This window comes from Crassostrea angulata, chromosome 10, assembly GCF_025612915.1.
Source record: "Crassostrea angulata isolate pt1a10 chromosome 10, ASM2561291v2, whole genome shotgun sequence".
In the NCBI taxonomy this organism is placed as follows: domain Eukaryota; kingdom Metazoa; phylum Mollusca; class Bivalvia; order Ostreida; family Ostreidae; genus Magallana; species Magallana angulata.
The window spans coordinates 54,039,660-54,096,544 of NC_069120.1; the positions used below are offsets into that span (position 1 = coordinate 54,039,660).

General features: G+C 36.5%; 6 protein-coding genes across 6 annotated transcripts; 3 read left to right on the forward strand and 3 right to left on the reverse strand.

Moving 5' to 3' along the window:
- Nucleotides 1-9,639: 9,639 nt before the first annotated feature.
- LOC128166758 (transitional endoplasmic reticulum ATPase) lies at nucleotides 9,640-17,732 on the reverse strand. Its single transcript, XM_052832116.1, has 17 exons — nucleotides 17,602-17,732; nucleotides 16,796-16,898; nucleotides 16,400-16,572; nucleotides 16,132-16,212; nucleotides 15,741-15,933; nucleotides 15,444-15,575; nucleotides 15,227-15,329; nucleotides 14,797-14,930; nucleotides 14,504-14,639; nucleotides 14,041-14,318; nucleotides 13,739-13,861; nucleotides 13,293-13,590; nucleotides 12,882-12,975; nucleotides 11,503-11,632; nucleotides 10,589-10,747; nucleotides 10,132-10,289; nucleotides 9,640-9,978 (listed from the first exon to the last, which is right to left on the reverse strand). Exons 1-17 carry the CDS (start codon nucleotides 17,616-17,618, stop codon nucleotides 9,891-9,893), a joined length of 2,400 nt encoding a protein of 799 aa, XP_052688076.1. The 5' UTR covers nucleotides 17,619-17,732; the 3' UTR covers nucleotides 9,640-9,890.
- Nucleotides 17,733-22,832: 5,100 nt separating this feature from the next.
- LOC128167144 (leptin receptor gene-related protein-like) lies at nucleotides 22,833-25,025 on the forward strand. Its single transcript, XM_052832692.1, is given in 4 exon segments — nucleotides 22,833-22,876; nucleotides 23,430-23,498; nucleotides 23,870-24,056; nucleotides 24,754-25,025. Coding segments are annotated over 4 exon segments (414 nt in total). The 3' UTR covers nucleotides 24,868-25,025.
- Nucleotides 25,026-27,298: 2,273 nt separating this feature from the next.
- On the reverse strand, nucleotides 27,299-31,997 carry LOC128166540 (BRISC and BRCA1-A complex member 1-like). Its single transcript, XM_052831778.1, has 7 exons — nucleotides 31,779-31,997; nucleotides 30,955-31,013; nucleotides 30,002-30,122; nucleotides 28,857-28,963; nucleotides 28,434-28,557; nucleotides 28,183-28,269; nucleotides 27,299-27,990 (listed from the first exon to the last, which is right to left on the reverse strand). Exons 1-7 carry the CDS (start codon nucleotides 31,980-31,982, stop codon nucleotides 27,808-27,810), a joined length of 885 nt encoding a protein of 294 aa, XP_052687738.1. The 5' UTR covers nucleotides 31,983-31,997; the 3' UTR covers nucleotides 27,299-27,807.
- A 96-nt stretch (nucleotides 31,998-32,093) lies between these two features.
- On the forward strand, nucleotides 32,094-39,627 carry LOC128166539 (uncharacterized). Its single transcript, XM_052831777.1, has 11 exons — nucleotides 32,094-32,205; nucleotides 34,128-34,314; nucleotides 34,851-35,466; nucleotides 35,847-35,957; nucleotides 36,122-36,244; nucleotides 36,589-36,689; nucleotides 37,158-37,215; nucleotides 37,526-37,609; nucleotides 37,806-37,938; nucleotides 38,183-38,282; nucleotides 38,413-39,627. Exons 2-11 carry the CDS (start codon nucleotides 34,138-34,140, stop codon nucleotides 39,316-39,318), a joined length of 2,409 nt encoding a protein of 802 aa, XP_052687737.1. The 5' UTR covers nucleotides 32,094-32,205; nucleotides 34,128-34,137; the 3' UTR covers nucleotides 39,319-39,627.
- Nucleotides 39,628-41,527: 1,900 nt separating this feature from the next.
- Nucleotides 41,528-50,920, reverse strand: LOC128166397 (hillarin-like). Its single transcript, XM_052831529.1, has 8 exons — nucleotides 50,090-50,920; nucleotides 46,429-46,656; nucleotides 46,000-46,221; nucleotides 45,547-45,723; nucleotides 45,261-45,343; nucleotides 44,490-44,633; nucleotides 44,128-44,283; nucleotides 41,528-43,966 (listed from the first exon to the last, which is right to left on the reverse strand). Exons 1-8 carry the CDS (start codon nucleotides 50,702-50,704, stop codon nucleotides 42,415-42,417), a joined length of 3,177 nt encoding a protein of 1,058 aa, XP_052687489.1. The 5' UTR covers nucleotides 50,705-50,920; the 3' UTR covers nucleotides 41,528-42,414.
- A 3,248-nt stretch (nucleotides 50,921-54,168) lies between these two features.
- Nucleotides 54,169-56,569, forward strand: LOC128166050 (uncharacterized). Its single transcript, XM_052830955.1, has 4 exons — nucleotides 54,169-54,225; nucleotides 55,674-55,784; nucleotides 55,884-56,183; nucleotides 56,279-56,569. The coding sequence occupies exons 1-4, from the start codon at nucleotides 54,169-54,171 to the stop codon at nucleotides 56,567-56,569; spliced, it is 759 nt and encodes a 252-aa protein (XP_052686915.1).
- The last annotated feature ends 316 nt before the right edge of the window (nucleotides 56,570-56,885 follow it).

The following is a 56,885-nucleotide window of genomic DNA, read 5'->3' on the forward strand; positions in this document are numbered from 1 at the left end:
AGGAGTCCAACATTTATTGCTAAACACACAAAATCTCGAAATAATTTGTCTTTTTTCATAGCTTTAGTTTATTTCGGTAAGGATATAAAATAAACGTTATATGAAGACTTTTGTATGACACACAGCTATGAGTAACTTCCAGGAGACTAACATCTTTAATTTTTTTTTTCCCCTCTTCATTTTAGGTTGAAATTATTTGGGGAATAAAAATTTATTTTCATTTGAATATTTATGAACGAAACACATAAACCGATTTATGAATGAAGTTAGCTTTAGTGTGACAGGTCCAGGGGACTCGGTCAACAAGCACCTGTTTCATCTGTTTCCTAATTTGATGTAAAATGGACATGAATTGTGACTCTCAAAGCTGGTTCAATTTCAATGAACTTAAATGAAGTTGTAAATTAGTTTTGATATTGATTATATTTATCGTGAAATAAGATTAAATTGATTTGACTCCTACTTTTGCAAGATTTTTCTCGAATACTATTAATAGCAGATATATTAATCTCTTCATCTCCAACTAGATTCGGACAAGGAAGGTCAATGTATCCCACTTTGCACTGTAAATATTTGACAACCTTGAACACACAAGAAGAATGGTAACTTATTATTTTCAAGAACAATAAGGGACCTACAAGTACATACAATCAATTAGTAATAAAAATCTTAGAGGAGAGCGAGTTCTGATTGATATGGCGACATCACTGTCACTATGGCGACTGTATGAAAGCTGTCACGGTGTGAGAGAGGACCAACACTGACATCTATAGAGCCTCAGTGTCGAGGAACCCTCTGTCTGTGTGTCTGTCTGTCAGAGGAGTGAGAGAGGACCAACACTGACATCTATAGAGCCTCAGTGTCGAGGAACCCTCTGTCTGTGTGTCTGTCTGTCAGAGGAGGGTGTCACACACAACAAGTGGAATTACCTTAGAATTATTTGTCTATGTGTGTGGGAGTTTCAGTGGTGAAAGTTGGAATGCAGGGGAGTTGAGGTTAATTCAATAAAGTTTGTATGCCATGGAACTAAGGTTTTGGACAAGGTATTTCTTCAATTAAAGCACAAAAGCTAAAAATCGGGAAGAGGTATAGAAAGCTAACATAGAATAGGAAGGGAAGCAACTCGCAAAGTAACTGATCATGTATTACTATTGAGGAATGGATTTGTTGTACAGAAACAGTAAATCCGTTTTTACCTGGTTTCCCGAAGGAAATATCTGATTATTGAAAAAGTTAAAATGGCAGGCGGCTGCCAAAAGGGTTCTCCTATTGTACGGACAGCTCCTCCTACAGTTTTCAAGATAGGAAGTTGTTGTTTTGTAGATCAATTGTACTTGGATTTGATATTTGATTAATTATGCCAAATATACCAGCTGTCGAACATTTTGCGAAATATTGCATATTTGGTATCCCTATTGTACTGATAACTCCTCACATATTTGGTATCCCTATTGTACTGATAACTCCTCACATATTTGGTATCCCTATTGTACTGATAACTCCTCACATATTTGGTATCCCTATTGTACTGATAACTCCTCACATATTTGGTATCCCTATTGTACTGATAACTCCTCACACATTTGGTATCCCTATTGTACTGATAACTCCTCACACATTTGGTATCCCTATTGTACTGATAACTCCTCACACATTTGGTATCCCTATTGTACTGATAACTCCTCACACATTTGGTATCCCTATTGTACTGATAACTCCTCACACATTTGGTATCCCTATTGTACTGATAACTCCTCACACATTTGGTATCCCTATTGTACTGATAACTCCTCACACATTTGGTATCCCTATTGTACTGATAACTCCTCACATATTTGGTATCCCTATTGTACTGATAACTCCCCTATATTTGGTATCCCTATTGTACTGATAACTCCTCACATATTTGGTATCCCTATTGTACTGATAACTCCTCACACATTTGGTATCCCTATTGTACTGATAACTCCTCACACATTTGGTATCCCTATTGTACTGATAACTCCTCACACATTTGGTATCCCTATTGTACTGATAACTCCTCACACATTTGGTATCCCTATTGTACTGATAACTCCTCACATATTTGGTATCCCTATTGTACTGATAACTCCTCACATATTTGGTATCCCTATTGTACTGATAACTCCTCACATATTTGGTATCCCTATTGTACTGATAACTCCTCACACATTTTTCAAGATAGAAAAATTTGGTTTTATTTTTTTGCAAGCAGTTTTACATGATATCAGAGATGTGCATATTACATGGTGTTTACCAGCTTTTTAACTTCGTCATTTTTTTCATAATATTGCCTGGCCCCCCACTTTTGTGCGCAGCAAAGATTTTTCTTATATTTACATACAAAAAATTGAATTAACATGGAGTCCCCCCCCCCTCCCACTTTTATGGGACCATGTTAAAAATTGAATTGAAAGTAAGGAAATAAATAGTGAAATTGAATGTAAAAGGTATACTACCCATCCCCCCCCCCCACCCCCACGGATTTGGATTTTCAGGATTTTTGAAACCTTCTCCCCTTTTTTTTTTTAATTGCTTGTCAAGATTTTTTGGAAGGCTCTCCCCCCCCCCCCCCCCCCCCCCCCCCACACACTTTTAAAAACGAGGCTACGTGCCTGTATAACATTCCACTTGTACGAAAAACTCCTTCTGCAGTGTTCGTGATAGGAAACAATTGTTTTGCAGATCAGTTTTACATATATCAGAGGCATATTTCTTGGGTTTTGATTTTTGCTAATTTTTGCGAAAAATACCAGCTTTTGAATTAAGTCGTTTTTCTGCAATATATTGCATAGCGAGTATCCAATTTCTCTGGATAGGTATAATGTTCATCAATTCAGGGTTGACAAAAGGATATACTTTTTACACCTTAGATTTTCTCTTGTTTACGAATGTTATAAATGTACAGTTTATTAGTCTTGGTATTCAGCTTTCAGTGGTCAAGACTAATCGAACAATGCTGGGGAACGCGAGGACACCGAAATATTTTTTAGGGTAAAATGTCCATGATTAGCTTTATAATACACATGTACTTTTATCACTTTATTTAACTTATTCAGTCAAGATGTCATATATAACTGACGCCTATAAAGTCAATCGCATTACAAGGTTATCGGGTCCCTGATTTAATTATTTCCGACACGGGGAAAAATACAAACTCTATTCTATTTTTGGGTTATTAACAACAATGGAAATATTCAGAACGATCAACTACAACTCAAGGATACAATTATAGAATCATATCAAGGATATACTAAGCGTTAGTGGGCCAGAAATAATACGACATGTATAAACAACCAAATTTAAAATAAAAAAAATTTCTGTGCTCATGACCGTTGGTGGTGAAAACGTCATATCTCACCCAGACAGTAAATGAGAAACCTCAAAATGCACTAGTATATGTGGGTTAATATAGTAGGCGATTCTAGGCCTATGTGAGAATAAACTAGGTGAAACGTTAAATTTGATAAACACAATACGCATATGCATGGACATTTATATTAAAAGTTTTAATTTTTGAGATCAATACTGATTTTGTAATTTTGTAACAAGTCAGCTGAGGCCGCCGGGTGGTAAGTAATTGGTCCCTACAGTTATCTTCAAACTGGTTGTTGATTTTACCTAAAGTTTTCAAGCTTTTGAATTTTTACATTGAAATGTAAAAAGAGAAAAGTCTTTAAAAAGCCTCTACTCAAAAACCATTTGGCTAGAAAATCTGCATATTCTGTGGAAGCATCCTCGGGTATAGTGTAGATTCAAGTAGTTTAAATCATGATTTTTGGGGGTAGGGTGGGGCCACAATTGGGGTCAACATTTTAGAGAGAGAGAGAGAGAGAGAGAGAGAGAGCAAACGAGAGAGAGAGAATAATGTTTAAAATTATTCTTCTCAAAAATTAATTGACCAGAATATGTGTAACTTGTGTGGAAAGGTCCTCAGGTAGTGTAGTAAAATTGTATGTACCTCCACCCGGTAAATTCAAAATTTACAACTTGACAATAAACCATTATCATTAACTTCCCAAACCTACAAATACTCATTCAGCTATAGTATGTGATTTTAACATTCCAGCCATCTCTACCAGTATTCCATGCTGCATAACTGCACTGTTCTGTTACAATAAAAACCAAATTCAGATGAGTGCAACATTAGATTCATTCCAAATTTGTTACCATCAAATCTTTTTTGAGTTGACGCCTACATCAGGTGGTGAGTTCTTGTGTACAATGACAAAAACATAAATGTGGATTGTCTAAATTATCTCTGTACCTTTTTTACTTCAATGAACACAAATCAGTAAAGTGAAAATGATAAGTAAAATGATGAGGACAATAATGCCAATGGCAACAGATGCTTGAATCAATCCAAATTCAGAAAAATCTTTTTGTGTTGCTGTATCAGTCCCAATTTTCTTATGAAGGTTCTCATATATGAACGATGGCAATTCTGTATCAAGTACCGGTAATTGTTTTTTTGTAAATCAATGACTGATAAAAGTAGGGTACCCTATTTTGAGGCATAGTTACTACATTAATATGTAAAATTCAACTTTTTTTCTCAAGAGAAATTGTTGTAGAGGGGACTTATGAGCTCCCCTCTTATTTTTTCAGATTTTTAAGTCTTCAAAATAAGTTTCCAGCTGCGCATTACTACAGCTGTTCAAAACGATTAAAAATGCATTGTTCTTCTCTTGTATGCGTAATTTGCATACAAATCAACATCTAATGCGTCATATTTATTGCTTCGTTATCTTTTGACAACAGTTTTAGTCAGTTTTGGTCAAAAACAAGCCAGTTCAAGAAATGTTTACATTTTATTCTTATACGTAAAAGATGGCTGCACACCCCCCTTAAATTGATGCAGGAATTCTTCACCGATAAGAATTGGTCTTTGGCGACACCCTTTTCCAAAACCATATTGAGTCTAGTACTTCAAACCATTCATTTTCCCAAGTCTTGGTTGAAGATACTAGTAGAACTTTCATTTAGGTTTACAGAAAATTGCAAAGGCGTGCAAAACAATATTAATTCAAACCATTGGAGAACCACTGCCGGATGGTCAAATTTTCTTAGATTCAGACTTTTTTTGATACCGAATCAGTTATGTTATATATCACGATAGATGGTGCAGTTGTATGCATTATCATGTGAGTTGCGGGCAAATGGCCAAACTCTCACCAGAGGGCGCGTTCCGCAAGCTTCGTAATACGTCCTCTAGTGAGAGATCGGCAAATGGCTGCTGCATTTATTGTTTTGCCCCCCCCCCCACCCCCCCCCCAAAAAAAAATGTTGCCATAGGCATTATTATCCTCGTCATTTTACTTATCATTACCACTTCAATGATTTGTGTTCGATGAAGTCAAAAAAGGTACAGCTTGACTTTGGGAACATCATCTGGAGGTGTCTGCGTCACAACCCCTACTGTCAGTATGCTTTTGTGTCACACTGAGTGGAGTGTACCTTGAGTTTATGTACAAATTGCAAACGTTCCATCATTTCTATCATGTAAAAATGTTTGTTAAACAGGGCAATGTTCAAATTGCTAGCAAACTCTATGCACAAAAGAAGATGGGGGAATAAGATGGCGCAAATGCACATTCGGTTTAGTAGTGAAATACAATTTTGAATTTATTTTCCCCCAATTAAATCTATTCAAATATATTATAATACAACTTTGCAAAAGCAAAATTTCTAACTATAGTCAGTTTTTAATATATTTAACAAAAAATAAGAAAAAAAATATTTTCGGGTTGTCTCCCAATAGACCTTAAATAGATTATGAGAAAAATATGGAGTACAGACCCCCTCTATAAAAGAAAATACCTTGAAGTTCTAAAAAATGACAGTATTTGCGGGTTTTGATACGTATACGCCTGTTTGAGTAAACATATTCCAAGTATTGAACATACCTACAGGTTAAAAATCAATGATTCGTTAAATATATATTGTTTTAAATGATTTTTAAAAAAACCCATCAGATTTATTGATACTTTAATTTTTAAGTAGCCTGTCCGACCGCGTATGGGCATTTTACACGCCTTATCCACCCATCATCTTTAGGGTAAAAGATTCGTAAATCATTTCATACTTACAGTATTACGCTCTCAAGCGCATTATTAATTAAACATCCATTTTGTGGTTACATATTAATGCACATCTTCATGTACGTATGTTCACACCCATAACGTCTCAAAAGGACTATATATGATATGGGCCAAAAATGGCCCCCTAAAATGAACATCATTTTACTGTAATTCTTTGTTTTCTTTGTACAGATATATATGTGATGTTTTTACATAATGTTCATTTTGATTCAACTGCCCACAATTTAGAAATATGACATCGAAAAGACAACCTTTTCCCTCCATGTTTGCATTTTTAGCATAAAACAGCTTGTTTTCAAGCAGTTTTTCTTTCAGAAAACATAGAACACATGCTTGAACAAACAAAATACATGTATTTTAATCAAAGATGTATCTAGCCAGGGTTAATAATTGACCAAAAAATTTTCCTTGTTCAAGCATGCGCTCTATATTTCCCATAAAAAGATAAGAAAAATGTCAACTTTTGACTGATTATGATTGAATTATAGAAATAGCGTCACTTTTGACGTCATACACTGCCAGTGAGTGCAAATAAATCAAAATTAATGAAAATTATATTTTACATCAACTCTTCTAAAATACAACATAACATTTTATTGTACCAGAAACACTTTAAAAAATGGCGAATTATGGGGGCCAAATATAAGTTCTTTGACCCGTAATGTTATAAGTTCCAGTCAAATCCTCCCTCAATTGCACACTGATTTGAATTGCTTTGTGTGTGTATGTCATACTCAATGATCTTCTTTTAATATTTTTAATTTTTGAATTTTCATTCTTGTTTTTCATGGTGTCTGCAGCCTTTATTTGTAGGGATTGCAATCGGTTGCAGGGTTGCTAGTCGGTAAATCGCATGTTTTTGTTCCGAGCGATTAACCCATTACTCGTATCAAAATACACAATTTTTTTAATGTTCTGTCATTAATATGACAGAGAACACGATATGAATATTATGTAGATATTCAAGCTTTAATATTTTGTATGAAAATTATTCACAATACCATTTTTTTAAGAATAAATCTAAAACAACGAGTAAAAAGTCTTGAAATAGTTCCCTGTCCGCAATTTCGCACTCGGTAAAGGTAATCGGTTTGTCTCTGACAAGTTCTGTAGAACATCCGTTTAAAACAATCACCCTTTATGATCGGAGAATATGTCCAATATAGACAAGAGCACTATCAAAAATGATAAATTATATATACAATAAAATATGTTTATGTTCAAACCATTCCCAATGACCGATTTTCATTCTCAATCTCAGTCCCGGGGCCACAGCTGTCTCCAAAACTTGATCAGATATAAATGTCTGGATTCCAGACTCTGGAAAGATTTAAAATCAAATATTTAAGAATCTTGCTGTAATAAAATCTTTAAAATGTATATTTTATAGGACTAACCGATTACTGATTTCGTAACTGGTTACCATCGTTTCGACCAAGTATCTAGTAAAATATTGCCATCATTAAAACAATATCTGGTTCAGTGGTTCTTGAGAAGAAGATTTTTTAAGACACCCACTAAATTTTCACAGTTTCGCAATTATCTCACTTTTAAAAAGGGTTTTGTCATTTATTTTAACAATTTGGAATCCCCTTTCCATAAAGATGCTTTGTAACAAGTTAAGTTAAATTTGGTCCAGTGGTTCTAGAGAAGAAGTCAAAAATGTGAAAAGTTTACAGACGGACGGACGACGGACAATGGGTGATCAGAAAACTATCATCATCCGCCATATTTATAATCAACTCCCATGAACTACAACATTTAAGTGAATATAAGTTATAGCCTACAATACAAAATGTTTACACCGGTGTACACCCAGTTAGGCTAAATCAAGCGCACCTATGATGTGCATGGGAAAAGATAGATAACTCTTGCTGTTCACAAAGCTATTGTGCAACAGTCCTAATAAGGAACGGTGACCCATGTATGAAACAATGGTATTAATGTTATGCCGTATTTTTTCCTAATAAGAATTTAAAAAAGAAATATTTTTGTATTACTAATTAATAATCGACTCCTCAGTTTCCTGTGGGACCAATGCCGTTCTAGGAATGTTGATATGATGTTTTAGACTTTTCCTTGGCAAGCTGATGTAACAGTTCAAAGCGTAGTTCTCCTTTAGTTCTCCTTTAACGTAAGGACACAGACACTTGACATTAAACATATTCTCATAGTTGATATAATAGTTTGATGTTTTAACAAATTATTAACAAATTATTAGTGCGGGAAACTACCCCCAGATATGAAGATAACGTATAAGGTTTAATTGCAGCACCAAAACCGACTGTGTTGAGCCAGAGTTTGTTATCCTCCGCTGATTTTTCTTCCAATGACCTGGCGGTAACAAGATGGTCCACAAACAAGGTCATTATGGACGCTGGAGTCTCCACCAAACGATGCAGCGCACATTTTCTTCACAAATGACGACTGAATTATTAATTTCATGCATCCTAATTCGATACAAAAGAACTAGATGATTTTACACCTTAATGGGCTTCGTATATTTTGAACAACTTTATATATACTGTCCAAATTCTTTTCTGAATTATTTTTCTGAACCTTTTGAAATCATAAGGCAGGGTGGCTGGATATTTAAAGAAGCGGGCAGGAATGAAAATCTGAAACTGATTATATATGGACTAAATTTTTGTTGCAGCTGACTGAAAAAAAAAGATTTTTTCGGCTTTTGACTGTTTGCTCCGTATGCAGTTTATTGTTGCAAAGGAAAATTTTTTTTTTGGCATTATCTATTATTTATAAATGTCAACCGCCAATCCCTTATATACATGTCCAAGGATTTTGATGATTACAATTTGATTTTTCATCTCCCATTTTCTGTCGGTTACTTATTGTGCACCATCTTAATCAGCCCCTGCTACTACCTCATAAAACGAAATAAAAATTACAACGGTACACACAACGTAAACTCTGCTCACTGCAATTTTATAATAGAACTATTTATGACACTTTGTAAAAAAAATTATTGGCTTTGAATTTGTTTATTTTTTTAGATTTTGCACACAAGACAAACATCAGGGGACAAAATCAAGTCTATAAGAGTTTTCTACTTTACTTTGACCTCGAGTAATTCAGGCTTTCATAGTTACCGGTATACCCCAGGTATCTTTAAAATTTGGACCAAAAGAGCAATTGGCCATTACCTTCCTCTTCATATTACATATTGTTTAATCATATACATGTACCGGTACTGTGGCCAGAGGATTTAAAACAATTGTCTATATCTTTGAAACATGACGTCACACTACGTTTGTATATTGTAATCTGACTAGGCAGCCTCCGACAGCAGAAATATATGCTGGACCACGGATTAACAGTGTAGGACAATACACATACATTACAAATACCGGTAGTACCGCAATAAGAGAACATAGCCCTGCATTAACATTCAGAATTTTACTCTGGACATTTGCTCCAATGTCATTATAAGATAAAAACAAAACAGAGTCAATTTGAACAACACAATTCTCTTTCTTTAAGAGAAGGAAAAAGCAAACAGTACATGTTATTGGTTTATTACAAAATTGTACACATATCTTCTTTATCCAACTTATTTATGTTGTACTTCCACGGGTGCACACGAACTTACAATGATGATGACCGATAGAAAAAGCTGTCCCTCAGATTAATCGTCAGACAATAAAATGTTCTATGTTTGCGCATTTCCAAAATGAGAAATGAATCAAATATGAAAACACAGGTTTATAAATATTCCTATCACTGACCAGCGCCCTGTAGGGGTGACCCAGATTAACTGTACAGGTCATCGTCCCCATCATCAAAGTTCCCTCCCTGGCCTTGACTGGGCGGGTTACTGCCACTTTGTTGTCCTGGGAACCTGTAAACGAACCAATGACATGTGTCAACACATATATCAATAACAATACACAATTATCACCTCATTTTCTAAATCAATCGTAAAATCATTGCTAAAATCCCTTCCTAAAAAGGAAAACTTACTCATGTAAAGCATAAAGGCCTTGAAACTAACCTGAAATTTCCACCGAATCCTCGACTCTGCTGTAGTGTTTGAGCGAACATTTCGTATTTTCTGATGTCATTGTCGCTGACTGAGCGGCGAGCAAACTTCATGGACTCCTCAAAATGTGCTCTAGATATCTCTGGAACTGGGTCAAAGTCTTCCACCTCCTGAAAATAAGACAACAAGTGTGATTACAGAGCTCCAGTCAATGCCTCCACCTTCTAGGTTCTACCACATTGTTGATAAAGACAATCAAAGAAAATACACATTTGAAATCATCTCCCTTTGTTTGTTATGATTGTTTATTAATATAATACTAGTCATTAAGATTACTGTGAAATAATAGTTTGTGGCAACTAACTTTTTGTTGATTTCATTAATTCCGATCACTTCTGAACTAAACGTAGGAAATGACAATTCTTGAAAACTTTCCACAACAAAATTCTAATGTTTCTACACTACTCACCATGTCGGCGTTGGGGTCTTTGTCCCTCTCACGCTCCATCCTGATCTCGGCCTCGATGGACTGACGGATGGCCAGCTTACAGGCCCGCTGACAGATCTCTGTCAGATCGGCTCCACTGAAGCCGTGTGTCACCTTGGCCAGGTAGTTCACGTCTACATCCTGTAACACACCACAAACAGGTCAACTCAGATATTCTCTTGGATCTACCCATACAGTAATAAAGCATTAAACATGTTTAAGTCACATTCAATATCTTGCATTTTGTATAAAAAGTTGCATTTAAAAATTTTTTCATAGTTCATCAAAGTAAAAACATTTTTGCCGTCCATCTCCCTCCATCAGGACACCATTGGTTACCCTCAGCTTACCTCCCTCCATCAGGACACCATTGGTTACCCTCAGCTTACCTCCCTCCATCAGGACACCACTGGTTACCCTCAGCTTACCTCCCTCCATCAGGACACCACTGGTTACCCTCAGCTTACCTCCCTCCATCAGGACACCACTGGCTACCCTCAGCTTACCTCCCTCCATCAGGACACCACTGGCTACCCTCAGCTTACCTCCCTCCATCAGGACACCACTGGTTACCCTCAGCTTACCTCCCTCCATCAGGACACCACTGGCTACCCTCAGCTTACCTCCCTCCATCAGGACACCATTGGCTACCCTCAGCTTACCTCCCTCCATCAGGACACCATTGGCTACCCTCAGCTTACCTCCCTCCATCAGGACACCACTGGCTACCCTCAGCTTACCTCCCTCCATCAGGACACCATTGGCTACCCTCAGCTTACCTCCCTCCATCAGGACACCATTGGCTACCCTCAGCTTACCTCCCTCCATCAGGACACCACTGGCTACCCTCAGCTTACCTCCCTCCATCAGGACACCATTGGTTACCCTCAGCTTACCTTGGCCACAGGAGACTTTCTGAGGTTGGCCTTCAGGATGGCGATTCTGGACTTGTCATCAGGCAGGGGAATGTAGATCAGCTGATCAAGACGACCAGGTCTCAGGATGGCGGGGTCAATGATGTCTGGTCTATACAAAACAGAGCATTCATTGTATAAATGTATTAACAGTTAATGAAGTCTGGTCTATACAGTATTGATTGTATCTTTGTGTATACATATACATGTTTTGTAAATAGGATGCCAGGCCAATGATAATTATTAATTGTAATTGAGTATGAAACAGGGTAATGGTACCAAACAAGGTATTTCTGTTTGAACATGTATAATTGTACAGCTTACTCCACTTATATTGAACTCGCTTATTTTGAAATTCCGCTTATTTTGAAATAGAAATAAATCCCCAGTTTTTGCCTCTCATATTCTTTGCATTGATTTTACGGATATAATGAAATCGGTTATTTTGAAATATCGCTTATATTGAAGCCACTGATCGGTCTTCAAAGGTGATAATTAGTTGTTTTTATAACGGTTACGTTGAAGTTCTCCCTGGCGGCTGTCGTCACGGTTGGTGACAGTAATTATGCCAGACTGACCGGTTGATATACAAAGGTGTGAATTGATAAGTTCTCTTCATGGGTGTTTTTATACTTTTATTAAAAAGTAAAATTTATTCACTGTTTAATTTTTTGTTTTTGCGAATACGGATGTCATGATTGAGGCTAGACGTAATATGGAAACCCCACAGAAAAGAAATACCTTATCTCCGAACGCTAAATACAAACTAGTTATGGCTATTGATGAAAGAACAAAGCCTAAATTCGAAATACCTGGTAGCTAAGGATTTTGAGATTATCGCGTGTACACTTACGATAATATACAAGCAGCGTTCAGCAATATTTGAAGCGTTTGAGTGTAGTGATTTTTCTAAAACGTAAAAGAATGCGATCCGAGATTATGATGAGGTTTAAGATAGTAACAAAACGAAACTTACAAAACTTTCGGATATAATTTTAATCAAACTTTCAAGGACTAATGTTCCATGTAATCCGTTTATTATAATAGATGAATGATGATCTAATAATTTGTTCGGGTTTGGTTTTCTATGCTTACATCGGGATTGAACTTTCAAAAATGCCTGCTTCACGTCGGTCAATTACGCTTATATTGAAATACGGATATATTGAAATAATTTGCATGGTCCCCTGAATTTCAATATATCCGGAGTAGGCTGTAGTATGTTAACAGGATGTATGGTACAAGACAAATATCTTGGCTTAGCTAATGTCGGTTAAAGAACTAAGTCCAATTCAACAGAGGGTTTTAATTCTGAAAGCTTCAATAAACATAGAGTTCTAAAGAAAATTAAATTGAATAACCTGTTTGTTGCACCAATGATGAAGACATTTTTCTTGGCTCCCATTCCGTCCATTTCTGTCAAAAGCTGGTTGATAACTCTATCTGCGGCACCACCTGAAAAGTTAAGCAGTGTAGATGTAGAGCTACAATCCCTTCATGAACAGGGAGTTTACATGTTATCTACTGTAACTCAATTGATGGTTACAGAAGGGTGTGAACAGATAATGTAGACAAGCTAGGATTAACTGAAAGTAAAGCATTTAACTGTTTGGTTTCCATCATGCATTCTTTTTGATAAACTGCCTTTAATGATAGTGTATCATTGTGCCCACATAACCAATTACCAGTTTATACAAGTATAAGTAACAGCATACGACAGTAAAAACTTTATTGATAGCATTGGACATTAAATGAATGATTTACACACGTACCTCCGTCTCCCGCGTTTCCTCCTCTTGCCTTGGCAATGGAGTCCAGCTCATCAAAGAACAGCACACAGGGGGCGGCAGATCGGGCCTTGTCAAAGATGTCCCTCACATTGGCCTCTGATTCTCCAAACCACATGGTCAGCAGCTCGGGGCCCTTGATGGAGATGAAGTTGGCCTGGCATTCATTAGCGATGGCCTTGGCCAGCAGAGTCTTACCACAACCTGGTGGTCCATAGAACAGCACTCCTTTTGAAGGGGTCATTCCAAACTTCAGGAACTTCTCTGGATGTTCCACTGGGTACTAAAAAACAAACTGCCATCAGTAACTAAGTCTTTCTCTATCATCCTTATGAAATAAGTGTCAGTTACTCCAGACATCGCTGTAAAAACAGTTCCATGTAAGTGAGCTTTCAAACCACACAATATATCCCACAATTCCTTGCACTAACCTGCACAAGCTCCTGGAGCTCCTTCTTGACGCTCTCCAGACCTCCGATGTCCTCCCAGGTGACAGTCGGAACCTCCACACAGGTCTCTCTCAGAGCGCTGGGGTTGCTCTTACTCAGAGCCCACTGAAAATAGGTCATTATTTTTGTTTACCTTGGAAATTATATTTCATTTATTTTATTTTATTTATACAACTTTCTACTACATTTTACCTAAAAGGTATCAATAATAAAATGTAACAATTCTACATTATGATACAATATATAATGTAGCCATCTGTCCTCAATAGAACATAAAGCCTTACTCTGAAGTCCTCCATTGTGACGGCCAGAGAGTCCAGGACCTCGGCATCAATGTGTTCGTCCTCAAGATCAATCAGGTCCATCTTCTCACGGATTTGTTGAAGGGCGGCCTCAGAGCAGAGAGCGGCTAAATCAGCTCCCACGTGCCCGTGGGTCTCCTGGGCCACCTGCTCCAAATCTACATCGTCAGCAAGCTTCATGTTCTTTGTGTGAATTCTCAGGATTTCCAAACGCCCAGTGGCATCAGGAATTCCAATGTCAACCTCTCTGTCGAATCGACCTGTTTGCAAAATCATTGAAATAATAACTTCTTCAGTATCAGATGAAGCACCACACGCTGCCTTAACACATTTTTAACAGCATAATCTTCTTACTATGCTCAATACCTCTTACTGAGAGAAACTTTACAATTATTTATATTTCTGAACTCATTAAAGGGATTGAAAGCAGCTTCTTAGTTCTTACCAAATCGTCGCAGGGCTCCGTCGACACTGTTTGGCCTGTTTGTGGCAGCCATGACGATCACATGTGCCCTCTGTTTGAGACCATCCATCAAAGTCAAGAGCTGAGAGACAATTCTTCTCTCCACCTCTCCGTGGGTCTAAAACACAGAGTATCAATAAATTACCACTACACAGCACATAAATCATCATTAAAACCAGGCTGTAGTACATGTAATTACACACACAAATTTAAATAAACTTTGTTCCTTTTATACTTGAACATTTTTTTGGCATACTAAATAAAGAAGTTTCCACCTTTTCTCGCTTTGGAGCAATGGCATCCAATTCATCAATAAAGATGATGGCAGGAGCATTCTTCTCTGCCTCCTCAAATGCCTTTCTCAGGTTACTTTCCGACTCACCAGCCAATTTACTCATAATTTCAGGACCTTTGTAAAAAAAATAAAATAAAATGAGAACCCCTCATAGGTTATGTGTTTGACTGAAGTGAAATCCAACAGAAACTGGCAACAATGATAACTTTCTAAAGTCTGGTAATTCTTTACATTGGCTTAGTCCTTAAGGCTGGCAATGTCCAAACTTTTAGTATTGTTACATGGAAGGTTTTTTGGAAGTAATTTTGACGTTGACTAAATATATGAATTTCCAAATATAAGTGAATAAATTTAACCAAGTTTGAAGGCAAGAGCAAAAATTATTAAACATTTTTAAAAAAATACCTCACCATTAATAAGGAAGAAGAAAGCTCCAGTTTCGTTGGCCACTGCTCTGGCTATCAGAGTTTTTCCAGTACCAGGGGGACCATACAGCAGTATTCCTCGGGGTGGCTGTCACACACAAATAGATAAATAGGAAACATAAGTTTTACTCTTACGAAACTAACTCATATATTTGAATAATATACTAGCTGCTACTCTCTAGTGAAAGGTGAAAAATTGTACCTTTACTCCAATGGCCTTAAAGAGCTGTGGGTGTCTGAGGGGGAGTTCCACCATTTCTTTGATCTGAGCCAGTTGTTTTCGGCAGCCGCCGATATCATCGTATCCCACCTCATTCAGAGCCTCTTCTTCCTCCTATTAAAACAAGACCACACTCTTGCTCAACCACATAGAAATATAATCCTTACAAATGAAATTTCCATAAGGGCGAGCAATGAATTCCCATTTACTTCTTCGCAAAATTGACAGCTCAATGTGAACATATCTATTATGAGAAATCACTGGTAGTTTGGGACTGACCTCTCTTTTGACTGGTTCTCCCTCACAATGGATGACAGTGTCCGGTGCTACGATGCAGTAGGGGTTGGGGTCAGTCTCTATGACCTTAAACTCTACTCCTCTCATGCCTCCACGCACCAAAAATATGTCCCCCTTTCTGATTGGTCGGTATGCTTCCAGGAAGTAGGGTTTCAGATAAACTTCAAAAAGATTTCTGAAAAAAAAATTATTTATATAAAAAAAAAGAATTTGTAAAAGAATACATGATTTAGACACAACTACAATTGTCATTCAAGTCAAAAAATATTTTGAATGAAGTGGTAGAAATGTAAGAACTTAAGAATTTTCATAAATGTGTATATTTTAATGATGAAAGTTTTCCTGTAGGTATTTGTAAATGCTGCACTTGTACCCAGTTAGTCCCTCGACTGTGTCATCAATAGGCAGGACGTGGATTCTTTTTCCATACTTTACATCAGGACAAGCTTGGATACTGAAGAGAAATCAATAACTCATTAGTAAGCTGCAAGTTATTCAAGTGACAAAAAAGGATAATTGTATAATATATTGACAGAGATGTCCTTGTTGAAATTCTTGACACAGCTTTCATTTTCACCCTGAACCAAACTTGCTGAATAATTACTAATAAAGATTACACACATGCATGTATAACTCTGTACCTGACAACATCTCCCAGACGAACTCTCAGATTGTTACGGACACATCGGTTTATTCGGATTTTGTCATCGCTAACTGTGTCGTCAGAGAGAACAATGCAAACTGTGTCCTTCCTTCTTTTTCCCTTCAACAGAACTGTGTCACCACGAAAGAGCTGAAGCTCATCCATTTTGGCCTAAGAATTGAAAGCCAAGGTTTATCATTCATTGCATTCTCCAAATTTTATCATCCCATTAATATAATATTTTGAAATGAACTGCAGGATTGCTTCTCTTTTCTGTTTTTAATTTGGGTACAATGTTTGAGATTCATATAGTTAATATGACAAAAGTTGCTATTCATTTCACATTATTTTGATATGAACAAGTTGTAATAAAGTTGTAGATGCCTAGATGTACCTGTGAAAGGGAAACCACAGAATTGTCTTCATTTATAGCTTCTTCTACCAGTAATCTGTTTGGACGGTCCTTCTTTTTCAGAATGGCTGTTGCCAAATCATCACTGAAAATGATTTATTTCATGTAAATCTTATCTTTCCACATTTGTGTTCCAAATTATGCAACATGGTTAATCTACAGTTAGCATTAATCTTACAAAACAGGTAAAAAGTTATGAATTGTTTAATGACAGAGGGCATTAAAAAAGAAGTGTTTTCACTTTATATGAGACTGCAAAACGTAGTCAATCAAAATAAAAGTGAAACTTAATGATCTGGTTGTGACACGTCTGTATTTAGAACATGACGTCATGATGTAAACAGACAAAGGGGATCAAGGATTTCCCTGTTCATCTCAAAAAAATCTTCCTCCGTGCTCCCTCAATAAATTTTCATAAAATCTGTAACGTTTAAATTTCACAGGACGTGATTCTATATCGTGACATTGTTTTTCATAATTATCACGTTGATAGTCGTCTGCAAATTCAGACTTGTCCTTTGTCTAAGAAATGTAAAAAAATCTTCCTTCACAAAGGAATTGGTTTTAATCATGTAACAAATGTAATTATTTTGATATCATGGAATTATCATTGATTAACTGTAAGCTTTCTGAAAGGAAAATAAGCGTTCCTCGAAATGATGACTTGCTGATTTTGAAAAAAATAGGGATACCGGCGTAAGAATATTTGTTATCTTAGCCTTGATTCTGCCCCAAAATTATTTTTTAAACAACATTTAGCAAATTATAACATATATAAATCTCCTTACTTTGTTCCTTCTGCCATTCTGTCTGTGTTAAATAAGAATAAACGTCTTTTAATAATTCAGTTTCACGACGCAACGTTCGTGAGCAGAAAATGGCTGTTAAATACTAAATGGAAAGTTCGAGACTGTAGAAATAATATATCCGAAATAATAATAAAGTTGACGTGTACTATGAAACATATCTATATTTAACGGAGAATTCACTTAAATTTATGAGTAAATAGATGGAGGAGGGGTTTAAAATGAGTAGTAATTTAATGTATTTCCTTGACTTACTGATTTTTTTTTTAAATTTAAGAAAAATGATGAACATAGCATATTGACGAACAGCACTGTATCATAATTTAATCTATTATGATAAATAATATATATAATATAATATATCATAATATTAAAATATTTAATTTTTTATTTATTCTACTAATTGCTTGAAATTTATAACATCTATTATTATTTTTTTAAGTTATAGAAATATTTATATATAGATTTATTGTCTTCTTGCATGAATTTTAACAGTTCATGCGTTGAAATTTTAATTTCAAATTCTTTCATAAACTCGATCTAAAAATTTTAAATTGTATGATTCCTTTTTAAATACGATGTATTTTAATTCTTATGTATGGTGCATGGTTTTTTTTTTTTAAAGATATAGTTTGAGTTGAATTGTGAACAGTCAACACTTCTTAGCAGGTCATTAAAAAAAAGCGTAGGTGGCTGCCTATTTTTTTAACTTGATGATAATACATGTATACGTTACTTTTTACACTTTCTATTGAAAATCATGATAAGGAAATACATATATACATATTTATAAATGTAGCTAGTATTTTTAATTATTCATTATAAGCACATCGATATATAGGAAGTTTTGCCAGAATTCGCAGAACGGTACGGTGATTTTTTTAAAACATGCGCGGATCCAGAAAATTTCTCCAGGGGGGGTCCGAAGGATAATTGTGTTTGCCAGGGGGGGTCCGAGGCATATTTTCGCGATAATTTTACTATGTAAATTTAATAAATTTTCATTTTCCAGGGGGGGTCGGGACCCCCCCCGACCCCCCCCCCCCTCTAGATCCGCGCATGTAAAATACCAAAATACAGTGTTTACGCAGCTTGGGATGGGAAGGACTCGGTACAAAATCTAATTTGGATTTATTTAGTTGAACGGGTTGGGAAGAGGCGGTCGGGTACCCCCCCCCCCCCCCCAACACACACTCCCGGGTTATTCAAAATTCAATGTAAATAGTAAAATTGCCGAAAGGAACACATATATATACCCCTTTACCCCCTCCCCAACCCACGTTCAAAGCAAAATTTTTCTCTCATCGGAACCTTCGCTGTTCCCGGTAAAAATGTCTTTCGATCAGCTCAAATATCCATATATATATATATATACACTAGATGATATCCCAAGCAAGTGCGGGAACTTACACTTTATGCTGCATAAATATGATACAATAGTCATGTACATGCATGGCCTTTATTCTTTTTTGTTGCATGCTGCTGACTGAAAAATTACAAACTTTTTTTAAAATTTCAAACCAGGGAGTGGGTATATAGTGCGTCGTATCCCTTTTCTAAATTTTGTTCGTTAGGTCAAATCTGACATGCATATATACAGCTGAAACTATTATCAATATCTGCAATAATGACCGTCATTCCCCCACCCAATTCAACTTCCCGGCCCGTTTCATGCATATACCTCATCTAATCATAAGGACCGTGCGTAGAATCTGCATATATATGCGTCGGAACCGGGCGGGGGCCAGGGGGCTTGGCCCAGACACGTAGCATCGTTTTTAAAAGTTGGGGGGGGGGGGCAGACTCATCCAAAAAAAATCTTGACAAGCAAAAAAAAAAGGGGGTGGGGGGTAATTTTTCAAAATCCTGGAAATCCTTATCGGGGGGGGGGGGGGGGCAACTCCATGTTTTTCAATCTTTTGTATGTAAATTTAATTTAAAAAATAAAACCTTTGCACAGCAAAAATGTAGCCCCCCCCGCCCCGATGCTATGTGCCTGTGGCCTCACTCTTTTTTTTTTTTTGCAAAGTTAGACCTAACCATCAGGCGCATAGCATCAGGGGGTGGGGGTGGGCAGCCCCCCCCCCCCCCCAACACTTTTTCTCGAGTTAATAGTGATTTTTATTTTTTTGTTTGTAAAGGTTTCTGATGATTAGTCTGCCCCCCCCCCCTCCTTCCCCACTTTCAATTTGCTTCCGACGCCACTGATCTGTTCATGGTTCACAATTAATGTATATTGTTTACTATATACCAATCTGTAGTGGTATAAAATGGATGTGATCTAAAAACGCTAGTATATAATATTTATTTGCATATAAAGAATAAAGTTTATGCATATATTAATGTATAAAGTGTTGATAAATACCCATAAAATTAATAATTTAAAATATTTCCTTAAATACGCAAAATAATGGCTTGATAATTGTGTAAAAGATAATTTGAATCGATTATCTTAAGAAAAAAAAATCAATAATGCCCATTAATTACTCAAGACAGAAAAAGGGGTACTTACAGCGTATTTTGATAATTTTGAAACCTACATTTGAATGGTGTTCGTTTGATTTTTGTTGAATTTTGCTTTCTATCATTTTAAATAAAAACATAACTTGTAACAGGGCAAAACCCTGAAATTTGGACACAATCATTACAAGTGTATATACTTTGTGTCCATTAAATTTTAAGATCATATTAAAGGTCAAATAAGATGGCGTCATTAAACCTCTATAAATCAATCAATAATATTTTCTATGTTTATTTTGCTATATTTTTTTTAAATAGCGGGGGTAATGGTATTTTTGATCGAGACACCATATTCTGTTTCATACCAAATTGGATTCTGAGAAGAAATTTAAAACAAAATGTCCACAATAAATATTTTTATCTAATTTATCTGTATGTCAGATACGGTCGACTCTTTGAAAAAAAAGAAGAGAAAATTCTTTGAACGAGTTGTTTGAAAAAATTAGAGACGAGTTCCGAGTTCCGCTTTCGGAATACCTTTGAAAATATCCATTACTCACCTTGTAGTGACTATTCGTCAACAAAGATGGCCGGAATTAGATGTAAGTTTGCTACAAAATAACGTTTCTAATTCGATGTTTGAGCATCAAGTTTATATCCAAGATTCTGTAGGTTAACTTTTTTCCTACCAAGTCATAGGATTGTTTGTTTACAGATAGAAATCCGACCTGCTATGCGATCGTTTGTTCTTGATCTTCAGTGATTTTGTCTCTTTTGACATTAGCTGCAGGGCTGTAGCTCCCGGTCTGAAAAAAATTGGATGGACGACCTGGGAGCTACAGTGCCTCCCATAGTAAAAAACTACAATTTATGGCGCATAAAAACTTGCGCTAGGCCTAGTTTTTGGCTGATTAATCTAGTTTCCGAACACATTCTATAAAAATATATGATTCCAAATAATTCCCTTGACATTTTACTATACAGACATCATCACTTTACTTGCCTCTGATATTATTTTAAACTCCATCACCAGCCCTGTAATGTGAAGTAGTGCGGTTTGTTTACCGGGTACATTTAAAAATGGCGACTCTCAAGCTCAATGTGAATTTAACATACCTCAATTTCCGAGGTCGACATGTGTTTAAGAGAAAGTTTGAGGCAAGTAAAGTACCGATTTCAGCAGTAAAATGAATGAAGAATTTAATGGTACTAATTTTATCCACAGAATATGTTCGAAAATAGGGTTAATCAGTCCAAAACTAGCACAAATTTTTTGTGCCGTAAATTGCAGTTTTTTACTATGGGAGGCACTGTAGCTCCCAGGTCGTCCATCCGAATTTTTTCAGACCGGGAGCTACAGACTTGCAGCTATTTTGACATTTGACTGTTTGAATCACTTTTATCAGGTCTGATGTATAAATATGCCACGCCTTACGATTAATGATAATGCTAAATTGATATGAATTGGTTGCCTTAACAATTATAAAATGTTGGTGTTAAGCCGAAATGTCACAATACTGAATTTTTTTCTTCTAAAGGTAATTACACAGGGTTAAGTTTTCATGATTCTCATAGCTGCAGGTCTGGAGCTCCCGGTATGAAATAAAATGGATGGACGATCTGGGACTACAGTTCCGTAAATGTGAAATAGTTGTAATTTAGGCTTTCAAAAACTTGCGCTAATTTTGAACTGATTAATTCTATTTCTACACAAATTCTATGTAAATTATTAGTACCAGTAAATTCTTCAGACAGTTTACTTCTGATATCTTTGCTTTACATGCATCAGAGTTTCTCTAAAACACACTAACCAACCTTGGTTAATAAAGAATGATAATTCACATGCAGATTAAGATCAGCCACTTTTACATGTAACCAAATTACAATACTTTACTTTATGAGCCTAGTGACGTGAGGGTGTTTAAAAGAATATCAGAGGCAAGTAACGTGATGATATTTGTCAGAGAATTTTTTTCAAATCAAATATTATACAAAATTTGTTAAGATATAAGATTAATCACAGACCTGCAGCTATAAATTCCTTTTGAACATGGATACTTTCTAATAATGCCTACACATTTCGATAAGGAAGGGAAATTTTTGTGTTTTGTAATGGTGTGAACTTTTCCTTAATGAAAAAAAGTAATGGTTTTGATGTAAGAGCTGTGCATTGAACAAATAAAAATAATTCATTGAACAGGCTTCATCAGGGACATACTTACTTACATCTTTGCACCCCAAGAGATTTTGGTCCACTCTGCTCCAAATTAACTTTTTCTTGGCATATCATATTATGAAAACTTGATGATGCAATAGCACTATCTAGTGAATAACTGGCCTGGAGTGGTGCCTTTTGCAACTTTATATCTTTATCAGGTGAAATAACAGGTTATACACACACTACAGCAGTACAACAATGTGATAAAATGTTGTCTGGCAAATCTTATAAAAGGGCATACAAAATTAATGAAGATATATCCACATACATGTAACCTAGAGAAAGCAAAAATATATATATTTTTTATCTTACATAGATTATTACATGTACTTGGTCGCCATATATATATCATCAGCTTACCTGTTATCAGAAAACCTGTTTGCAAAGCTGAATCAATTGGTAGTTTAAGTACTGATGCGATATGCTTTTTAGTACTGATATTCATTTACCGATTATGGTTGTTTTTATAAAAATTAATGTTAAGATATTGATTGCGTTCAGTTAATCTAATCTAATTTTCTTCTACTCTCTTTTCATGTTCCCTCTCTGAACTTTTACTTGGCTTGGATATGCAACAGCGTAAGTACCACAGCATTGATTTTTTAAAAATTTTGAACTGAGCAGTGATATTACAAAGTTTAAATGTCAAAGATGCAATTATGAAGCTTTTGTTATAGAAAAATTCATGTGTATTACTGTTATGATGATGCAATGAAGAAGTGTCAGTATATAATGTTAATAGTATTATCGTGTAATGATAAAGTATCAGCAAGTAATGTTGAAGTAACAGCATATGATAATGACGTATCAGCATGTAATGTTGAAGTATCATATACTGTATATTAAGTATCATCATATAAAGTTGTAGTATCTTCATATAATGAAGATCAGCCACATAAGGGAGCTGAGGCGTTCCATAGGTCAATATTTGACAGCTGTTTCGATAAGCAAGTAGAAAATTTCATCCCACCAAAAGTTCAAGCTCTTGTTAAGACAACTTTGCTAAGATTTTAGTTATTTTATTACAAATATTTCTCCTCTGTAGCAATATGATTTACAATGATTATCCTGTGTTAGTGTACTGTTTATGTTTCTGTGTTGATGTACTATGCGTGTTTTTTTCTGTTTGTAGATTGATAGCGCTCGCCTTCTCGGCTGCCATTGGTATCACATTCCTGGTCCTGGGATGCGCCTTGTTTCAGTGAGTTACCCAAAACAATGCATTGAAGATGATTACAGATACCAAACATGTGTCAGAGCCATTAATATATCACGATGCATTAAAAAACATCATGTGAACCCTGTATGAACATACAATGCATTGATAATAGAAAACAAGTGAACTTTCTATTATCAAACAGTATTTTCATTACAGGATAGGACTGGTTTAGGTTTATGCTAGATCTATTCCAAGCCGATTTGATATTAATTTTAAGATATTTTTTAATTTATAAAAAGATTCACGGGAAAATGTAAAGTAATTTAGTCGACTTTGGTTGCTTTTTGTCCTTAAACTCGTAAACCTCGCTCACTCTTTGTTAAAGTGACTGAGATTTTTTTATATTTGTTTAGGAACTGGTGGCCAATGTTTGTGTTGTTTTTCTACTTCCTGTCCCCAGTTCCCACTGTGATTGCCCGTCGATTGTCCGGCAGTCTGGACTCCTCCAGCAGTGCCCTCATTGAGCTGTGTATTTTCCTTACTGTGGGAATCGTCATTTCTGCGATAGGATTACCAGTTGTCTTGGCCAGAACCTCTGTGGTTTGTAGAATTCATTATTGCAAAGACGGTACCATTGTAAATATGGTATCATTATAAAGATAGTACCATTGTAAATATGGTATCATTGTAAAGATAGTACATGTTTCAAGAATATTAGTTGATAGATAGTCATACAGTTTTTAAAATCAGATTCATTTGCAAGGCTTTAAATTGCCTGGTTTTTTTGGCTAAGAGATGGGCTTTACAATTAGCAAAACATGTGTACGGTATATAGCCTAATTTGTTTAATTGGTAATGTGTTCAAGTACCTGTTTGTAGACAATCTGTAAAGTTTATACTGTGACTATGTAATTGTGTATTGTGATTATGCGTAACTTTATGCTGTGACTATTTGTAAGTCAATGCTGTGATCGTTCTATCAGTACTACAAATTTATGTCTGTCTGCTGTTTAATGCTGTCAATCTGTGCTGTTTATTGTAATTAAATTCCTTATATTACTTAATTCTGCAATCCCGCTGGTTTGTATCAAATCGCGAGAATATAAAATCGCGAATGTTGAACTTTTCTCCTTATTTCTTATACATGTAGTTTTCAACTCTCAGAAAATAATGGTGAGATTTTAAAATCTGTGAAGGATGCTTCTCGCGATATTATGTGCGACTGGATATTAATTCCTCGCGTTTAATTAGGAATTTACAGTATGCTGCTAATTCATGCTGTGACTGTCTGTTGTAGATCCAGTGGGGAGCCTGTGGACTGGTTCTCGCAGGAAACGTGGTCGTCTTTCTGACAATCCTGGGATATTTCTTCGTGTTCGGCAATGAAGACCTAGACTACTCCTCATGGTGATAAACTCGGATCTGATTTCTTTTCAGTAATAAACGTAGACAATGTGACCCATTAATGTGTGCATGATTGCAACGGTTAGGTGCTGCGAGAATGATTGTTGACAGTAGGCGTGAGATTTAACCAGTGTATTTTCTCTTACAGACTGGCTCCCAGTGTAAGCATTACTGCTTGTCATTTGTTACTTATAGTAAGATAAACACCAATCTATGTAGATATTTATTTCCTATGTATATTATTTTCCAATATAGCCTGGCTTACTAATACCTCCCCCTCTACACAAATTAGTCACCCAACAGAAGCCTTTACATACGTCCACATACAGACAGGAGAGGGCTCTGTGAAATCTCAGAGGAAGGCATTTAATTATGTACCCCCATCAAAACCCCAACAAGCGTCATTCTTATATAGATTTGTGCATGCACTCAATACATATTTATTGAATGTCAGGATTTTTTGGCCTCCTGAGCTTTGGGTTACAAGTTCATACTTTTTTTTATCTCAGCTGATTATCTGTATAGAACTCCAGCCTTCCACTTATGATTGAGAATTCTTCATTGGTTGTGTAAAAATCAAGAATGACTTATGAAGTTCAAGTAAGATGGAGCATGGTAGTCAACAAACACAACATTTGTTATTCTGCATGGATGGTCAAAGTAGGAATAGTTGTTCTCTGTCAGCTTTGATTAACACTCCCTGATATTGCTGGTGGTTTCTTTTATGGTTTTTGTATGCATTGTATAAACTACAGCATGAAAACAATACATGTCGAATCCCAAGGCACATGCTGAGCAGATAGTTTTGTCTAATTAAAAAAAATGTTAAAAGTAAAATTGGTTGCAAACTTGCAGTTCTTTATTTTTTTTAACTCTTCTAACATGTCAATACAAATTTGATTTACATGTACCGTACTTTATAAGTTTCAATTTGATATACTGTGTCTATAATATGTAGCAGTATTAATTAATACCATACATTTCATTTGGCAATGGCTTGTATATAAAGGCTTTATAAAAGATTACTTATGATAACAAATGGATTGCCACATTAAATTTAATCATTCAATTCCCATGCTATTTAGTTAAGTTTGTATCTCTGATTTAGTTTTAGTATTCAGTACATTCAGATTCAGTACATGTTATTTTTCATTTCATCATCGCCATTTTTCTAGGTAAAAACAAAAACAAATCAATGTGGGCATGATGTACTAATGTGGAGCTTCCTTTACACTCCAATCTCTTGATGATGTGACATCTCCAGACAGGAGTCAGTTCTCCATGTTCTAAGTCCATTGAATTTTAAACCCTGCCTTTTTATCCTTGTCGTTAATTTCTGATCAAATATTCATCACAGGTTTGACTCATTGAACTTGCAATATGAAATAACTGAGTACATATTCTGTCATTCACATAATCAAACCACAAGCCCAGCTTTGTCCACAATCTTATGAGGTTTAAACCAAGGATTCAGCAACTAATGAGATAATACATGCCTTGCAATGCTGTCATATTGAGGCCCATTAACTGTGTAGTGAAGTAATTTTTATCAGGTTAATGCCAAAATATACATTACTCTTTGTTATTTATGATTTATGACCATATTTTGTTATTCTGCAATGACTATTATGTTTATTATAGCATGGATGTGTTTTTATTCAATAAAAACTGTCAAAAAGTCAAAAACTATGTTTTATATACCTAGCAGTTCTCATTCTTTTTATTACCGGTAATTCACTTTGATAGAATTTTGGCCGATTATACTTTACTCGCAGCAAAATATGGGTGAATATTACAATTACGTAGTAGGCTCGAACTTGGGACCCTTTGGTTTATAAACTGCAACACTCTACTGACTGAGCTAAATTAGAGTCCACTACGGTAGTAGGAACATGGAGGTACTGAGTCTATTTCACACACCATCACCCAAGTAACATGATCCACCAGAGATATTTGAGCATGTGAAGTTAAAGAAAGCAAATTCACACCTCTCTTTTACCAGAATAATATCTTAAGATACAGAAAAACCTCATATATTCAAATCACTGGAAGTTGAATATTACCATTTCTAGTTCTAGGTAGAGAAATTACAGAGATGAGAATTTAAAGAAAGTATAAAAGTAAAGTTAATGCATGTAATTATATAGGGTATAATTATACATACCCAAAGATACTCTATGAACATGAGTACTGGGGTACTATGTATATGTATATTTTTTCTAGGGATTGTAATTTATAGCCAGTTACTTGGTCTGGTCTGAACAGATGAATATGGTGTATATTTTCAAGTATGTGAGTAAGTTTACATACTTTGGACACAATCCCCAAGTTATGATGAGAATCGTCAGAATTTCTTGAATTAGTTGCAAAATAAATATACTTTCCAAGGTTGCATAATTATTTTGTGTTCAGTAAAGATGTACTAAAAAAACTACCGGTACTTGTTAAAATGATTTTATTGGCCATTTATTATTTGGCTATTATTTGCAATCAAAGCACACATTTAACTTAACAGACTACGCATCATGACACTACATGTATTTGCAAATTAAGTGGTGTTATTCATCACTAAATAATTACATCCATAGTAACTTCAGAATTCAAGATGGACATTGCATCGAATTTTCAAATTGTCTTGCTAATTATTTTTGACAAGCCAAATATTTTTTAACAGGCATTACTTGGAGTAAGAATATAAATTCAAATTGGTAAAAGGAAACTGGGTTTGAAAAAAAGAAAATCATTCTCCAATAAAGAACATGCAGCATCAAAACAAACTTGGATCTACATGTACAACATAAAACATCAACCCTCCGTCAATAACGATGTCCAAACTATCAACCCTCCTGGCTGTTAAAATGTCCAAACAATGGGGCCTGTCTGTCTGATATTAAGAAGTCAGTATTTCATGACAAGTCACAGCTTTGCACTGAACAGAGCTCAGATATCAAGTATCAGTGAGGTCAGCGATGTTATGAAGGCGGTATGCAATCTCGCTCTGTAGGGGGCGCTGAAGAGGATGTGCTAACAGTTTGGCCATCTGGTCGTACAGCCGCGTGGGATTTCTGGCAGCTTCGAAGATGTAGGACATTCCCTTCTCATCTAAGTCACAAAGTCTGTCAAAGATTTCCTGTAACAAAATTATATTTACAAGTCATCATATCGCTGCAAGATGGCATGATGATGCAAAAAAAAAGACAGAAAAATCATTGATTAATAATAATTATCAGAAACCCATGGCAGTCTCACAAGGAATAAATCAATTACCAGGTATGTAATAAACAAATTAAGTATTAATTGCTGGAACTGGGAACAAACTGACCTCACATCTGTTTTCTGGTGATTGTGGTTCATGTACATACATTGCATCAAAGAAAAAGTAAGGGGAGCTATCTAACTGTCGGAAACTCTGAAACAAAAAGGAGAAGAATATTGAAACAGGTCTGCAGATACAAATAATTTGCAGAAATCCTTAAGTTCTTTTTACTTTACAAAACAATTTTCATATACACCACATTTATACTGATGCATAAAGATGAAGAGGATGAAAGGACACAGTGACCCATTACTAACCTCTTTATTTCTGAACTCAATGAGTCCATTGGATCGTCCGTATATAAACAGCATTCTGACTATGTAGGGTGGGGGGAGGATTGTGGTGTCTCCCTCTAATTCTGGTAACGGAACACACTGGTGTCTAATTAAAACAAGCAAAGTGTCACTGACTGTCCCAACAATCATATGATAGTAATTCTAACTAATAATTCAACCACCAATCTATGTTGTAAATGTTAATCCTACATATCTTAGTCTCTGTCACTTTGAAATTTTTGTCTAGCTTGTTATCCTCTCTTTCTCTCTCTATTCTCTTTTGTTCTCACATTACTGTCTGTCTGTTTGCCTCTCTTCCTCGGTCGTTCTCTCTCTCTATTCTCATTTGCTCTCACATTGCTCTCTGTCTGTCTGTTGCCCCCCCCCCCCCCCTCGAAGACTTACATAAGATCAAACAACGAGGTGGCATTGAACGACTGAAGCTCCACAGTGTCCGACATGTCATCCAGGGCACTGATGATGGACCGTACATTTCCCGTGAAATCTTTCACCTACAAGTCATTCATTTCACTTTAATGTGCCATTCATATTATATCATTATCAAAATACTATTTATTCAAAGCACAGTCATTGACCAGTACTGAATATCATTTAGTAAATGTCACAAAAGAGGCCCATAAAACCTCAACACCTGAGTAAATCAACAGAAGACATTAAAAATTATATCCATATTATGTTACATACATGTACCTGTATAATATGTTATCTAGATAATGAATTAGATGCAAAATAAACTTCTGATTGAAAAAGAACAAGATTCACACAGTAAGTTCTTGTAAAGACTTATTTTAAGTTACCTTCTGCACCATTCAATTTGGTTTTAACTGTGAACTACTGGTACACCTGTTAGAACTTAGAACTACATACTGTAGAAGCACATATTTTCGTTGGGGTAAAATTTCGTTGTTTATAAACCAAATACAATTTCGTTGGCATTTAAATTCGTCATATCCTTATCCATAAAGTATATTACATATCAACTCTGTATTTATTGAGACTTGTTTTAAAAGTTCGTCATGGATTTAATTTCGTTGATTCATTCTGCCAGCGAAAATAACGAAATTAAATCCTCAACGAATATTTCTGCTTCTACAGTAGTTTGTCTGCTAGATATTCAGTAGGAGTAAAAAAGACTTCTTATGAATTGATAAAGATTAAAAAAGATTTCTTAAAAAAGTGATTTAAGTACCTGGGAACCAGAAGAGTAATGCTGATTAGTTCAAATTTCCATTAAGTTTTGAATTCATGGATTAGATATTTGAATATGTATTCAATAATAGTTCACTGCTAAGTCAGTGAAAGAACTATAGATTATGAATATGTGTATTAGACACTTTTTAGTCATTTATCAAATGGAAATGTTCAAAGAATAAAATTGGAAGCCTATTTTTTGATTCATAGATACACCTTGAATTGTACAGCATATATAAACATGTATATACAAGATATGCTAACTTACCCATGATGCCTTGTCAAAGAGATGGACCAATGCAAACTGGTGATTTCTGTCAAGATATATGCTAACTTACCCATGATGCCTTGTCAAAGAGATGGACCAGTGCAAACTGGTGATTTCTGTTAAGTCTCTGCTTACTGTGTAGAAAAAAAGACAGTGCTCTTCGTACCAGCTTCATTGGGGTCCATTTGTCTCTGTCAATTAAAGTTATCTACTAAGCAAAGGCTATGTTAAGTATGTGTTTTCAGAACATATCCTTTTAACAGTTGACAAATACCCTAAACCTGCTACAGATTCCTGGCCGTTTTGTAGTACATGAATAATTCTATACTTATAAAAACATTTTGTGAAAATCAATAATCCAACAAACTTTAGGTGAGTAAATAAACTAGGTCCATTAAGGTAATGTTTGCAATTAAAGGGAGATCAAGTTACCCTCTATTTAAGATATAACATCAAGATTTACTGGTACAATGTATACAAAATAATACATCATAAGATATGACATCAAAATTTACTGGTACAATGTATACGAAGTTATACTGCATACAGGGTTATATTTGCCCCATGTAATTTTCGCCCTTCTACACTTACAAATATTTTCGCATGTCTTGAATTCACCCAGATACAGGTGTGTGTAAAGAGACATATCGGTAATTTGAGACATTGGAATTCGCCCAGTCTTATATTTGCACACTGACAACAAGGGCAAAAGGTGCAAAAATAAAACAAGGGCGAATATTTCCCTGTTTACAGTAGATACTCATTTCACAGGTTTTTGTAGATTACCATGAAAAAATTAGGAAAGAAGCACTTAATAATGTCCACATAATTGAAATCCATGACATACATCCGCTGTAATATCCTGTAATATCATTTATATGTTTACAGCAAAAATTTAGAATAAAAAACAAACCATCAAAGAACAGTCTGTATTCATATTGCAATATACAAATTTAATATTGCTTGAATTTTACTATTTTTTTGTATCACAATGGAAATACCATCATTATGAGTCTTTCTTACCCTGATCGAGATCGAAATGAAACTTTATCCATCTCTGAGCTCATGTCCAGACAAATAATCTGTAAATATGAATATATGGTGGTGAGAAAAGGTAATAGGTAAGATATTGGTCTATATAGGCCACTCAGCTAGTACTATGCACTTTTGCTGAGATATTGAGATATATGAAATATTGTAATGTTAGTTACGTTTTGGGAAATATGATGCAACAGCTTTAATCAGAAGTGCTAGGGACCCTAGCTACTGTCACTAAACCAACTTTTATTTGTAAGGGAAAAAAATTTGCGAGGTTTTACAAGAGCCCAATCGCCACAAAAATATCTTGCACCAAACAAGCCCTTCTCGTATGACTGTAATAACAACAGGAAATTTACTTGCGAAAAATTAGTCATCATGAACCAGTTTACTGCCAGTGAATGGCGAAATAATGTCATCATGAATAAAAGTTGATTTTATACAGTATGTATACATGGTATATGCATGATATAAGTCATATTACATTATACATCATACATATTGTCATATTGATATGTCATGATATAAGTCATATGACATTATACATCATACATATTGTCATATTGATATGTCACGTACTTGTCTGTTCTGGACACTGATTTAGAAATAAATGATCTGTAGTGTATTCTATATTAATCAGTTAATGTGTATGCATAATTAAGTGTGTCTTACTTATCCTAAATAAAGCATGATGTATGTCTGTAGTTTAATAGCCCAATATTTCTTTCAACATAGTAAGATTTAAATGAAGTGTAAACTGTGTAAGAGGGATGGGCCTGATCCGATCCATGCAGCTGCCTCATCCTTACTATTTTTTCAGGGCAGTTGACACGGGGTAACGTGACGTCATCCTGACTGGAATCCCGAGATTTTACGTCTTCGTTGGCACTCTCCTCACTTCTTGCTCCAGGCTCCACGTCAATGATATCATACTCGTGTATAACTCTGGAAACAAGTCGGGAATAATTCTCTTGAATGACTTGATCGCTTCCACTTTCATTTTCGGCCTCCATCTTTATAGTCTCAAAGCAAAGGTTACAAATAATGAATTAATATTTAATTTCCGTGTTGAATATTTCACAATACATTATAAAAATCTTATTGAATATAATCGAAACCACTGAGAATAATTAGAACTACTTGCGAGGATCTTGAAAAAAAAATACTGATATCGTCCTTGGTTTAGAGACTACATTTCCATCAAGCAAGAAAACTAAACACATCAAATAAAATAAGGTAAGAATACGCTATGTTTATCCATTGTTTTCTGATATTCATATTCTTTCTTTTACTCGGCCAAACCAAAGTCTAAGGTTTGTGATCTGAATATACCAGATGGAATGTAAGTAGGCCGAGAGAAAGCGGAATAAATCGTCCCTTACTGAGACCTGTTGGTGACATAACCCTGATGTCAGCAGCCAAAGGTGACAACAAGCACGGAGGCTGAACAACTGATCGCTGATGTGTGGATATAGGCATCCCATCGGCACGCCGTTTTATTCCCTTTCTGCGAAACATACTTTGTGTTTTTGTATGTAATGAAAAAAATACTCTTGGACTCTTGGCACAGGGAATGGTTGACACTTGTAATGGATTTTAAAGATAGTCTTGCATATTACTAGTAATCAATTTGTATATTTCTTGAGGAAAATAGACAGTGGACCAGAGAGCTACATTACTAACTATACAGAATCAACAAACTCTTCTATTTTTTCGGCTTAATAATAAGTATAATGTTGTTATGTCAACCAGTTTTAATATGGACATTTGTATATGTTCTATCTAACCTAACTAGCTGAATCTGACAATCTTGAACTGTGTTTGAATTGCAGCAATAGTTAATGTTGTACGTAAATTTTTGAAACCTCATGTTTTGGCAAAATTGACAAATGGTGAACAAAGAATGAATGCATCTTTAGTAGGCAATGGACAATTTTACAAGGTTTTGAATATTTCCATGGATATGCTGTTATGATTGAAGGAGCCGTATAGCTTGGTTTGTAGAGCACCTTACTAGAAATTCAGTGGGCCTGGGTTTGAATCCCTGTCTAGTCCTGATCATCGTTAGTTCTTTAATCCAATTACTTTCGAACCGAAAGGTTAATTCCTGCCATAGGAAAGAACCAAGGATGTTGATCTTCCAAAGGTGAAGAACTGAGAAGATCACTTAAAGTGGACAATTGTTACTATCAGACCTGTTAAATCATTAATGCCAGATAGCAGCGCAGTTGAGCACCTGACTAGCGATTCAGTGGACTCAAATCTCTAAATGCCTTATATTTTTAAGCTATTGACAGTGTGCGAAATTAACTTTTTTGTACTATAGACAATCGGTCTACAACATTTTCAAAATCTATAGACCTGACTGATTTCCTATAGACCAAAAACAACAAAAAATATTATTCTTTATTTGTATTTTAATTTTATGGTGAAATAACCTGGTACTTCACAACACAATAGGAACTCATACTATAGGACATGGTGAAGGGTGCCCGGCTCTAAACCCACACACAGTGACATTGCCTTGTAATGATTATTTTGTAATACCAATCAAATAAACTGATCAGATAAAGTAAAGGAAAAAAGATATATAAAATACCCTATTCCCTTGAATACTGTAGATAACACGATACAAAAGGAAACAAAAGCGCAGATTCTAAGACAACGTAAGGAAAACTGAACGTCGGTCATGAATTCCAGGTGTGCAGTCTGGGTTCACGAAAACTAGAATAATGTATGACTATCCAGGTTTTTTCCCCAGGTCTAGCACCTTGTGAATACTTTAGTTTGTCAAAAAATGACATGCTCTGAATATTGTTTTTGACTTTTACATGGCATATACATTCTGCTTCTTATCGCAGTGTATTTAAGAAGGTATTGAGTAAAACGTTCAATCGACTAGACGACAGGCTGCGTTCGTTCTGTAGACAAGTTGGTCTACAAATATTCGAGTTACTATAGACCGGGCGTATTTTCTATAGATTTTGTCTATCGGTCTACCGTTAATTTCGCACACTGTATTGAATAGTATAAATTTTGTGTATTAGTATATGGGTAGTTTAATCATTGAAGTAGAGGAACTTGCTTAGGGACAGTCCGACTCTTACTTCCACATGTTCTCTGATTGACTTATATGCCCTGTTATAACTTCTTTACAGAGTTTCAGCAATGAATGCTGAACCGGAAAATGAGGGGGGAGCAAACAGGTCGCAGCGCCCCAACAACCCTCTGTTTAACATGAGAGAGAGGCTGTTTCACGCCTTGTTTTACAGAGTGGCTTTGACCTATGCCCGGGCCTTTCCTAAACCCGTCCGCAGGATTCTGGAGTTTGCCATCCTGGTCAAGGTACGGACAGTGCTATCTCTAAACAAGTAGTATGTGTATCAATAGGAGTAACTTTGTTGTTTTTTTTTTTAATTTCATGTAAAATTCATTTCATAAGCACCCACATCAAGCATAATCAAGGAATGTAAATAGCAGCAAAATCACTTCAGTGCTAATTACTGTGGAATCATTAAATTTCGTGGGGGCCAATTTTCGTGGATTACTTAAATTTTACAGGTTCGTGGGGACGTAATTTCGTGTATTCTATAAAACCTACAAAGAAAATATCACTTTATTACCCTAATTTATTAATTTGTGGAGGTTGTTAATTCGTGGATGAGAGGTACCCACGAATTCCACGAAAATTGAGCCACCACGAAATCTAATGATTCCACAGTAATATTGAAGTTAACATTTTGTACTCATACATTTAACTTATTCACCATACTGACCGTAGAATTGTGTATTATTGTTTGATCCACAGCGGTTGTTGTGCTAATTTGGGTTATCCCTTTGTGATTGTTTTACATGTTTCTTTTGTTATTGTTTATATTCAGGCTCTTCTTGTACTTGGAATACTTGCCTACATACACATTGTCTTTGCTCGTACACCAATGAACTGCTTGGCCAATGTGCAGAGCACATGGCCAAGAAATGGAATACTCCGAGTGGAAATAGTCCACAATGCCTCAGAAAACTACAGCATAATCAACTCCTACGAAAAGGAATACTCCGACTTCACCCTGCACTTCTTCAACGAGGACAGCGAGGTGGATCATGAGGAAGAAACGGCTTCCTCACCAAACATGGAGGACAAGGACGGGCATTTTGAGGAGCATATTGGTGAGGATGAAACGGAAGGAACATCAGGGCATCATAGTGAGGAGAAGGGAACAGACAAACCTTCATTAGCTGCTGAAATAGACACACATTTAGCAGGGTCCACAGAGGAACAGGCTAGACATAACAATACAAGTCAGGCTGCCAAGGACATCTCCAACCAGACTATCAAAAGCTCAGGATTACCTCAAGCTGATGATAAAAGGGCCAGTTTTACTGATGATTCACATATAGCCGTGGAGGGAAACACGACATACAGTCCGCCGGAGGACCCCCATACGTTTGAAACACAGGCTTATCACCTCTCAGAGATCGAAATGTTGGCCAAAGTGGGTAAGTGATTCAGATGTCAGATGGTAATTGCTTTTAATGGGATATTTTCTAAATAGTACTGATGGAAAACACTTGTAAGAAGAAGTTTTGATATCTAATTTTATGATCTACTATTAATGTTTTGTGTTATTAAGCAATGATTTTGATGTTTATGAAAAAATGATTGTGTTTTTATTACATATATTTTTTCGAAAGTTTCAAATTTCAGGTGAACCTTGAGCTTTTATGTCAAGAGTTCCAGTAGTTATAATGATATACTTTAAAAGTGAAGCATACGAACAAGATACATATTACAAACATTTTTTATAATATTTACAGATGGCAAAAATGGAAAATGTACAACTTTGTAAAGTTTTGATATTTTTATTTTTTTCAAACAGTATGGCCCGAGGAAAAATACATTGTGGAGTATGCCTTGGAGTATGGATTTTTGAGATTGTCCCCCAAAACCCGACAGAGACTGAACATCACTGTCATGTTGGTCACTCTGGGTAGGTAATCAGCTTTTAAAATTATCTTAACTCTAAAATACAGTACAAAACCGCATTGCTCATATGATTTAGAGTGCTATAAGAAACACTTTGTGGTACACATGTATCTGGATTGTTGGTCCACTTCACTGTTACTCTCAATAATGATGTTGTTACCTTTGCAGATCCTGAGAAGGAGACATGTTTTGGGGACAGCATTAGTCGCTTCCTGTTGGCCGAGTTCCTGGGATATGATGACATTCTGATGTCCAGCATCAAACAACTGGCCGAGAAGGAGGACAACAAAGGTGTGTGTCAGTGTATCACCTAGGCAAGTAACAAAAAGTGAAAGGGGGAGGCGTTGAGGGGTGAGAATGGTTCAGAGTTAGTAGGGTATTTTGAGAGAGAGAGAGAGAGAGAGAGAGAGAGAGAGAGAATATCAGATGGGCAGTAAAGGGTTTAGACAGAAATAAGGATAACAGAGGTGAAGCTAACAGAGAGGTAGATGAATAGACAGGGAGTAAAGCTGAATGGGTACGTTATAGGAGTCAGTTGTGACCTGTTTATTCCGTAGGTTACCTGAGGAATGTTGTGACTGGTGAACACTACCGCTTTGTCAGTATGTGTCAGTTGTGACCTGTTTATTCTGTAGGTTACCTGAGGAATGTGGTGACAGGTGAACACTACCGCTTTGTCAGTATGTGGATGGCCAGAAGTTCCTACCTGGCTGCAGCCTTTATCATGCTTGTCTTCGTAAGTTTCGATTTCTGTTTTGGAAGCATTTTCCTTTTTCATCATTCTTATTTTATTTTATAAAGGATAATGGTGTTTATACTGTATACAGAATTATTTTTGCCCTGTATTTTTTTTTTGCCCTTCTACACTTGCAAATAATTTCACCACATCTTAGATTTATGCAGAAACAGGTACTCTTTCTTATTAACACATATCCAAAGATTGATTTTAATTCGTTCAGTCTTGATTTACACAGTTAAGGGTCTTGATTGAATTAAGTTAATTAAAAATGCACTGAAGACATTGACATCTTTGGGAATGGTCTAATAAAGTTCTGGATAAGTTTAATCAAAATGACCCTGATCTGAAGTTATCTTTAAATTAATGTACTATATACAAAGTACAATATTGTATATATTTAGGATAACCTGTTTGTTTAAACCTTTAGTTATACACGTAATACCAGGTACTTCTCTTGTTTTCCAGACTGTCTGTGTTTCCACACTGCTGAGATATTCTCATCATCAGATTTTTATCTTTATTGGTAAGCTATTACTGCTGTGTTGTTGGAAATGTCTGTGCATTTAAAAAGTGACACTTATTTTATTCCATTTATTGTCTTTGGAAGCTCCTATACATATATAACGTATTGTTACATCTGCTTCCTCGTTATCTCAAATTTCACTTAGTATCATGTAACATACCGGTAACAATTTCTTCTGTTATAGCCAGAGATATCTTTGTTTACTGTTTTAATATCTAAAATATTTCATTGGCTGTTTATTCATAGCATTACCTGCAGTGAACAACACATACTTGATTGTACTATACAAGAATTCTGGGTGCTTTTTCAGTGGACCTGCTGCAGATGTTGGAGATGAACATCACTATTGCATTCCCGGCCGCTCCACTTCTTACAGTGATCCTGGCTCTTGTGGGTAAGATGACTTATCAACATTGAAAGAAAAGTCTAGCCGAGGGTGCATCCAAGTGTGGTCACTGATAAATTATCAAAATTCAACCTCAGTAACACTAATTTGGTCACTTATTAAGATTCTTCCAGATACTCACATATGACTTAGAGTATGTTTATAGCAGGAATTGCTTCTGATGGTTGAATTAAAAATATTGTAGGAATGGAGGCTATAATGACCGAGTTTTTTAACGACACGACGACGGCATTCTACATCATCCTGATTGTGTGGATTGCTGACCAGTATGACGCCATCTGTTGCCATACCAACATCAGTAAACGACACTGGCTCAGGTGGGGTTACATACAGAAAAAAAATGAAGTTTATATCTAAATCTATCATGTAGGACTTTAAAAGTGTATTTGTGGTTTAGTTTAAAGATAGATATGAATGTCTTTATGTTTTTTTAAATCACAGTCTTATATTTCTTACAGAGTCTCTCTGAATACATTTAGAAAACTACTTAAACTTTGGTTGTTGAATTATAGTTACCGGTACTTGTGTTTTTACGACTACAAATTGTATGTTTTTTTGTAGGTTTTTCTACCTGTACCATTTTGCATTTTATGCCTACCACTACAGATTCAACGGCCAATACAGCGGACTGGCTCTGTTTACATCTTGGTTATTTATACAGGTATGTTCTTATCATCTACCAACATTTAAATTAACATCATAGTGTGATGACAAATTGTGTGCAGATTTTTAATTCTGAGTTTATCTATAAGTGCAAGCATTATAATGATTAATATGTATCATCTCCACAGCATTCGATGTTGTATTTCTTCCACCACTATGAGCTGCCCGCCATTTTACAGCAGGAAAGAATTCAACAGATTGTTACAAACCAACAAAACAACCAGGGGACCCAGACACAGATCGGAAACAACGCACAACCAGACGCCAACCACAACACGGAGCAAATCACAGCAACAAACAACACGTCAGGCAATACAGCAACAGACAACACGACTCGCACTACAGCAACATCGAACAACAGAGAGCTTTCTCCAGCAACAAACGAAGAGCAAACTTCAGCAGCACTCAGCAATTTACACAACACCAACCAAGATTCTCCTCAAACCAATTCCTCAGAAAATGCAACACAAAATACAGCGACAACCATTGCAACACATAATTGCACTGCAAACAATGGCAAACCACAGCAGAGTAGCATAGCAAGCAAGCAACAGTCAGCATCTGCAGGAATAGCAAACACAGGCAACACAGAACAGAACTTTGCAGGTCAGAGTAGTTACAGACAACTTGACCATACAGACAAACCTGAGACACCCAATGAGGGTGGTCATCTGTCTGATAATCAACAAACTGACTCTGTCCCCTCCAAAATTAGTGCTCAACCTCTCAGTGACGGTACAAATTCAGTAAATTTGAATCCACAAGGAACTGTGTCGGATGAAAACACATCTGTGAAAAACTTTGGGGACATGAAGCATAGTGGTGCAGGGGAGAAGAGTTCTATGTTAATGTCTGTAGACAGGGACTCAGTCAGAGGGGAGTCTGGTGCTGGTAGGAACGGTGAGCAGTGTGGTGGGAGCTCACTTAACAGTAACAGTTGTAGTGGTGTGGACTTGAGCTCGAGTAGTGGAGAACTGTCCCACTCAGTGTGTTCACAGGATACCAAAGACTCGGAGCAGACGGGCAACAGTTGACGGGGGCCACACACCCCTGTGACCCACAGTGCAATGATGTGTATATTCTGTAATACCCAGATCTTTCGCTTTTACCCGATTACTGTCTGTTGTGAGCTGTAGTGCCTGTGTGCTGAATTTATTCTGTGATAAGAGTAAATATATATACATGAATTGTACAGACTTTGACAATTGTACATGTGTAACTGTTGGTAAGTTTGTCTTTTAATTGTATGGACACATTATTTGTCAGAGTGTGGTATGGGTCGGGATGAAAGAGAAGGAAGGAGCTAAACAAAGTGATTGAAATAAAACATGCTAATCCAACCATTTTTGCTTTCATAATAAGTTAGCGGCTTTGACAGTAGATAGCTCTCAGTAGAGCAATATCAAAGCAGGAGTTGCCTCCCATTAATGGCCATATCATGTCTCAAACTGCCTAGATTCCTTTATTTTTCAACCAATTTTAACTTGACATACTGTGCATTCTTTAGGGGGGGAATTTCGACTTTTTACAAAAGCTAGCTCCATCTTAGACCTGTGTCTTTGTGATAACACTATATTGATCGATTTTGTTATGTATAGTCCAATACATTTCATCAATTACGTAATATTTAATCGTACAATTGTTGAAAATTGACTTGCTTCACTTAAGCCTTTCTCACTTCCCTGTGGAGCATAGGCCACAATTGTTGAAATTTATATAAACATAAATAATAAGGAATCATACTTTGAATATTATGAGGTGATCAAATACGGTTGGGCGTGATCAAATCCTATTATAAAGCCATTTGGGTCTTAATAGTATAAGAATGAGTCTTATTTAAGGAATAAGGAATCATTCTTTGAGTATTATGTGGTGATAATTTTGGTCGGGGCGTGATATCAAAATATATCAAAATATAAATAAGCAAACCCCGCTGGCACCCCAATCATACGACATTTGAAGTTATGGGTTATATAGTACAAAATCGATACGTAGTGTTATCACAGGCAAAGACACTGGAAAATGTAAAAATTCTCTTGATAAAACGCAAAAATTCTGTAATTAAACGCATAACTTTCCGGAGGCAGGCGAAACTCATGAATAAACGCGAAACTATCGCAATAAAATGCGTCTTTTTCGCGAATATACGCAAAACTTTACTATACAATTAAAATACTGTGAGAGATATAAGAGCGCACTTAGTTTACGATTTCGCCTAAAATAAAGCGCTTTTGCAAACATTAGACATTTTCAGTATTAATAATTAAACAATCAGTTGAATATTAATAATTGTACGTTTTAAAATTTACCTGTGTTTTATCTGCAGGATGGATTTATTTTTACCTCAAATTCTCTTGTACAGTTTTGAGATGAGCACGTGCAGTATGAACTTCAATTACATTACATTCACTGCATTTTGCAGGAAGTAATAACGGTTCAGAATATCAAGTGACTTTATACCCAGGATTTTGAATATTCATGGGGTTTCCTGAACCATTGTAAAGATCAGAATGAAAACTAATACATTCAAGTTTTAAATGATACAGATCATAAAAGATGTAATATTTTCTGTTTTATATTGATTTTTTCTATTTATATATTTGGGTACGTGAATAATTTTTTTTATTAGTGTGACACAAATATCTCAACTTTTATAAATACTTTAAATAAGACAAGCAGAGAGAGAGAGAGAGAGAGAGAGAGAGAGAGCAATTTATATATGAATGCAATTCAAATATTGCATAAACTTATTTTTTTTGAATATGAAAAATTGTTGCACGAGGTGGATAGAGTATAAATGTTAAGAAAAATCAGGTTTTTCTACAATTTAAACCAGTCCGAACCGGTTTTGCAACCGATCGTTATTGATAAATTGCATTGTTAGTCTTCTTCGATATATATGTGTGTGTGTGTGTGTGTGTGTGTGTGTGTACTTTTATTCTAAATATTACTAGTACATGTATATTGAGATGCTTATAACATCTCAAGTAAATTCAAATTAATGCATTTTCGGTGGTATGGAACACTTCAATGTTGTGACGTACTCCCTATCGAAATAAACAACAAAATCAAGTACGATTTCAAAAGTGTTTTCCCTTAGCTGCAGGTCTGTAGCCCCCGGTCTGAAAAAAATCGGATGGACGACCAGAGTCGTCTGTCCGATTTTTTTTCAGACCGGGAGCTACAGACCTGCAGCTAGTTTTCCGTCAATAGTGTTACACAAATTGAAGACAAAACAACATCGGATTCATTAGTTTATTCTTGTCCTCAACGGTAAACGTTTTACTTCCAATGGAAAAAATATATAACACAAATATATTAATTCATCATATCTTTGGGTTACATAAATACATAAACAGCAAAGAAGTTAACTAAATGGGAGCAAAAGAGTAATAATATCAAAAATGTGTATGTAGAATCAGGCACTTGTATAAAGTCTGAGGCAGCGGCTGATAGAGTTCACAGGAGCACTATACCGGTCGGTAGATGGCTGAAGCACTCACAGAAAACGTCACAGAAACAAGTACATTTCAAGAAATCAATGATTACAGACACAAAGGTATACACCATGTTAAATGAGTTGAACGAAAGTCGGCTACAAAAACAGGCAGAAATGAACATCACCATAATGTAACCAAAAAAAAGATATAACATCATCTTATAAATGTGTACAATGTCTGTAAACGGCTACACAGATATTGATATCACGTGGTAGATTAATATCACATGGATCGGGTATAATATCGTCGATATAAATCATATCAAATAGTTTGATACGCTGTACAGCACATGATATCGGTAACAGGCTACACCGGTCATACCCCCCCCCCCATCCCCGCCCTTCACCCCACCCCAACCTGCCATTGCTTTAGAATTCATGTTTAAAGGAATTTCACGCACTTGAAAAAGGGAAACCGACGATAAATGCGTATAATATTTCGATGGTCATAAAACTGGTCTGAACACTGTATTGTCAATTCACCAGAGGCCGGATAGGGCAGAGTTACCTCCCGTCTACCGACTTGGTCCCGCTGTTGATTGTGTAGTAAGAATGATTGACAGCCCTTTAACAAAGTGACCATCCCAATCATCCACATGAAAGAACGGATATTCTGGATAACATTTTTACGTTACTTTTTCTCACTTTTCTTGAAGAACCCCTTTTTAAATATGGACGAACTCCTGCGTTCTTCTTTTTGCGGGGTGCTGCCATTTGTTTCGCCGGATTTCTTGTACACAATAAGATAGTTGTAAATGTTTGGCATCTCATCGTCTTCCTTCTTTCGCCCAAACAAACTCAGCATGTAATTTCCGGTCTGTGGAAGATCCACGTGGTATTTAATCGTCCCGCCTTTCTCAGGCACCATAGCAACGCGATCTTTGACGTCAGCATCCGGCTCCTTGAGGAACTGATGAGTCACGACAACATCCTCGGGCACGAGGATTTCTACAGTACACGTGTTGGAATCGTTCAGTGTAATCTTTGGTTCTTTGGGATTGATGGTTTTGATGCCCAGAGATTCGAAAGTCGGCTGTGGGCCCCACTTTTCTTTCTTAATAGAGGTCTGTTTCTCTGGAATTTTCGGAATATCGACCGGATTGGTGACTTTCAGGCAGTTGATGAGATACTTCATGGCGTGAGACAAGGTGGTGTTCTCTCCTGCTTCTTTAGGGCGGCCGTAGATATCGAGTCCGTACTGCCCCGTCTGAGGGAGAGTCGCCGTGATGTGGATAGTGTCCTTGTCTACATTTGTATTGATGAAGGCGTCCAGAGTTTTGGTTTCCACATTGTTCATTTTGAGTTTTGCTACCACTTGTAAGGGACGTGGCATCTTTAACTTTATATCCAGAGTGTCCTCCACGTTCAGAATTCCCGCCTTGGGGTTGTCTGGTGGTTCATCTCCAGAGGAGCTTCCACTGTCCGACATTCTGTCCCCTTCCGAAGAGTCGGGTGATGCTCGGCTTTTGCTGGATTTCCCTGGTCGCGTTTGAACCACCTTCAATCCAAAGTGTCGGTATCCCTTTTTAGGTCCCCATTCACCGGAAGCGCAATCTGGGAGGGGATGCATTTTCCCACTAAGCGAATTACAAACAACCTTAAACTTACAAGTACACTTCAATCTAAAAGGAGAAATTGATGCCCCGGCAGTCTCCTCAGAATTAATGAGTCTATTGCTTTCCTCAATCTTATTGGCAAAAACTTCAAAGAAATACTCTCCCACGGCTGGGACATGGATGCTGAACATCACGGTGTTGTCAATCATGGTCTGGAATACAAACCTCTCCAGACTGGCGCCTTTGTATGTGGCCTCTTGTCGCTTCTCCTTGTCTGCGTACCTCATCTGATAATAGAAAACCAGGTCATTTTCGTATTCTTCTGGAATTTTTATTTTCACTTCCGTTGCCCCTTTTTCAGTTGTAACAAGGACCGCGGGTAAACTCTTTTCAAACGTCATTCCATAGTGGAAGAAAATGGAGCGAACAAACGGCAAGGCCTCGAACTCTTCAAGCGTGATTGGGTTCTCCAGCAGCTGCCATTTTGGATCAGAGGCCCAGAATTCCTGGATGAACTCGTCCGGATCCGTCAGAAAATAGTGCTCGTCGTACTGATAGCGGATCTGGTCCTTGGACTTGGGCTTTGGTTTGTCTTTACTCTTCTTGTCTTTGTTCAGAACCAAGTGCCTGTGGAATAACACCGCTCTTATGAATTAGCAGGCATTAAAAATACATTTCTCCTAGAAGCATAACCTCAAAATTAACTAAACAAGTTAATTCATACAAGTTTTTGCTTAATTTTAGACGTGAACCCCGTTATCCGTTTATGAAGAAGATTTGTAACCTACCTGGCTCCCCAGTTACACTGGACCAGCCGCCAGTCGCCGTCAATAAGCACGGCATTCCAAGTATTCTGGAAGTGCTCGGGCTTGATCTTCATCCCGGGCTCGTACCCGACACTCTTAGAATGACCTTTGATCTCTTCACAGTTCAGACCGGCGTAACTTTTGAAAGAAAAAATACAAGAAATCGTTATTCAAAAACAAATCACCGTAAACAACGTCTTTGCTATTTTCTATCCACAATTCTTTTATTGTCGTATTTTGTTAATTTATGAAACTACAACTTTTTTTGAAGATTGTATCTGTGTACGACGCATGTATACAGGGACTTACAAGCAACACAACTGTTTTAATTGTTTGATATTTACCTGCACAATCTCATAAACAGCACGTGATAAGTTTCTGTTCCGTATTTAATTCCTCGAAGGAGACCCATTGGAGTGTCTGTTTCCATGGTTTCCTCGAATTCCATTACATTTAGATCTTTCACCGTAATCCATCGGTAGATGGCCCTGAAAAATATTACCAATATATTATTTGGCCTTAATTACGGATGTACCGATTGAAGTCGGGGTTATATGCATAGATATGGACCACAAAACAAGTCCTTTTGACTTTGCTATTCCAGTTAATTACTATTCCCATTGGAATATTTTATACGAAATATACAATATATAACAATGTAAAGTGATCCTAACTCAGAAATATTAATTTAAATTTTCGTCACTATGTGTAGTATATTCAGGCAGCTTTAAACAACAATTGTAGAGACAGAGGTTTCCGCCAGAAGATTTTGGAAAATATCAATATTAAATATTTTTTTCTATACAAAGTTTTTTTCACGAGAGATCCTGCTATCGATGCATTTTAAGATTTGAACTGACTGCAGACAATTGTTATCTATCACGAGAAAGTATAGGTAATGTTTACAGAGTTCTAAATAGCCCCCGGTAACAGTTCATGACGATGCCTCACACCAGTACTTGTGAAGTACATCAGGTATTAAATGTAAACTCTGGAAATTCTTTAATGTGATCTTATTTCGGGTTATTAGCTCCATTGATTTCCCGACTATTTATCTCCTTTTAATACAGTGTGATCTTGTTTGGAGTCAGTGAGTGTGGATGATGCTATCGTACCGGGCTTTTTCCAGATCAGTGACCAGATTCTCTGTCAGCTGTTGAACCAAATCTGTATAGGTAGGCTGTTCATTTTCAGCAACCTAAGGAAGGCATTAATCAAGAAATTAGTCAATCATGAAATATTAATGTTTTTCTTTTTTCCTGTCATATTGTTACAAACCTCAAAATATGAAAATTTATGATTTTCGTGATATTTTTATTTTGGTGAGGATCAAATAGAACTGCTACAAGTTATTTCATCTGACAGAAAACACGAAAATAGTTAGACACGGGGGAGATATACCTTGATTGTTTGTTCGTCGATATCATTGAACTGTGATGGGTCGACGTACAAGTCTTTCTTCCTGCACGAGGGTGGGTGAGGTGAGGGGATTTCTGTAGGCGCTACAGGGATGATTTCTAGAGCCTCCAATGCTTCCTCAATCTCTTCTGTGTCTCCGTTGGTTGTTCCCCCGTCAACCTGTTACACAAATTACAAATCGTATGTCAACAAAGAGGACAAGATTTGTCAAAACTACATAAAAAATATAGAACACGGTTTGATAGTAAACAATTAACTTTGAGAGGTCTAGACATTTATAAGCTATTACCAGCAACCAAATTCTTGGTAAATACAAGTACCAATTTCCAATGCCAAGCATCAAATGGAATTACCGAGAGTTCCCCAATGTTAAGTTTTCTACCTCTCACAGCAATAAAATACTGAGAGTCCCTAGTGCATGGATAAGTAACTCACGTGGTCCGCCGCCAGCTCCTGCTTCAGTTCTTGCTTGAGTTCCTCCTGTTTCTGGGCCAGAACCTCCAACATCTCACGACTCTGCCGCGCCACCATAGTAGCCGTCTTCTTCTGCTCCTTCTCTTTCAGTCTCAGCGTCATCGATTCCTGCTTCTTTTTCTTCTTTTCTTGAATTATGACCTCTATCTCTTTCTTCTTGTTTTCAAAGTGTATGGTCATTTGCTAAAAAGAAATATTCCATAGAAATATATATCTTACTTTGCTACAAAGCTGCTACTGAATTGATGATTGACAAACATATTTACGAAATAAAACTTTATGTTTTACATCGTGCAGAAAGTACTTATATGAAATTTATCAGATACAATTGCAAATATTTACATGTATGCAAAAAAACATGTTTGAAAAGAAGTTATTTATTTACGGTACCTTTTTCTCGTTGTCTTTCATCTTTTTCTTCTTTTGTCCAAATTCTTTGTCGAATTTCTCAGTGAGTTCCTTGAGTTTGATTTCCCATTCCTGCTGTAGTTCCGCCGACAGACGGAGGGCTTCCTGCTTCCGTTCATTATGGAATTCGTCCAACAGTCGGTCCTCCTCCCTTTGGTATTCAGCCTCCAGGCGACGCTGTTCTTCTATCAATTTCTTCCGCTTTCTGTACTAAAAAAGATGATAAAAATCAATAAATACTAATATTACTATTCATTAGTACAGCTTGTTATTGAAACACCATTATGATTCTTACGAATTATGAGAGCATCATTCTTTTTGCAACTATGTAGCCAATATCATGAATATGACTAATATGCTCTTGAGAAATGTCTCTATTCGGTGAAAAGTATTCACTTTGACGCTGTTGCTACACATTATTAATATTACACACTCACACATGCACCTATAATAGATTCAACTTTTTTGTCCCAAACCACATTGATAGCAAATGCGTACATGTACGTTAAACAAGGCTTGGTTATAATCGTTATACATATATTAGACTAATCATATTAGATGCATTAGAACAATTTTGTGTACTAGTATACGTGGTGGTTGCATGGCAAAGAAAGCAACGAAAATGTTTCATTTTTACGCACGAAAATTTAAATTGAAAAAGGTTTGTTCCTAAAAACAGATACCTTACAGGTTGAATGCAAATCTTAATTAGTTTTATGTAAATGAGGCATTTCCCAGGAATTTGGCTAGTTTGAAACGGCCTCCAGATACGGTGGGAAACTATCGTTTGAAGTCGGCGACTGCATTTTACCCATATATAGCGATGCTTTCAACATTTCTATTTCACCGTCTGGCGGTTCAGTGTATACTGGGAAACCTCGCTAAGGGCAGTGGGGCAATACACCAAACTGGACTTCAATTACATTTTTCAGAAATAAAAAAAACCTCGCATATAAACATGCGATACAGGTAGTTTGGTTATACTTCTTCATAGGTCATCCATATATATATATATATATTCTGGACAAAATAAAACTAGTACAACTCCAGGCTAAAAAAACCTTTCGTGTCCTGGTGATTTCATAATTCTGTAATTCCTGCATTGTTGTGATGTTTTATCTTATTGTGTAATAACTGTATATATGGGTTATGTCAGGCTTGTTCGTGTTTGTCCATATCTTTGCTTTTCATAAAAACAGTTCAGTTTTACATTTACAGACATAGTAAACATTAATTCTTGCAGCCTTAATCCCGTGTATTCATCTTGTTTAACCGTGAACTCATAGCCTGTTGGGGCATTCAACTTTCAACATATTGTGTAAATATATTACATGCATGTAATAAATTGAAAACCTTAGGATATCAAGTATCCACAGTAGCGATATCTTGATATTAGAACCCAGAAATTCGAGCTCAGTCGCTCTGTAATTCTTTTTAAAGCAGAATCAAGTAAATAATAGTAGACCGATTGGTTTATTGAACTCTCCTTATGCCCCCCCCCCCCCCTTACGTGACGAAAACTACCGAAACCTAAAGTAAGGTTGGTCCGCGTTCACGCAAAATCTTAAAAATATGGTTATTTCCATATTCAATAAAAATCAATTGTCTATTATCATACGTTTATTGATTTTAATTTGTTTGGCCCCCGGTCCTTAAGGTTTCTGTTTCCTAGGTTTTCCATATTTTCCTGAACAAACCCCTGTAGTATGTCATCGTGCCGCGCAGACGACATCCGCCGTGTCGTTAATGTGTCGTCTGCTGGTCTTTTTTTTTCGCCATGTCCGACATATTGTCCCCTCTGGAGATGCAGTGGACATGATTGCAATGACCATTATGCCTTATGAATAGATGTGTAACTGTCAATGTCAAATAAAACCTTCAAAGGAAAACGTCTTTTACCTGTCATTTTAAACAATTTTGTTTGCTCTATTTAGTAAACAATTTTGTGAAGACCGAATTATGATAATCATTCAAATTCTTTAAATTTCTAATAATAAAGGAAGCAATAAAAGATAAGGGTACGTTTTAAAATCCGTGTATTTTGGATATGATTATGAACAGAAAGTCTAGGAATTCCACCCCAGAATTGTCAGTCTTGAACAAAGAAACAACGAAACGAAAGAAGACGTTCTGAAATTCCTGAGAGGAAACATTGTAGGACAAGGCAAAGGGGAATCCCCCTTGGATCGTGACTGAGCTAGAAGACACACAACAATTAGCGGCTTTTATCTCCCCCCAAATCGTCCGAATCCCCCAAAACACAGTAACAAGTACCCGGATGAGTCAGACACTGCCTAGAGTCTTAGGGATGCTTGTAGCGATACACCGGACATTTCAGAAAACCTGAAGCCCTAATCTCCGCTGTAATGACCGTCAAGTACTTTGTGTTTTAGTTTTTATAATGAAGAGGTGTCGACTTTTCGTTCTTTGAGGGGTTCACGGGGTACAGGAGACTAAACTACAATAGTGATTAAAGCCTGCGTAATTCTTTTAATCCTTTGTTAAACACAGATAACGGAATAATCCGGATTACTTAATCCTAATCTCCCTCCAGACATTTCTGGTTCCCGTGTGTACATATGATCGGGCTTGTACCCGGCATGAATCATATATAAATAAATAAATACAAATATATATTGTCATGCAATGTACGGAACCCCATCCAGCCACCCCACACACTCCAATAACAAACTAATCTTTATTTTTGTTGTTCTTCTAAATGTTTAACTGCATGTTGTTGTTTTTTTTCATTCATTGTGTTCACTTACCAGTTATGCATTAACACTAAACACAAAATAACAATACCTTTAAAATGTTTGTTCTCAAAACTTAGTCGAAATGTCAATTATTTGCATTTCACAATCGCATTATAGTTAGACTATAGGGCTAAAGGTGTTGTTTTTACGATGCCTCCCCCGATAAATTCATATAAAAAGTAGAAGTTGTGTGTCGACCATTAAATCGGGACATTAGCGGTGACGGCGGTGGGATATAAATATAGACGGGAACTTGCTCGACAACTTCTCCTGTGTCAACAGTCTATATTGTCCTATTATATTACAACCGTATCAACTTATTCCACCGACAAAAGACTTCTAAATCCACTTACAGAGAGTGCTGACATGCAGCATATCGTGCTAGCTGGTCACATAAGACATCAAACCTGTTATATTGTTAATGAAAAAGGAATTGATAGACTATCTGACACCGATATCGGATTGCAAGCATCGGACATAAAGGTCCAAACAAATGCTCAATAAAGCCCTCTCTCTCGGCACTACACCGCGCGGAGGGTTTCGGAGTGACCAGTCCTAGGGTTGCTCCGTGGTTTATCGGGGGCTGATACACAGAATCTTTAATCCACAACAAGCCAGCTACTGATTAGACGGTGTATTGGTAATCAATAACGAACTCAATGAATAAAACATGCCACGACTGAAGACAGGCTTCAGAAATCAAAACACGTGTCTGTACAGTAAAAACATGACCCGGGTAGATCCTCGCACATGTCAGATCACTGTGTACGGGACAGAGTTGATTCTGATCCTGTTTTCAATACTTTTTTCTGTTAGTGTAAAAACAGCTGAAGAAGGGCTGTATTTAGAACATAATAAACGTGTTTGGTTTAGTTTGAGATACTTACAATGTTTGGGGGATAGTGGTGCTTGTCTAGCTTGCGTTGGTAGCCCTGTCGCAGGAGCTGCGCCTCTATGGGGCCCTTGATATACAGTGCATTACTATCTATGTCGGCGCCTTTGTGGAGCGCCTCCGCTGTGGCGCGTTCCGCCACATAGTCCTGAGTTTTCGGTACGGTGGTGGCGCGTTTGATAGCCACGGCCTCGTAGTTATAGCTTGGTTTTCTGAGGGTACCCGTCAAGCGAACCTCGGAGTTCATTTTCTTGCTCATCTTTTTGTACACGTTTTGACTGGCGATGGCACTCTTGATCCCCATGGCACCATGGTCAATGCTGGAACCTCCCACCCTGGGTACGTGGGTCCCGCAGTATACTTCGCGATCATTGGCACTCGTTTGGTTAGAGAAATAGTTCTTGATTGTCAGGAACTGTCCACAAACGAAGCACTTAAAACAGTTCTTGTGGAACACAACATCGTGGACGGGCCCGATCTTCTCGGCCTGGTACACCTGAGCCTTACACCTGTGGCAGGAATTCCCCTCGGAGAGGGTAGGCCGAAACAGGGAGGAGAGTCGCTGGAAGCCCCTCTCCGCGGACTGGGATTCCGCCGTGGCGACTGCCATTGATTCTGTACCGAGTTCAGACAAGCTATTATTGAGCCATAACAACACAGCCACACAAATCCAACATAAACTCAGTTAGCCCACAATACCCCTGTCTCCCTGAATCTCTCTCCAAAGTCTCCAAGAATGAAGGAAGAACCAACACAATAGCCTCGTCCCACAAAATATCGTTCCGTGTTCACTCCGACTTACTTCGATCCCCGAGATCTATGTGAAAAATTCTATAGCGGGCGATTCCATTTGACAGGTAAGCGCGCATCAGACCGTAACCATTGACACAGGTATGTAATTTAGGTAAGCGATCCACACCTGAGGTTACAGAAAAGCTGACGTCCCACACAATCAATTAACAATTAGCAAGAAATGTATAAGTCTATTAACAAGCGGCCCTCCCACGGATTAACAAAGTCGGACCACGATAAACCATCATTATTGTTTTGTAATTAATAATCATTACTCTATGAAGTTTACATTTGCTCATATTATCTCTTATTTCCTTCCGCTTTGAATTTAATTTGAACAAATCAACGTCTATGTTTTTATGGAAAGAATAATTCTGTAAAATTTAAAAAAAATTGATTTTTCTTCAAAAATTATTTTTTTAATAGAATGAATATATACTTATGTACCTGTTTAGAATCTAAATAACACTGTGTACTGCCTTTTCACCAGGACTAAGCTACTCCATGTTTTTCTAAAAAAAAAAGATTTTTTTTTGGGGGGGGGGGGGGGTTACCGACACCAGCATACCCTCGGCGTAAATCGTGATTTGAATGAAAATAGACTCGACTGATATGCGAGCATATTTTCTCTTTATTCAAAATTAAAAGACCATATCATTCGCAAGATCTAGGGCATAAATAACGATAAATAATGGATATCATCATGTGTACGTAATCAATTTAAATGAGAGAGGGGTGGTCTTGTACAGAGAGAGAGAGAGAGAGAGAGAGAGAGAGAGAGAGAGAGAGAGAGTTGATTTTGGACACGTGTTCATGAAATATAACACGTTATATATATATATATATATATATATATATATATATATATATATATATATATATATATATATATATATATATATATATATATATATAATTTCCAAATACAACAAAAAATAAATCGGCACAGTTTTAAATAATTTAAAAATGATAAATATCCAGAATAAAATCACAAATTGATCCTATTAATCGGTTAATAGGATCAATTTGTGATTTTATTCTGGATATTTATCATTTTTAAATTATATATATATATATATATATATATATATATATATATATATATATATATATATATATATATATATATATATATATATATATATATATATATTGTGGGTGGGGGGAGGCAAAAACAATGAGGTGAATATAAAACTTGCTCACCCTGTAAACCAATTATTTTTATAATGTCTGAAGTCATATAAATTTAATGTTATTTCACTTGAATAATTATTGGTCCCATTTAAATGGTAATTGTTCTGAGACGCTGTGATAGTACTAGTAATTGATATCATAAGAGTGATTAACGAATGCTGTGATTTACACACACCTGGTTTGGCAATATGTTGTACAAGGGATTAAAGGGGACAATGCTGGCCATTCACTGCTAAAAAGGTGATTTGAACTTAAATAATAATAATAGTAGATGTTAAAGATGTGCATGAAGAAGAAGAAGAAGAAGAAGAAGAAGAAGAAGAAGAAGAAGAAACATGACCTCATATAGAACCTGTGCGCCGTTTTTAATTTTCTTTCAAAGAATGCATAACGTCATCGACAATACGAAGTAATTTGAGGAATGGCAAGATATTTATTTGTCATTCAAACATATCTTGCAAAACATTACTTTGTCGAGAACAGGTGAGGTTTGCTTGACAAACACCTTTAGGGAGTCTGGGGTCGACCGGGGATTAACGTGTCCATAATCAGCCGTCGTTTACTACCTGTATTTTATACATGTAAATCAAAATATAATACAGAAAACGATCGCTCTGTGTATGCACCACATATCAAAAATTGTTATAATCGTAAACTTAGTTTTATGATTGTTAAAAAAGATATTTTTCCTTATCCGTCCGGTATGTGCATTTCTGAGTGGGTTATGGTGGATTAGGTATTTATCTGTAAGAATCTCTAGATAAATACCTGTCCTCATAACTGGGTTTATATATATGATAGACGGCCACTTTATTGACATTGATATTATAATATATCATAATGCTCGAAGGAATTTAAGTAAACATCGTTTTTAATGTTAAGAATAACAAGAAGCACTGCAATCCATCGTTATCAATCCCTGACTCGGTGTGACGGGCGCTGAATTGTTGGTGTTTGCTCGGGGATATGAGAGTAAACAAGATGGACCGTTTTGATCTGAGGAGAACTTTTCCCTCCACGGTGGAATGCAGGTTCTGATGACTGCTGATATTTGGATTTCATTAGGGTAACGTCGACACGTCTGGGTGAGGTTTTACGAAGAGTGGATCCAGATAGAGACACAGACTAAAAGTAATCCTTTGTGTGCGGATCTAGAGCGGGGGTGGGGGGGGGGGGGGTGTCAGGAGGGTCCAGACCTTCATGCAAATTTTAAATTTCTTTAAATTTACATTATAAAATTATCACCATGTAAAATGTATATTTTACATGTTCCGACTATTTTCTATAGTTTAGCTTGTTGGTAAATTAACGTTATTCACTCTTCTTAATTATCGTGAAATTCCTCCTGACTGTGATGTGATAGAATGTAAATTAATGTTTATCAAACGCCTTAACTGTAACAAAGAAATAGGACATCAAAGTAATCAAGTGTAGCTTTGGGAAAGATACTTATTAGAAAGGCGGGATTGAAGGACAATGGTTTCAACTATTGTATTGTTTATTAGTCAACAGCTGTACAGCTCATAGACATATACAATTAATATACACATGTTATAATACATATACTGGTCACTTGAAAAAAGGCAAGTTTATACATGAAGTTTTCTGATTACAAAAGCATTTTTAATATATTTACCTAAATTGCACAAATCCTTTACATTTTGTGTTGACAATAATAGAATTAATTTAAAGACAGAGGGTTTAATATAATAAAACTTCTTAAGGAATTTTTCTCTTAAGTTACAGTAATAGGGACATTTCAATATAAAATGATATTCATCTTCTATATCTAAAGTACATAGAGGACATAAACGTCTTTGTAATGGAACATTGTTATATCTGCCAGTTTCGATGGTAAGACAATGGGATGATAATCTTAATTTACATATAAGTTTCTTATATTGTAAAGGAATTCTTTTTGTTAGATATGACTGCAAGGTACAATGATCAACTAAATATCTATAGATTGTACATTTGGAAGAGGCATTTATGTCAGCTAGTAAAGACTAAGAACTAAGAAATGTGTGTTTGACACTAATAGAGTTAATGCAATTACATAACAATTAGCGGATTAACGCAGGTGAATAAATGGGCGTTTACCTGGACGATGGTCAGTTAGGATCAAGAAATATATTCTCTGATTGGGTGATTTATACATGTCAATTATTTAGAGGGTCACGCCAGTAATATAATATTATATGTTTTAGAGATGTTTGAAGTTAGTTGAATAGAGTCAGAGTTCGATAGATAGAGGTTAAGAGTCAAGATACAAGTCGTCCGTCTAATCCGTTACGTTTTCCCTCACTGTCATATGTAGGTTAACATTAAGTTAGAATTATTAATAAGCGAGTTCCCCCTTTTTAATGTGTACGGAGTGGAGAGTAACTGTTTGTATAATTGTGTTATTAACTGGAATAAATGTGGAAAATACAGCGAGTGTTGAGCTAATTCCCTAGTAATCGCCCGGGACAGAAAATACCCCATACGGTACAAAACCGGCGGTTATAAAATTACCAAAATATGCCTAGGAATCCGCCTGGAAAACTCAAATAACGCCCCCCCCCCCCGCCCCCGGAAAATGTCCTGGGTCCACTCATGTCCTTGATTAATGAAGGGGCATGACGTCCTAATTAAAACTATGTCTAGAGGCGTGACGTACAAAATGCGAAACGTATAAAGCTGTAGTTATGGGGAGTGGGTACATATTTGCAACAGACCCCTTCTATTCATTAGACAGAAAGGACAGCATATTATAGCCCCCATGAATTATAAATTATAGTGTTGTAATTAAGTAATATTGGTTAATTTTTGGTGGTTTCTTTATTTTTTTACATTCACATGCAAGATAAAACCAAAATCAAGGTGTGATATATAGAGGGTTGCAGCAAGCACCTAGTTATTTTGATTTTCCTGAATATTGGATGAAAGTCTTTCAGGAAAAAATTGCATAAAATGATGAATGGCCACTAAGAAATAACGAACAAGTTGGGGGGTGAGGGGGTTGGGGGTTGGGGTTTGTCTAAATGGTCATAGTGTATAACAGCCATGTGAAGAATTTGTAATATCATTTTAACTATTAATTCGATCATGACCACTCCGTGATCATTCCTTAAGGTACTAAATAGTTCATTAAACTTTGAAATAGTTTCTAAAATCACCAGTAGATTACTCGACTATGATAGACAACATGATGCACAAGACGTACACAAGTCAAATAGGCAAAAAAATGCAACATTGGATTAAAAAAATTGATTTTCCAAAATTTATTTCAGTAAATATATGAATAAAATCCTGAGGCGGATTCGAACTAATAATCTGCGGTTACAAGTCCGATACTGAAACCACTGAGCTATCTCGTAACGTAGTGTTTTAGAAATACATGCATTTGTCTTGGTTTATCGAGGTACCTTTTGGGATATGTTATATGCCCCGGACTTGTAAAGATAAGTCACTGCACGTGTTGTGTCTACTACCGCTTCAGAAACCCACACCAAAGGTCCATGTTACTCAGAAATATACAACAAAAGACCAAGTTACCCAGACACCCACACTAAATAACAATGTTACCCATACCAAAACTCTCTGTTAACTAGATACACACGCCAAAGGACTATCTTACCCAGAACCCTACTCAAAATGACCATCTTACCCAGAAACCCACACTAAAGTGTCAGGTTACCCAGAAACCCACTTCAAATGACCATGTTAGCCAGAAACCCACACTTAAGGGCCATGTTACCCAGAAATCCACACTAAAAGGTCAGGTTACCCAGTAACCCACTCCAGATGACCATGTTACTCAGAAACCCACACTTAAGGGCCATGTTACCCAGAAACCCCCTCCAGATGACCTTGTTACCCAGAAACCCACACTAAAGGGTCAGGTTACACAGAAACCCCCTCCAGATGACCTTGTTACCCAGAAACCCACACTTGAGGGCCATGTTACCCAGAAACCCAAATTAAAGGGTCAGGTTACCCAGAAACCCCCTCCAGATGACCTTGTTACCCAGAAACCCACACTTAAGGGCCATGTTACCCAGAAACCCACACTTAGAAACCCACACTTAAGGGCCATGTTACCCAGAAACCCACACTTAAGGGTCAGGTTACCCAGACACCCCCTCCAGATGACCATGTTACTCAGAAACCCACACTTAAGGGTCATGTTACCCAGAAACCCACACTAAAGGGTTAGGTTACCCAGAAACCCCCTCCAGATGACCTTGTTACTCAGAAACCCACACAAAAGGGTCAGGTTACCCAGACACCCACTCCAAATGACCACGTTACCCAGAAAACCACATTAAAGGGCCATGTTACCCAGAAACCCACACTGAAGGGTCAGGTTACCCAGAAACCCACTCCAGATGACCTTGTTACTCAGAAACCCACACTTAAGGGCCATGTTATCCAGAAATCCACACTAAAGGGTCAGTTACCCAGAACTCCACCCCAAATGTCAATTTTACCCAGAAACCCACACTAAAGGTCGATCTTTCTCAGAAACCCACACTTAAGGTAACTCCATATCTATAAAATTGTGGGTTCAAAGTTAAAAACTAAATTTTTTTTAACTTATTGGACTTGAATTTCATCAATAAATAAATAAAATATATATGTATCCATACTATTTACGATGTAAGGTAATAAAAACCAAAGACTGAAATTATCATCTGAAAATCACACTTTTTTTGTTTAAAAATTATATTTAAGTGGATGGATACTTGTTTGTCTATTTAAATTTTATTGCTTACTATGCCAGAAAACTAAAATTAATTTTAAAAAAAAGAAAAAAATTGTTT

Bases quoted from the DNA above. Each gene is read 5' to 3' on its own strand.
- LOC128166050 (XM_052830955.1), top strand. From the start codon at position 54,169: ATGGGCGTTTACCTGGACGATGGTCAGTTAGGATCAAGAAATATATTC. The intron at 55,785-55,883 runs GTTAGCCAGAAA...CATGTTACTCAG, and splicing joins AACCCACTTCAAATGACCAT to AAACCCACACTTAAGGGCCA. The intron at 56,184-56,278 runs GTCAGGTTACCC...CTAAAGGGTTAG, and splicing joins CCAGAAACCCACACTTAAGG to GTTACCCAGAAACCCCCTCC.
- LOC128166539 (XM_052831777.1), top strand. From the start codon at position 34,138: ATGAATGCTGAACCGGAAAATGAGGGGGGAGCAAACAGGTCGCAGCGC. The intron at 37,610-37,805 runs GTAAGATGACTT...AAAATATTGTAG, and splicing joins AGTGATCCTGGCTCTTGTGG to GAATGGAGGCTATAATGACC. The intron at 38,283-38,412 runs GTATGTTCTTAT...TCATCTCCACAG, and splicing joins CATCTTGGTTATTTATACAG to CATTCGATGTTGTATTTCTT.
- LOC128166397 (XM_052831529.1), bottom strand. From the start codon at position 50,704: ATGGCAGTCGCCACGGCGGAATCCCAGTCCGCGGAGAGGGGCTTCCAG. The intron at 46,657-50,089 runs GTAAGTATCTCA...CATCTTTTTTAG, and splicing joins ACCACTATCCCCCAAACATT to TACAGAAAGCGGAAGAAATT. The intron at 44,284-44,489 runs GTAAATATCAAA...TTCTTTCAAAAG, and splicing joins CTGTTTATGAGATTGTGCAG to TTACGCCGGTCTGAACTGTG.
- LOC128166540 (XM_052831778.1), bottom strand. From the start codon at position 31,982: ATGGAGGCCGAAAATGAAAGTGGAAGCGATCAAGTCATTCAAGAGAAT. The intron at 28,964-30,001 runs GTAAGTTAGCAT...AATGACTTGTAG, and splicing joins TCTTTGACAAGGCATCATGG to GTGAAAGATTTCACGGGAAA. The intron at 27,991-28,182 runs GTCAGTTTGTTC...ATTTTGTTACAG, and splicing joins CACCAGAAAACAGATGTGAG to GAAATCTTTGACAGACTTTG.
- LOC128166758 (XM_052832116.1), bottom strand. The intron at 15,330-15,443 runs GTACAATTTTTC...TGTGTGTGACAG, and splicing joins TTAAGGCCATTGGAGTAAAG to CCACCCCGAGGAATACTGCT. The intron at 10,748-11,502 runs GTAAGCTGAGGG...GGTGTGTTACAG, and splicing joins GAAAGTCTCCTGTGGCCAAG to GATGTAGACGTGAACTACCT.